This window comes from Pecten maximus, chromosome 14 (assembly GCF_902652985.1).
Source record: "Pecten maximus chromosome 14, xPecMax1.1, whole genome shotgun sequence".
Lineage (NCBI taxonomy): Eukaryota > Metazoa > Mollusca > Bivalvia > Pectinida > Pectinidae > Pecten > Pecten maximus.
In genome coordinates, this window is record NC_047028.1 from 16,973,436 (window position 1) to 17,034,524 (window position 61,089).

Below are 61,089 nucleotides of genomic sequence, written 5' to 3' on the forward strand. Positions count from 1 at the left end.
TCACTGAAGGCTATCATTCACAGTTTAAGGTAATAAATGCAGGAGTACCTCAGGGATCAGTTCTTGGACCATTTCTTTTCCTTCTTTATATAAATAATGTAACTGACAACATTACTACTAATATCAAACAATTTGCAGATGACACATCATTATATGTTATAATAGATGAAAATCCAGTACAAGCAGCACAAAGTCTAACTAATGATCACTCTAACATTGGGGAATGGGCAGCCACGTGGGACATAAAATTTAACCCTAATAAAACCAAATCTGTAATTTTCTCTAGAAAACATAACAAAAATCACCCCCCAATAACATTCCAAGACAGCCCAATCATTGACACACCAGACCATAAACACTTAGGATTGACTTTTAAAGATGACGCATCCTGGAAACAACACATTTTAAATATTTATGAAAAAGCTTATAGTAGATTAAACATTCTCCGATACATTAAAACTAAAGTAAGCCGTAAAACACTAATCAAAATTTATATAGCATTTATTAGGCCAATTCTGGAATATGCAGACATAGTATGGGATAACTGCACTCAACAATCTGAGGAACTCCTAGAATCCGTCCAGTTAGAAGCAGCCAAAATCATAACAGGGCTAAGATCAGGGACTTCACACAATACACTTTATAATGAACTTGGTTGGGAAACACTATCATCAAGAAGAAATAAGCATAAACACATAATGATGTACAAAATAATGAATGGGCTGTCACCTGACTACTTACAGAATGTCCTAATTCCTTTTATTAACAATCAAAATAACAATCCTCACAATCTCCGACAAACAAGGCTCTTTAATCCACCAATCTGCAGGACTAACAACTATTTTGACAGTTTCTTTCCTCTAATGTGTCGCACTGCAAATACTGAAAATGATCTATTTAACTCCCCCTCCCCCTCTATTACAACCTTCAAACACAAACTAAAGAACAATACTGTTACTGATAGTGAATCAGCTTTAATTTTTAAGTCTGATGGTGATAGAAGAGCAAATATTATCTTATGCCAACTTAGAAATTTTTGCAGTAATTTAAATTTTGATCTGTTTAACGACCACTTAACTAACAACCCTTATTGTACTTGTTCCTTTGAATATGAATCAGTTCATCATTATTTTCTTGAGTGTCCAAAATATATCGATCTTGAAATATGAATATCATTATCTTCATGTGTCCTGGATGTGTGTGAAGTGTGGATGAATATTTATGTTATTCCTTTTAATTAAACACTGAGTTGCCTCCCTTTATTCATATAATAATGTATATATGTTATGTTCTTTCTTTTTTTTATTTCCTTGTAATTTTTCATTTCAAATATACCGGTAAATATAAAATAATTAACATATATAATTGATATCTTTAAATTTCATATAATTACATTGACCATTTATCCTGTCATCTACATTATGGAGAGAATTTACATAGGCATAGCCTTTTATTCAATCCAATTGACTATAATCCATCATTTTTGTCAATAAAATTTGTTGAAATGAAAATTCCCACACTATAACCATATATAGCATTGTTAGAGATTTACAAATAAAACAAATTGAATATGAACATTATTTTGACATTTGGTCTTATCCAACCAGGTGAGCGATACAGGCCCCATGGGCCTCATGTTTATTTCTTCAACTCTCTTTTCAACGAAAAGTTTCATCCTTTTTAAAGAATGTAGCCAGTTTAGGACAATCTGACTGTCGCTCCAATAGAAAACATCTGAAAACTTCAGGTTTGTCAAAATGTGTTTGGCCATTTTAGCTCCCGTCAAAGCAGCTAATAATTCCAACTGTGGTATGGTGATTGGTTTCAATGGTGCTACACGATTTTTTGCCATTACTAAGTGCGACTGATTTCCTTTGGTGATGAATGCGCACGCGCCGTACGCTTTCTTGCTTGCGTCTACAAACACATGAAGTATGGTATCTTTGTTTTCTGCGTCTTCTGGCATGTCTCTGAAATAATACTTCGGAATTTCAGTTCTCGATACTTCCACCAAATCGCGACTTGGTTCTATCCATTGACACCGAATATCCTCTGGTAAAATGTCATCCCAATCAAACTTTCTCTTCCATATCTCCTGCATCAGTATCTTGCCGCGCACTGTTACTGGACTGTTAACTCAAAGTGGATCGTAGAGCTTTGACGACTGTCGTTTAGTAAGTAGCGTTTCATTAACATCAGAAATCGGTTTCTGTGAATATGTAATAGTGTCTTTGTTGCTGTTCCATCGTAATCCAAGAACTTTTATCTGCTGGTCTTTGTCAAGCACATCTTTTGACTTAGCAAGTTCGTTTTATGAATCTCAGTTTGAAGCCCAAGAACGTAAGTTGAACCCTCCGTTTGACATCAATGATCGGGCAGAATGAAAGTATTCCAGCAAATCCTCTTCTTTTTCAAAACTAGATAAGACATTGTCAACGTATATGTCATACTTGATGGTATTTCTAAATGTCGTAACAACGTGGCGTTCAGTATAAAGGGTGAGCAGCTAGCTCCAAACAATACAGCTTTGAACCTGTAAGTTATCAAATCTGATGTCGGGTCTGTAGAATCTTTGAGCCAGTAGAATCGTGTTACGTCTCTGTCTCCCTTCTCTAGCTCTATCTGCAGAAATGCCTTTTCTATATCTGTTGAGACAGCAAATTTGTTGCGTCGGAATCTCAATAATATTGACGTTATGTCGTTCAATAATGGCGGGTCGTTCCGTAAAACAATCAGTCAAGCTTGGTTTATCTGATGACTGTCGGCAACTACAATCGTAGACAATCCGTATCGGTGTCCTTTTTTACCGGATGATGGGGTATGTAATGTACCTTACCGTCTGCTGTTTGATCGTTCTCTACCTTTTCCATGAAACCTTTCTGTTCCTGTTCAGATATAATTGAGGCATAATGTTTCAGCATGGCTGGTTCGTTGCTCAATCTTTTAATCACACTTTCTGTTCTCCGGCGGGCAACTTCTTTGTTATGTGGAAGCGGTGAATGGTCGTCTTTCCATGGTAATTTGGCGATGTATTTCTTTCCGCGAAGTTCTATACATGTTTGTTTGTAGTTTTCCAAGTATACACAACTTGTATCTTCAACTTTGTCATCTTTTGTTTGTATGCCAAGAGACAAATGTCGAGAATGGGACGGAGCCCAACGAAACACAACCAACACGTTTGGATACCATTGATCAACTATTTATTCAAAGACATCTGTGTAGAACGTCACAATCGTCGTGATGTCAGACGGGAACGATGAGTCGAGCAGAGACAAGAGTGGAAAACAACGAGTGGCAAAGACTAAAGCAAAGCAAATTATAAAGAACTGGACCAAAAGTTAAAGTTCAAATACGCGATGATGAATTCGAATTTATTCATTAAAGTTTAACTAAAGCTTATGTATATAATATTGATATCAGTGACTTTAATTCAATGCATTACCCATACAGTTTGTGTACATGTATATTAATAAGTTGATTATTCGTGGACATTATATTCGCGAGGCCCGAGGATATTGTGTATATGTACTCCAATAAGTTTATTATTCGTGGACATTATATTCGCGTGGCCCGAGGATATTGTGTATATGTACTCCAATAAGTTTATTATTGGTGGACATTTTATTCGCGAGGCCCCAGGATATTGCGTATGTGGCGCCAACGTAATTGGCGCGACGTTATGTAGGTATTAATATGACGTCACGACGATTGTGACGTTCTACACAGGTGTCTTTGAGTAAATAGTTGCTCAATGGTATCCAAACGTGTTGGTTGTTTCGTTGGGCTCCGTCCCATTCTCGACAGCTTCCATCTTCATGTTAAGCGTGGATAACTTCGAGGATATCTCCCCTAATAGTTTGTCCGTTCCTTCCGTTTGTTAGGACAAACGTGTTCCAGTTGCCATGTTGCAATAATACACAATATATATATATATATTAGGAGTGAGACGACTGGTTCACCCGTTGTCATTATAATGTGACCGGGTGGGGTGTCCTGCTGGTTGTATTCGGCAGTATGCTTCAGTGAGTTAGTACTGTAAATCGGCTGCAGAACATCAGATTGGGGAGTGTTTTCTCTGATGATACTGGGGTGAAACTTGGTTATCCATACCTTGCTAAGGAAAGGACAAGGATGGACACCTTTGTAAAGCAAACCCATTTGGTATGACTTTCTGGTGCTGCCTTTTTCTGACTTATACCGTACCATATCTAATGAAAGTTTCATACAAAAAATAGAATTTAAGTCATTGATCTTGATGTTAATCAGAGTGACTTGTCGATCTAGTTCTCTGTCTTGAGCAGCAAAATCACTTGAGTTGGAATGATTTCTCTTCCCATTCCACTCCACCCCAGAAATTGGTGGAATCTCCACGAAAACTACCCTTGTGTGGTGAAGACTTGATATAAACTGTTCAGCGTTCAGAATGTTAGATGCACTCTGACGTCATAGCGCGCACCATCCAATATGGCGGCGTCCACGAATAAACAAGGCAGGTCCGAGAGACATTTAGAAAGATTCTACGCCTTATTTACTAATTTAAAAAGGTATGAACATAAACTATTGTTATTTATCTATTAACCTAACATTTAATCAATCCAGTGAATCCTATATTTAAGTATGACAATAATTATTTCTATGTTTATGACACTATAAATGATAATCAGCTGATCAATACAATACAGGTTCCTCATCCTCCATATCCTCCTCCGCCTCGAAAGAACAGGAGTCGGCCACATGGACCTCATTCGACATGCGGATATTTTCCCCCACACTCCCTGAGTGGTTGATGACGGGTAGTCTAACCACCAAAGGTCGATGACTCTGTGGTGCAGCGGTGACTTTACCGTTATTCTTAGTCATAAGTTGGAGGACGTCCTGGGATTCAACCTCGTTCTCCTTCTGGAGACTCCTACATGACATATACCGCTAAGTGGTCCATTGCTGCACCTACTGTATACTGTTATTATGCTCCTCAATTTCTTCTGTTACTGCTTCGGGATCCACATATTACACATATTCTGATCCAGGACTTGACATCTGCAGATATCTGATGTCATTAAAATCTTGTTTTCATTTTTGACAAAGTCTTCTTCACTCCAAGATGTCCAACTGTAATACCTGAATGAATCTAAAACATTTTGGAACCAATATTTGCCGAATAGTATATTTCTTACGTGTGTTCTCCCATTTTCTACACTAAACCCCATTGTAGATTTGTAATCCTTCCCATTCTGCAAAATATGACTAGGTAGCTTAGGAAAATCTAGATATTTCTGACAAATTTGGTTTCACATCTCCTTTCAGCTTTACTTCTAAAACATGCTTAATATCATTGTCTTCTTTTTGTTTTCTGAACAGATCTTCTCTGGAAGTTTCTGCTTCACAGGTTGTTACTCTGATGAATGATCCATCATTCCTACTACTCATTGGATTATCTGGATATTTGATGATTTTATCAGCTGGATTGTTGTTGAATGAATCCTCAAGTGGATTCTTGTCCAATAGATCCTCAGGTGGATCATGGTTTGGATCCCACATTATCCATTTCCTGGGTAACCTTTGCTCTTCTGTCTGTTTGTTTTCAATCCGTCCACACTGATGACATTGTTTGCGTGATAAACTGTCAGCATTTTAGTGATTCTTTCCAGGTCTGTGTTCTAGAATGAAGTTGTATTCACTTCTAACCATCTAGCTAGTTGTCCCTCTGGGTTTTTGAAGTTTGTCAGCCACTTCAGAGCTGCATGGTCAGTCCCTATCTTGAAATGAACTCCGTACAGGTCCAGGTAGGGCGCAAGAATTGTACCTGCTGCCCCGATTGCATGATCGTAAGAGGCGACTAAATTTGGGATCTTATCTTTTCTCTTCTTTCTGAACAACTTTCTCCTTCCTAATGTCTCCCTTGACAATGCCTCACTTTTGGTCTTCAGTTGAGCGTTCGTCCCTGTGAGGAAGGCTTTGGGTTCTGTCCCCTGACCGAGACATACCAGAGTCATTAAAATGGTAGCTGCTACTCCTGCTTAGCGCTCAGCATATTTGGAGTGAGACGATTTGTTCGCCCGTTGTCAGTATAATGTGACCGGGTGGGGTGTCCTGCTGGGTGTCTTCGGCAGTATGCATCAGTGAGGTAGCACTATAAATCGGCAAAAGTTCCGGCCTATCACAAGGAGACTTAACCCGAACATATCGCAGCCTTCCAAAACACACATACGCACTCAACACACGCATGCATATCGCAAACACGGGAGACCGTCCTTTAATGACCTTAGCTGTTAATAGCACGTTAAACAAATAAAACCAAACCAAACCGTACAGGTATTGTTTGAAGTACTTAACAAAATTAACCACAGCATAAAGTTCCTTTCGGTAAACCTTCAAAATGCCGCTGAGGTGGTGTAATCTGATATGTGTATACTTGATTAAGATGTTGTTGGGATGCCCCATTAAGAGGCAATCAATGAGTAACAGACAAACTTGAGAGGTGTTTGCCCGTACTGATGCTGGAGTGGTGGATAATACTTTTGGGAACGTCTCAACATAATTTCTCGTCCTGTCCATCGGATCTTGTTCAAGTAACTTAGTGCTCCCACTCTCAGCATCCCATTCCTCTATGGTAGTATAATGTTCTGCTTCTGTCTCAACATTTGCTATAGAAAATTCCTTCTCTATTCCCACCGGGTGATACCGACGGGGAGTATATACCCGAAGGGCGTAAGGACATGGCTGGGGTATGTTTTATAATGATACGTGGCATTTTAACATACTATCGGAAATATGATGATGCCCACGAAATTCTACGCTATTTCCTTTATTACACATCAGTAATTCGTTAATCTCATAAACTTGCCGTGTTTGATTGATGCTCACTATTATCCGGCTGCCCTACTGTCAAACGACGAATTTGCTATTATTTTTGTCAAAAATACCTCATAATCGCGATTAAAACACGATGGACAGAGTTTTGGCATTAAACATTGACTACAATAAACTATTAGTAATCAACAATTCGTTTGGATTATAGCTATAAAGTACCTTAATTGGAAAATTATAATGGCACCCAAAATTCCGACGGGGAAAATCTCTCTCCAATATCTGAATCCGACGGGGAATATCAGTACACAAAGTCGCGACTGTGTGATACTTAAGCATTTAGCTTCTTCCATTTGGAAGTTATGGGCTGATGAATGCCAACTGGACAAAGGCAAATTTAATGAAGCGCGCTAGCGCTTCATTTTGAATTTAATGAAATGAAAGCAGTCCAATGCTTCTACTTACATTTGACAACGTTTTTAAAGACTATTTTGCTCCTACGATGAATGAACAAACTATTATTGTCAAAGACGGAACCGCATTTTCAACAGCCATCTTTCGTTATCGCCGACGTGACAATTATGACGTCACTATGGTAATGACGTTATGGAATAGTGAAATATAGAGATTTATGAAACTAATAAAACTTACATTTTCACTGCAGCGATGAGCAGTGAAAATATAAGATTTTGCAGTGAAAATATGAGTTTACCGTTTTTGACCAGTCAGAGCGGACCTTTGTATTCACCTCGTTGAAACTTGCTGATTTTTCCAATCGAAGCGGAGATAGATAAATTGGTTATTTTGCTGTATTTTTGAAATATTCTGCCCAGTTTTTAGGTCACCTAAAACGAAGTCTCAAGTGACCTATTCTAATCGCCTTTTGTCCGTCGTCGTGCGTCGTCCGTCGTGCGTCCGTAAACAATGTACATTTACAACTTCTTCTCCAAAACCACTGAACCAAATTCATTGAAATTTGGCAGGGAGCTTCTATGGCTAAAGGTCAACTAAAATTGTGAATTATATGGTCCCCATCCCCCAGGGGCCTGAGGGGCGGGGCCAAAAAGGGTCAAATTTCTCAAACTCTTCATAGATGGAAGGATCTTAAGGTGCTTTACCAAAATTGTGAATTTCATGACCCTGGGGTCTCACGTTTCCCCCTGGGAGGGGGTAAACTTTACTATAGTTTATATAGGGAAATCACATTTTTTACTGATTTGTTTGATTTCTATTGGAATTCATTCTAACTTGGTTAACATTTTCAGCATGGGATGAAATTTTGATAATATGCATATGTTGGTCCTGACTGACCCCTAGGCCCTGATGGGCGGGGCCAAAAAAGGTCAATTGAATTAACTGAAATATTTCAAATCTCAGGTGACCGTTAAGGCCCATGGGCCTCTTGTTTACTAAATATTCACTTGACGTTAGCTATTCATGCACAGATTATCCGATAAGAGCAGAAAACGCTTACATTGCGCTGATCAGACCTTTCAAAATGGCGCCGTCATATTGACGTAGAGTAACGTCACAGAGAGATGACGTCATTACTGATTCCCGCACTTTTAGACTATTAATTTTTCGATGTTTTTAATTTCGTTTTTAAGTTTATGAAATGCAATAAAAAGAAAATTGAATGGTTTCCCGTTCAATATAACATATATTTCACGAGTATGACAAAATATTGATATTTTCATGAGTGCGAAGCACGAGTGAAAAATATCGAAATTTTCTGTCATACGAGTGAAATATATGTTATATTAAACGGGAAACCATTCAATATCCTCTTTATAATGGGGCTGCTGTGTAAATGTAAATATAGACATGTACAAGTATGTCAAGCATCGTATAGTGTGTGTATTGCGCTACACGCGTATTCAGGGTTCAGTTATCAAAATGTAATAAGTCTAACTGAAAACTGAATGGGTCCAGTTGCTTTCGATCTTATGAAACTCAATTCCACTTATGATATTGTTCAGAATTAGCGAAACTGCCAGCAAACTTAAACAAAACAAAAACTAAAAAAAACTGTATACATGTACAACAATTTGATGAATAAAGCTCCATGGAGCATGCGCATCTGACAGAAAATGTTTCTAACCTCCTCCGTAAGTTAAGTGAAATAATTTAAATCTTCAATTGTGCCCGTCAATTACTCCATACGTTAGATGCATTGTTGTGCTGTTCTACTCCCAGGAGCTACTGGCTCTCTCGGACGCTTAAATGTCGTATAATAGATTGCAAAATAATTTACAGTTAGATATTCTGTGAAACTTTGATTCAATCCTGTATGTAACGAATTACTGATATGTTGTATGAATGATAACAGGAATTGTACACCTCTGAGAAGCCAGAATTTTACTGTATTAAACTTGTTTTCTCGTATCTATTTTTGGTAATCGGATGGAATGCCATAGCAGAAAATGGTACAAAATCATATGTCGATGTGCTCGTTTTCGAGCTATTGTTGATCAAATATAGAATATCAATTTATGTAACCCCTTACCAATGAATTTTGAAGTAGAGACTTTAAAAATGTCAACACTTATTTCCTTTAATTTTCAGGATAATGCCAACACGTAAAAAGAGTTCGTTGTGGCTTCACGCGCCCCCAAAAAAGGGTTAAATCCAATTTCGTTAAATCCAAAACTTAACCTACAAAAAATACGCATAAACGTCAACGGGTAAGGACGTCCCTGGATCAAATGTAAAACACCAGAATCTTCCGATAACTGGGCAAATCTAGAATTATCTGGAAATAAATGAAATCATGTGTCAGATTGATTACAAATATTTGATATCTGAATCCTGTGTACTGATATTCCCCGTCGGATTCAGATATTGGAGAGAGATTTTCCCCGTCGGAATTTTTTCATGTCATTATAATTAGCCAGTTAAGGTACTTTATAGCTGTAATCAAAACGAATTGTTGATTACTAATAGTTTATTGTAGTCAATGTTTAATGCCAAAACTCTGTCCATCGTGTTTTGATCGCGATTCTACCTCGTCATCTGGTCAATCAGGGATCCAATGAGAAGACACTTCCGGTCCCAGAAGTCAGTGCGCTTAGGTTCCAGATTAAAGAAGAAGCAAAATTATATCAATTTTCAAATCAGCAGTAATCTGCTTAATTCTTTTTATCATCGACTGTTAAAAATTACGACATAATTGTCTACGATAGCCTATATATTTTTTGGAGGCAGTGTAATCACTAGCCATCCTTATATTACGCAGTAATCTGCTTGTAAAGTCTGAACTGAACACTGGTCAATATGGCGACCTCCCAGACAAAGAACGTGGGTGCTAAACCCAACACGATCTCTACTGAAGTGGAGGTGTTCGCCAGTCCATTGGCGAAATTGGATTCTAATAAAACAGCGGAGGCTACGCTTAACGCAAATAATAAGGCTAAACAGTCCAATCCCAAATCAGGTAGTGATGGATTGAAAAAATCCTACCAAAAAGTGACCAGCGGTAAGGCCAAGATGGCGGCTAGTAGCTCGGCCAAGATGGCATCCAGTAATTCTAAAGGGAACGCCCAAAAAGCGACCGCTACTGTGACGAGTCCCCCTGATGGACGGAATGTTGTTGACTCGATGTGTTCATTGACATCGGCTATTACAGCCATGACTAGTAATTTGATAAGTTTTATGTCTGATATGAGAACAAATCAGTGCGAGATGAGCGATTTCATGCGTAGTATGGCCTCAGAATACGACTTTGATGAGAGCATGGAAGTTGATGATAACCTCGAGTTATCGGTACAAGATCAGCAAGGACAGACGACGTCTGAGCCCATTGAAGTACAATTATCATCTTTGTTGAGTGACGATGATACAATGTTGAAAAAACGAGAACGAACTCTACTCCAGCGGAAGAGAGCACAGAAATGCTTGATGGTTTGAAACATGTGTACAAAATTGCCGAACAGTATGACGCGCCCGTTAGTACGGAGCTAGCAAACATTTTAAAGACTATGATTGATCAGGGGTCGCGGAGGAAACTTCCGGCAAAATGATGGAAAAGTATAAACGACCCGAGAACTGTCCTAGTTTGTCGGTTACACGAGTGAACCAGGAAATCTGGGATATGCTTAAGCCAGCCACAAGATCAAGGACATTATTCCCATTGTATCTATCGTAGATAGAATTATAAAAACGAAGTCGGGAAAAGCGGCAATGCCTTCAAATGATGAACTTTTCACATTGTTGACTGACAGTCTGAGTCTGTTGACCTCGGCTAACCACGATGTCAATTTGAGGCGGAAAGAACAACTCCGACCTGACCTAAGTGACGATTATTATAGATCGCTCTGTGCTTATAAAACAGAAGATACGTCCTTGCTGTTTGGAGAGGACTTGGTGCAAAAAGTACGAGATATCAGTACTACAAGCAGGGTGGCCCACAGATTGAGACAAACAGCCATTTAAACGAGGTCGGGGGCGACCATATGGACAGTACTCCTCTGATGGACATCTGTACAACAGTGCTGGATACCATCCATACAGCAGACCGTACCAATCAGGCCGGGGAGCCTACTTTCCCAGAGGGCGTGCTTTTTTAGGTGGAGGCGGTCGAAACAGACGTCCACCGTATCAGAATTACAACAACAACTGATCGCGATTATTGGGTATTTTTGACAAAAATCATAGCAAATTCGTCGTTTGACAGTAGCTATATAGGGCAGCCGGATACTATTGAGCATCAATCAAACACAGCAAGTTTATGAGATTAACGAATTACTGATATGTATAAAGGAAATAGCGTAGAATTCCGTGGGTATCATATTTCCAATAGTATGTTAAAATGCCATGTATCACTATAAAACATACCCCAACCATGTCCTTACGCCCTTCGGGTAGATACTCCCCGTCGGATTTGTATATACTCCCCGTCGGATTCGTAACTTCCGGTATCACCCGGTGATTCCGCTTGTCCTGACCTAGGCCACGTACAGCGAGTCTTGCCTAAAAATACAGGTAAAATATCATGTGACACCAGTGATTCCCACAGTACCAAATATATCGTCGTGGTCCATTGGCGCGCTGTGTGTTGTGAACATATTACATGTACAATGTTGTATGTAGTCAATCAATACCATATGATATAAAGTTAAATTGACATGTTAAATAGGAATTGTATACTACTCATCCATGTATGCCTGTTGTCGACGCTACAGTTCATTCACATTTTACTTTGAATGATACGGAATGAATCGGTTATGATTTTATACTCTTTTTCTTTATCCAAGTGAAAATTTTCTATCTCAACATTTCTATCTTGATACTAAATATTCTAAATAAAATATGCATTTAATGGTAAAAAAATATCTTTGAAATATGACCAATAAAAGTTAAATGGTATTATTCTTAGAAACATCACAAGATATGAATAAGATACTTCTTGGTGATTCGAACTCTGAACCTTCGGGTTGCTATGCGATGGTTCTACCATATGAGCTATGCGGTTTGGTTTGGTTTGGAGACATACCAGAGCCTTTAAAAATGGAAGTTTCTACTCCTGCTTAGCGCTCAGCATATTAGGAGTGGGACGACTGGTTCGCCTGTTGTCAGTATAATGTGACCGTGTGGGGTGTGCTGCTTGATGTCTTCGGCAGTATGCTTCCAGGAGGTAGCACTATAAATCGGCAAAAGTTCCGGCCTATCACAAGGAGACTTAACACGAACATACTGCAGCCTCCCAAAACACACATACGCATTCGCCGCACGCACGGGAGGCCGTCCTTAAATGACCTTAGCTGTTAATAGGACGTTAAACAAAATAAACCAAACCAAACCAAGATTTGTTTAATACACATTAGTATATCATCGTTACCTGGTAATTTGTTAAATACCCATTAGTATATCATCGTTACCTGGCAATTGTTAAATACCCATTAGTATATCATCGTTACCTGGCAATTTGTTAAATACCCATTAGTATAATATCGTTACCTGGCAATTTGTTAAATACCCATTAGTATATCATCGTTACCTGGCAATTTGTTAAATACCCATTAGTATATCGTCGTTACCTGGCGATTTATTTAATACCCATTAGTATATCATAGTTACCTGGCGATTTATATAATACCCATTAGTATAGCATCGTTACCTGGCAATTTGTTAAATACCCATTAGTATATCATCGTTACCTGGCGATTTATTTAATACCCATTAGTATATCATCGTTACCTGGCGATTTATTTAATACCCATTAGTATCATCAGGATATCCCTGCCGATTCCTTATTCGATTCTCATAAACAGTCGTTGTTTTTTCTCGATGGATACTATTTTTCTCATGGATCCCCATGTAAGATTCCAATGGCGGTTTCCTGCGTTTTGCTAGTAATGATTGCCGTTACGAACAATAGTATTGTTTGAATTGTCCTTCCAATATGCTTTGAGAGATCCTTCCTTACTCTGCTAGTGTTTTCCTCCGTAGCAGTAATCAGGATTTCATTGCTTTGTGATATGTATTTCGGTTTGCCTTGTCAATTGACCAAATTTTGCGCATTCTGTTCTAGTTTTTTGTGCTTGATCTATACAGTGTCATTTTCTAAAGATATCATCTCGCATGTCAGAATAATCATTTCATTCTCAATTTTGTCCATGTCTTGATGTTGGATTCATCACCTTGCTGTTGAACTCGATGGTGGGCAATCTGCCATCACTTTTGACAGCAGTGTTAGTAAATTGCCGAGGCTGGTGTTGCACGCCGTGGTGTTTGATATTTATGACAGTTGGTGTGTGTCCGCCTCCGTAAGAAATGTACCTGCTGGCCCCCATTGCATGATCGTAAGAGGCGACTTAACACGTACATGTACACACCGCAGCCTCCCAAAACACATACGCAGTCACCACACGCATGCATATCACAAACACGGGAGGCCGTCCTTAATTGAGCTTAGCTGTTAATAGGACATTAAACAAATAAAACCGAACCAAATCTGCCTCCGTGACGGTCGTATCGGCCATCGACCTTTCTTCCGTCTTCATGGATTTACACTACGGCATGAGGTGGCGCAAATTTCAAAAAGTTGGAAGGGGGTATGTTGCACCTGTTCGTTTGTTAACAGGCTGCGTGAAACTGGTTTCCACGGTAACGTATTGGTGTCACATTGTTTTAGCTAATCTGTGGCGAGATTTTCATATTGATATAAATTTCTTGTGATGACGTTAGTTCTATTACCACTTGTTAAGACACGTTAGTCCATCTAAAAAAATCAAAGCTATTTGCCTGTATCACAAGATTTGAGTTACCATGTACCATGGACACTTTTCTTTGGAAACTATATGTGGGTGTACCAGTATTTATTTACATGTTTCGTTTGTTTGGATGTGGTTTCGTTTGTGTTGCCAATTTTTGTATCGCCTCCAAGAACAAAAACACAAAAAACACAGGCGACATAAATGTATCACTATGTCGGCAGTGGCGGTGTCGTCCGCAGAGGTTTCCGTGCGATACCTCAAGATGCCCTTGGGGTCCGTGTAACACTTAACAATTCAAACATTCAAAATTTAAAATGTTTTAGAATTTTAGATTTTTAGATTTTGACCAAAAACCTAAAATATGAAATTTTCGTTCAGACTGTTGACCAAAATTCTAAATTTTCAACTTTCAAACTTGTTAAGAGTTTTTAGATTTTTAAGTTTTTGACTTAAAACCTGAAATATCAAATATCCGAAATCGTTTCGCGATTTTTAGTTTTTGGATTTTTATACCTTTGCCGTTCAAAGTTCGAAATTATCAAAACTCGTTCATCTCATCAAATCATCCGAATGACCACGATCGCCAGGACTGCGAAACCGAAAGTAGGCAGCATGGCGGCACCATCGTCATACGATGCCTAAAAAGTATTGTGTCTGTAAAGAGTGTCTTGGACACATTAGAGCAGCTGTATTTCCATTCCTCTATTATTAATCAAACAATATCTACGTACGGGTCTATGGCCGACATCTTGTGTGAAAATGAGTCACGTGATTTACTTTCGGTTTCCAATTCGCTGATTGCAATCGGGGTCATTCGGATGCTTTGAAGAATGAATGAGTTTAGATATTTTGGAACTTTGAACGGCAAAGGTATAAAATTAAAAAATAAAAAATTATCGCGAAACGATTTTGGATATTTGATATTTTAGGTTTTAGTCAAAAATCTAAAAATGCAAAACAGTTTTGAATTTTTTGAATTTTGGTCAAAAATCTAAAAACTCATTTTTGCTTTGAAATTTGATATTTTAGGTTAGTAGTCAAAAATCTAAAATTCTAAAACATTTTAGAATTTTGAATTGTTAAGCGTTACACGGACCCTTGGGCCGATCAAAGTCAAACTTCATGCAGATCTTTCTTTTCACTTGGGATTGCTTTTCATGTCAGAAAGTCAAAGGTCAAGATCACTGTTATTAAAAGTAGAAAATTTGTTTCTGTGAGATAACTTGTAATCGCCCAACTTTCTGCGCAGGTGACACACCCACTTCCGTGGAATTCTTGTTACACGCCATTTTTGGCCCAATGACTTGTATAGTGTTGATAGGTCGTTCAGAATTAATAACCAAGTCAATTTCATACAGCTTTGACGATGAGAGGTGACACAGCAGGGATAAAATAAATTAAGTGAAATATTTGTCTTATCCAGAACATTAGTAGACCGCAAAATCCTTAAGTGGTCGAACAGCCGCTCGAGGGGTCTAGATATTCACAGTCCAGTGAGTTTTACCTACGAGAACCTCCGGCACCCGGACATTGACAATCTTGACCATCCGGGTCTGGTCAACTTAACTCCACAATAAGATATACTCCTATAATTTATCCTATTCTAATTGGTAAAAGTCCAGCGATTTGTTAAACTTCCGTGAATGATTGAAGGGAAAGCTTTGAAATAAAATCAAGAACTAACTTTTTTTTTAAAAGATACAACCACGTGCTTGAAGTACGACCTTTTAGTGACCTGTACAACCGGTCATTGTTCATGTAAAACAGCAAGATATAGATTTGCTTTGGGGTTTGGAATAGCATTGTTTTAACACCCTTTCTACACAACAGGGGCATTAAAGGGAGTTTCCATGAAGTTTAATACTAGTAAGTTAACATCAGAAACAAAATTATGTTTTATAACTTTTAAACGCCAGGCAAATACCATGCTTCAGACTAATACCAGATCTAAATTTACATCCATGCGTATAACACTGCTGCTTAATTCTCAAAATATGCATAAAATGGGACTCGCAGTACAGAAATGTGTACCTTATTAACACCAAACAATGGAAACAATAGCGTAACCACGTCCTAAAAAACGCTTATCAAACCGATGGTTGCATACAGAATATATCTGTGGAGAACAATGGAATTTCTTGGGGACTAATTGATTACATATTCACCACAAATTTATAAGATGAATCTAGAGGCTCAAATTTTCTGATGGTAAGTAATTGCGTAAAATATGTAATATTTAGTAATCCGTGGAAATATTAAACCTGTTACGTTTTCAATCGGTCATAATTAATCATTATCGTAGATGAAGCAACTTAATAACTTAATCGTAGGTTTACCGAGGCACAACAAACGGTCATTCGAAGATCGCCCTAATATGTGAGTGTGTATATACTAACCTTTAGAGCTATTTCCAAGAGGAAGTTGCCCACTCGGTTTGTGGATATATAGGTTACACCTACATCACACACAATAACATTTTACAAAAGAAATACCTACGTTTTTGTCATTGCTGTGCCGTAGCAAACGTATTTTTCGACATTCCATACATGTATATAAAAAAATCCAAGCAAACTTTCCACATGTATACATATAGCTAAAAGTTTGAAAACAATATGAAAGCTATATTTTGGATGTCGGTGCAGGAAGTGCTAGAATGATATTACGTGAAGATCCTCAATTGTTTTGCATCCAAATATTTCGTTTGCTTGTGAGTTTTGCATCCTCGTGATACGTTCCGACAGTTTCATCAAACACATTTACGAGTTTTGTAGACAGAAATGTTTTCTTCCAATATTTTTTGTATATACCGCGTCCTTCATTAAAAGATAAGTATCTTAATTCTTGAATGAACGTGTTCAGTATAATTACTGAATTCAGTATTTTGGAAATATTTTGTTCCATTTACATATCTATGTTAAATTAAAGATGGAAAAACAGCTATTTCAGTATTTCAAAATCGGGACACTTTCACCTGTGTTAATTTCTCGTTCATTTTTGATTGAGAAATCCCCCACCGAGAGCCCCCAAAATGATGGCCATATGCACCTCGACCCAAAACCGAATACATGTCTTTAGGCAACTTAGGGTAAATCACGATGGACTTACGGGAGTTCCAATGGTCATCGCCACCGGAAACATCTTACTGGAATTTTAACATTATGCAACATATAAACTGCATCGGACATCTGACAGTTTGACCATTACGGCATGGATGTTATTGGCAGCTAGCAGGGAAAATATGTCCTCTACAAATTAACCTGAATTTCTGCAGTAACTTCCATTCCCACATTCGTGTATAGCAACCTCCGGACAGTGTTATATTGATAGAACTTTTCAGGCAGACAGGAAACATGCTGAATGTATTTTATGAATACAAACATATTTTACAGTTGAAATAATTGTGTTCTAACCAAAATTATTCAAAATCAAAAATGGTACCAATTCGAAAACCAGTGGCAGGATATTTAATTTTATGTTTGTCCGTTTTTTATGTGGTCAACATGGGTGTGGTTTCCGGTCATGGCCGCCTGGTCAAACCACCCGGACGGTCAACGATGTGGAGATACGGATATAATACTCCGCCGAATTACAACGACCACCAGCTGTTCTGTGGTGGCTTTCCGGTAAGTTGTTTATACGGCCGAGTCTCATTTCCATTTTAGCCCGCATCATCAGATGGTGGGCTATTCAATTCACCTATGCGCCCGTGGTCCGTCGATAAATAACTATTTTAACTATTTCTTGAGTGAAGTCCTGGAAGGATATTTGTGAAATTACACATATAGGTCCCTCTTGCTCATTCAATATTGAGTCCGATCGGGAAAACAAAATGGCCGACAGTCGTCATCTTAGAATTTGACAGTTGAAATTTGTTATCACTATTTCTTAAAAAGTACTGGTGGAATATTCTCCAACTTAACATTGGTTTCCCTCGGTACCTAGGTGTGACTGTTAAATATAGACTCTGATCGGAAATACAAAATGGCCGACAAAGAGCCATCTTGGATTTTGACGGTTTAAGTTTGTGATCGTAATTTCTTGAAATATATTGGAGGGATTTTTCTCAGAAAGTTCATCTTATAAATGATTTCTTTCCTTATTGTCAAATAATAGGGGAAAGGAGGAAAGAATTCGATGTAGAGTTTTTGGTTTGGTTTGGTTTGATTTGTTTAACGTCCTAAGCTAAGGTCATTTAAGGACGGCCTCCCATGCGTGCAATATGCATGCGTGTGGTGGTTGCGTATGTGTGTTTTGGGAGGCTGCGGTATGTTTGAACTTTTGCCGATTTAAAGTGCTACCTCACTGAGACATACTGCCGAAGACACCCAGCAGGACAGCCAAACCGGTCACATTATACTGACAACGGGCGAACCAGTCGTCCCACTCATAATATGCTGAGCGTTAAGCAGGAGTAGAAACTACCATTTTAAGACTCTGGTATGTCTCGGCCAAGGGACAGAATCCAAAGCCATCCTCACAGCATCGAACGCTCAACTCAAGGCCAAAAGTGAGGCATAGTCCAAGGGAGACATTTGATAGAAGGAAGTTGTCATAAAAAATAGAACCAAAACCAAACCAAATGCAGTGGTGCGGCGTCCGTTGTCCGTCCTGCCGTCGGGCGTCAACTTTCTCCTTTAAACAATATCTTAAAATCAAAGAGGCCTAGAGACCTGATATTCGTCATGTGTCATGTTGGGATGAAAGGCTACCAAGTTTGTTCAAATGAATGACCTTTACCCTTATTCAAGGTCACAGGGGTCAAATATGCTGAACTATTTAAACAACTTCTTCCTGATAACCAAGATGCCCAGAAACTTGATACTGGGCCTGTAGCTTGATGGGGTGAAGGGCTACCAAATGTTTTCGAATGAAGGACCTTGACCTACATTCAAGGTCACATGGGTCAAATATGCTAAAATCTTTAAACGACTTCTTCCTTATAACCAAGAAGCCCAGAGACTTGATGTTGGGCCTGATGCAAGCTCGGGTGAAGGGCTACCGAGTTTGTTCAAATGAATAACCTTGATATTTTTTCATGGTGACATGAGTCAAATACGCTAAAATCTTTGAACGACTTCTTAATAACCAAGAGGCCCAGGGACTTGATATTGGCCTGTAGAAAGCTTGGATGAAGGGCTAATTCATTCGAATAAATTACCTTGACCTGCATTCAAGGTCAGGGGGTCAAATGTGCTAAAATCTTTAAACGGCTTCTTCTTAATAACCAAGAGGCACAGGGACTTGATATTGGGCTTGTATCATACTGGGATAAAGGACTACCAAGTGTATCCGAATGAGCCTATTTTGACTCACATTCAAGGTCACATGTGTCAAATAATCTTAAGATAATCAACAATCATTAACAAAAAGGCCCAGGGACTTGATAATAGGCCTTAAACTTAACTGTTGATAGGACGTTAAACAATATGAAACCAAACCATACCCCGCCAAACTAAACGACTGCATGTTCTTTTGTAACGTATGTTTCAGGTCCAGTGGTGGATGAATGGTGGGAAATGTGGCATCTGTGGAGATAGGTATGACGTTCCAATCCGGGATAACGAACCGCCGTACGGCCGCTTCGCAAACGGTGTAATAACAGGGTATTATCAAAAAGGTGGCGTTATTGATATCAACGTAGAGGTTACGGCAAGTCATAAAGGTTACTTTGAGTTCCGACTGTGTCCAAACAATAACGTAAAAAGAGCTGCGACACAGTCTTGTCTAGATCGCTATCTACTACAGGAGTACTACGGAAATTCAACACAGGTTTTCGTCAGTGACAAGAGCGTTGGACTGTACGACATTAAAATGCGGCTGCCATATGACGTCACATGCTCGCAGTGTGTCCTACAGTGGAGATACAGGTCAGGTAGGTTGTCATGTCTACCCATGATGTGTCTAGGCGGTGTTTTGCAGGTGTACTGGCAATATAACATTTCAGTAAAACAGTTTTATCTTTGGCACAATGGAAATGTGCATGTATAATGCGTCAAAAAAGAGTCTTATTCATGTGCCTGTAACTTGAAATTTCAGTAAAATTGCCGTGACTTTAGCCCAATTGAAGTAGGCACCGTCTTTTAATGACGCATCGATAGGACGTTAATCTAAATGGTCAAAATGAAACATGTGTCATCGACTATTGAAAATTACCAATTGAAATAAATTTATATTAAAAAAAGTCATCATCACCGGTCGCAAAAAGTGTTCTGATGTATTATGAAAATGGATAGGGACACTTTTATTATTGATGAAAAGCAAGCTTATTGAAATCGTTTACTTTTTACAGGAAACCGATGGGGCTGTACAGGTAACGATTTCACACGAGGATCTTGTGGATTAGGACGGGGACCACAAGAAGAATTCTACGCATGCTCAGATATTGCGATTCTTGAAAGTGGTACGGATGACAATGCAATTCCCTCTCCTACGACACATTATCCAAATGTACCAACTTCACTGACCACTAAAGCGCCACCTGTGCAAACAACTAGAACTGTGCAAACAACAACGGTACCTTCAACAACACAAGCTCCAACACAACGGCCGGTAACTCGTATCCCGCCTCCATCCATTCAGATTGTGTGCAAGTCTGCCGGTGCTTGGAAAGGGTTACTAGCTATGGACAAATGGTGTGACGTCAATTGTAAACGTAGGTACTGTCCAATGACGCACTGCAGGTGTAGCCCGGCTGGTCAGTTGGTGGATGACCAGGACTACGGACTCCTCGGAACAGGGAAAAATTGTTTCTCGGTCGCCGGGATTCCAGGTCTTGACCTTTGGTGCCAGCATAACTGTCCCCAGGGGCTTTGTGATCAGAACACGTGCTATTGTACGTAAACTAGCTCGGGGAAGACTCTAGCGGAACATAAAAGAATGTTGAATAAAAAGGGCTCTTACTTTTTTTTTCGTAAAGCAAATTATCAGAACAGCCAATATTCCCCAAAAGGAAGAATACAAGGGGTAGCACGATGCGGAAATAGAGTATTCCCTCAATGTGTCCGGGCGACAGATTTAGTTAATATTCAAAAACCGGGTTAGATTTTGGCGGTCATCGGCCACGTTTCAAGGTCAAACGTCACACTAGACCTCTTTTGAAATGAATTAGTATGTGTCAAAGAAATATCATGCAATATTGGATATATTTAGTTCATATTCGCACCATAACATCACAACATGAAAGTCTACTCCTGATTTAAGTTTATTGGAAATCGATCAAGGCCAGAGGTCATGCTTAACCACTTTGAAATAAATAAGTTTGTGTACAATGTGTCTCTTTAACCCTAAGACAAATATAGTTCATATTCACAGCATATTCTACATCTGATTATAGATTTTGGTTGTCATTGGTTAGGGTTACATGTCAAAGGCCGCTCTTGAACACTTCAAAGTGAAAAAAAAATGGTTTAAGATATCTCATGAACCCTTGAACAGATTGTTTTTATTGACAGGGTTGAGGAATATACTTGTGAACCCCTGCTTACTTTTAATTTCCTCCTGTCACTAAAAAAACACGTATGCATACGCAGAGGATACACCGCGCGCAAAGACCACGTGACCTTAGCTAGTGCGAGAAGGAAAACTCCTTTCGATCTGAATGCCAAACGATTAGTATTTGTTCCTAGTAAATCACACTTTGCAATGATCGAGGTAGTGTTTTAGAACTTTGTGAGCATGCTTTGACAAACCTATCAACCATTGCAAGTTCGACAAAGACAGGATGCCCTGTATCCCAGGTTATGAAATGTTTAGCGATAAGTTGTTAAGCTAATCAAGAAACTAAAACTGACTACATGCAATTTTATTCATCTGAGGGGACATTGAAATATGACCAAAATACATCTGCTAAGTTCATTGGGCACTTCGAATCGGATCATTCTTTCATACACCATTTACCCTTCTTTGAGGCTGTTCTCTTCAGCATCCGTCTTCTTGTGACTTTCAAGGTTCATCCTGCAGGTTGGGGTTTGATACACGTGTACATCGGCGACTTGCTGCAGAATACACATTTTTTATCGCTTTCTATCACTGACGAGTCCTAGAAGGGCCAAAATTTTGGTTCTACGGTATCTCTCTTAATTTGTTTTGACAGATGCTGATATCTTGTTACTTTTGTACAATATAGAGGATAATATTCACTTATATGTCATTTTGTAGTGAAATTTAACACTTCCTCACCGTAGCAACCGTTTTCCCTGTCTGCATTTTCTTTGTCTTGACATGCGTCCTTAAATTTGATCCCAGGATGTGAATGTATACCACAAACTTTCCTTCCATTTGTATAATTTTGTGAAGTCACAATGTCGGACTAAACTTCAACTAGCTGGTATATACAAAGTCGCAGTATTTCCATCATTTTGGTTAACAACATTATGTTCAGAACATGCCTGCTATTTCACTTATTGTTAATGACGCTTAGCTATCGGTAGGACGTTAAACAATACATCTTTTGAGAATGTGGAATTTCACGTAATGAGCCTTCTATTTTGTAGAGAAAATTTGGTTATCGATTCATTTTTATGCCAGATTTTCTGCAGCATCATTTGTTGACCTTTTCCAGATAATCACCAAACCTTCGATCAGAAAGTCATATTTCTATTATTATGCATCCCTCTTTATATTTAAGTTATGATTTGCTTAATTCTTTTTTCTGTTCAATATCTGAAATTACTGATGAACCACTTAATACTCCTGAATTTACACCGAGATGTCCTAATACTATTGAGACTATCGTTCTATCTATTAGCGAAGTAAAGGATATACTTTTAACTCTTAAACTTAATAAAGCAACTGGTAAAGACACTATTAGTCACGAAATGTTAAAAAATTCTGCTGAAACTGTTTGTGTTCCTTTACAATTACTTTTTAATTTATCATTAAGTCAGTGTAAGTTTCCTAGTCAATGGAAAACTGCCATGGTAATACCCTTATTTAAAAAGGGTGAACGTTTCCTATGCTCGAACTATAGACCGATCTCTCTTCTTAGTACTGTTAGTAAAGTTTTCGAAAGAGTGGTGTATAAACACTTACACAATTTTGTAATTGAAAACAATCTTTTTTATAAATATCAGTCTGGTTTTCTTCCTCGTCATTCTACTGTGTCTCAACTGATTGAGATTTACCATAATATTTGTCTCTCATTAGAAAATAAATTACAAACATGTATGGTATTTTTCGATATATCCAAAGCATTTGATAGAGTATGGCATCAAGGTCTTCTAAAAAAACTTAACTCATATGGCTTCAAGGGCAAAATCTATAAATGGATACAGGATTACATAACTGATAGAAATCAATTTGTTGTTTTAGGTGACAGTAATTCTTATATGGGTTATCTAAAAGCTGGTGTTCCACAAGGCTCTGTCCTTGGACCTTTTTTATTTTTGATATTTATTAACGATATTTCTGATAATTTGCTATCTTTATCGAGAATGTTTGCTGACGATACCTCCCTCGCATATTCAGCAAATAATCAAATAGAAATAGAACATCACATAACTCACGATTTATTGGTTATTGAAGAGTGGTCAAGGCTGTGGAAAGTTAATTTTAATCCAAGAAAAACAGATGTTGTAATGTTTAATGGTTCTCTTGACCAAATTGATGTTAATTTAAAATTTGACAACCCAGTTTTGACCACCAGTAGCACCCATAGACATTTGGGAGTAACGTTGAATGAAAACGGAAAATGGGAGACACATATTTCAAATATCACTATTTCGGCTTCACGACATCTATCGGTTCTACGCAAATTGAAATTTACTTTAAATAAGGAAACATTATCAAAATTATATATTGTATTCATAAGACCTCTTTTGGAATATGCGAGTGAAGTATGGGATGGATGTAACAATACAGATTCGGAAAAAATAGAGAAAATTCAATTGGAAGCGGCAAGAATAGTTACAGGTTTAACTTCTTTCGCCAGTCGGCAATCTCTATATTTAGAAACTGGGTGGGAACCACTATCTGAAAGACGGAAACAAAAGAAATTGTTATTATTTTATAAAATGCACCATAATTTGGCTCCGTCTTACTTAAATGACATTTTGCCAAACAGTTAACGAAAATATTAATTATAACTTAAGAAATAATCAAAATTATATACCACCTAGATGTCGCCTTACATTATTTGAAAAATCATTCCTCCCTAGTACTGTGAAATTTTGGAATTCTTTAGACATTTCAATACGGTCTTCAGAAACTGTGTCAAAATTTAAACAAAAAATTAAACCGAAAAAACCTGTAACTAGACTGACCATAGGAAACAGAAAACTTGATGTTATACATACAAGACTCCGACATGGGTGTAGTGCATTAAATGGTGACCTCTATAAAGTTAATATAATTCTGTATCCATTTTGCAATTGTTCCTTTCCTGTTGAAAACGCATTTCATTACTTTTTCGAGTGTAATCTATTCAATAACCAACGTGCAATTCTTTTGAGAAAATTATCAGTACACAATGTTAACATTGATTTGAAGTTGATACTTAATGGATCTGATGACCTAAGCGAAAAAGATAATGAAAATATACGTTTAATAGTCCAAGAATACATAAAAAATACTGAACGTTTTCTGTAGGGGTTTAATTTTCATGATTTATAGTACAGTGTATTTATATCTTCAGCTACATAATTATAGTATATATCTTATAATATGTATACAGAACGCCATGTAATGTTAAGCTTACTTTCTATATAAATTATGGGTACTGGTATGTCAAGTGTATTATTTATTGTCACCTATAATAATTAATGTTGTGTTTCTTTTATATATACGTATATATGTCATCATAATTCATTATAATTGCTGCCATTGTATATATCATCTCATACTTGTTAATGGAAAAGGACGATATATAAGTTGTATAACTTGTGTCCAATTCCTATTGAATTTTTCAATAAAAATATGTTTAAACTAAACTAAATTAAGTTATGAACATGATAATCATTGGATTTTAGAGGTCGTAACCGTAAAGGGAGACAACCAGATGCAAAGTTAAGAAGATAACAGTAAATTCAATCACTTTCTCTTAATTTCTGCCAGTAATGATGTCAAGTACTCAATTCCAACATTAACTTCCACATCCAAAATACGACAAAACTGTTTTATTATTTCCTGATTCAGATGGCTTTATTACAAGGAAAATACCCTTTCTATGAAAGAAATCTATGCAAGAAGTCTATAGGATGTTGCTGACTTGTCTGATGTATATTGTACCTAGCTGTGATATTGTTATTTACGCAATCGATATGCTCCTCTATTTTATTCGGGTGGGGGATGCTGGAGAGATGTTATGTTGTATATATGTATGTCACATTCTGTACCGTTCAGAATCAATGACGTATACATGTGAAGCCTCTAACAGATTTGGTTAATATTCAAACTAGTACCATAACAAAGTTCTACACCTCAACAAAGTTTCTTTCAGGTCTGTAAGCATACACATTTTTTTTTAAACTATCTGAAAGCTGTTGTATCACAAGATTTGAGTAACGAAGGCCACTTTTTTTTTTATTATAAATGATCTTTAGTGTACCAATATATATTTTACATGTTTCGTTTGTTTGATGTCGTTTCATCTTTTGCCATGATTTTCTTTATAATTGTACTCGCTATGTTTTGGCCATAACGACATGCATGGTGTTGATGGGCCGTCAATAACTAATATAACAACTAACCTGAACACACTCTGGATGTAATTGGTCAAGTTGAATGGGTCACAGGTCAACTTTGATCCCTTCAACACCACTTGAAACCCTTGTGATGTTATTTGTGCTACAAACTGGGGCATATTGATGAGGAGGAAGCTTTTAATTTGTAGCTTGTGAACTTTGATTAAAAACACAATTTGAAAATCTTTTCCTTTTCACTTATTATAAGGATCATATAGAAACATACTAATTCCTACTCCTTTTATTCTTCTTTGCCATTTGAGAGTAAATTGTTTTCCAGCAAACAAAATGTTTAACTTCTTGACATATTCATACCACAGGTGCTTGAGGTAAGAAATTATATATATATATAGTAATATGAGGCTCATATAGTACACCTATGCAATATATAAGCAATATATAATTTCTTACCCCAAGCACCTGTGATTCATACACCTCTTACATCAGAGATGTAGATATGTCCATCACATCTGAGGTGCTTTCTGCTTGGGACCAATTTTTCAGAACCATGTCATATGTTGAGAACTCCTCGGGTTTATATTTACAACATAGTATTGTAGCACCAACTTCTAAACGTAACCACATTCTGGTGGTCAATGTTAAAAGATCAATGGTCACCTTTGACCTCTTCTGAATGGGACATTGTATAGGAGCATTCATGTCTTACCGTCTAGTGTTTCACACCCCAGTACCATCGTACATTGTATAACAAGAGAAAGAAAGCAGCAACCAGACTGGCACTCGAACCCAGGACCTCCGAAGATTCGGCGGACACTTAAACCATTTTATCTACGTGGCAACCAGTGCAGCCCAGTTCAGTTGCTACATTCCTCCCTCCTTCAACAAAGTCTTTGACCCTGAAGACACACACAAGACCTTATAGTATATACCACATCTTTAGGTATTTATTTTGGGAGCTAGACATTGTATAAAAAAAGAAAAAATCTGTTCACATGATAAATGTACAAGCCATTTATTAGGCACAATTGAGTAAGAACACAACTGCATATCATTTATACAAGTATTTGTAATAATTTAAGAGCAGAGATGTATAAGCCAATTAAATTTACATTACAGCTTCACCTCTGCCAAGCTACATTCTATATATATATGATGATAACGTTTGGATTCTTCATATTAAAACTTTATTAACCTACATGGTTTACATACGTCACTTCTGTCAAGGTACATATCAATATTATGTTTAGATTCATTAGGTTTAAATAATCCATTAACCTAAAAAGTTCACACACTTCACCATCATGCAAACTTAAGTTACCTTGTAAAAGTTCACACACTCCATATACAACTATGCATGCCGATCTCTGAAGCAATATAATAACATTTTGATTCTAATAATCCAGAAAATGACATACACAATGGCTGGCATTGATTTGAAGTATAATTCACCCATACCTCTTCAAATCAAAATACAAATTACTACTGAGATAAACAAAAAGTTATTGTTCTTAACTAAAATAAAATGTCGTGGCTAATTAATTTGGAAACATTTAGAATAATTTCCTTGTTAAGTGGGTCACTCAGACCAAAAATATGTAACAGGTGCTTTTGAAGTAATGGGGCGTTTGTTTTAGAATAAATATATTAAAACTTACTTTCAAAGCAACTGCTTGTAATGTATAAAAACAAAAGCAAAAAAAGAATTCATTGCCAATTACTGCTTATAATAACCAGGAAAATGTTTGGGAAATTGTAATTCAAATCCTTGTCATAATCATGTGCTTCACTTTTTCATAAATCAAAAAGAAATTGAATAAAAGAAAATAATTGAAAGGAAAGGGGTGGTAGGATAAAACTTGGTATACAGAATATGTAACAAATTACAGTCCCATACAGCAAAAGGGCAAATATCTGATATGATAAACATTTGTAAGTTTGATCCCAATTCCTACCCAGTTGATTGTTCTTGTTATAAGTATTCAACAAGAAATTCAAATTTAACTCTGCAATTTGCAAATACTGAAATTTAAACATACAATATAAATAAAAAATAGTGATAAAAACATGTCTTTAAATAAATGATTTGTAGAAAATATATCCAATACAAAGTACTCCAGTTCTCCATCATCATTAAATCTGATGAAATTACAGCCACAACCTTGATTCAGCACAAAGTATTTATCATAAACAGTTTTGTTTTCAAATGCCAGCACTTTTAACAACACATATATTATATTTTCAAAACAGGCCAAAGAATAAGGAAGCACTCATAGTTTTTCTAATTATGAAATGTCAAAAACATATTTTTTTTTTTAAAAGAAAGAAATCTGGTTTTATTTTGCACATGTGTGTGTACTTATATTTTGATATAGAAATGAAAAATTAGGCAATCTTCAAATGTGGACATCATTCAATATTAAATCACAATTTTGCACATACCATCATGTTCTCCTAGTATTACTAGTTGGTGTCAGAACAACCATTACAGAAAATGTAAAGATTTTGAACATGTTAATACATAATTAATGATATATGTTACCTTATCCTATGGTTAGAGTTACCTCCCTTAACAGTTTCATTCATACCATTAATAAGTTACGACTGCCCTGTTGTAAATTCTTAATCATTTTTGTCAAGTATTTTTTAACATTCATATAGGTCAATGGCTAAATAAAGCAAGTGCCCAAGTTTCTTTGAGCAGAATTCTCCAAGAAATCACATGCTTGTCCTAATAAGGTAGTATATATCCTTAAGACACGACAAGTCATGTCATATTTTACAACCAAAATATTGCAATAAATAACGTACCAAAATGAATGACTCACAGATGAACTGAACCAAGTTTTGCATTAAATAAAGCATTCAAATATACATAATTGGCCTGAAAATTCACAAACAAGGTAAGTTTATTTGGCTATTTTGGTCCACACAAGGGAAAACTAGTCACCATGCAATGTCATAGGATCCACATATCAAATCAATATAATTCTGTATCAATACCCCTACCTCCTGATTTTCTTCCAAATATAGAGCTTAAACCATGAAACAAGCAAGCAAACAATAGAAATTAAGGATAAAATGCAGCAAGAAAGAAAGAAAAGGAAACAAAAAAAAAATCTTTCATTCATTTCTACTTCTAATTGCAACCATACTGTGAATGACCAAAAAATGAGGTGTTTGAATAATAAAGCACTAGTCTTGTTTTTCATCCTCTTTGACAACCAATTCCTGCATTAACAGCTCAGAGATATTGAAGTATACATATGGTGTCATACTTTCAGCTCATTTACACATGTACAATATAATCGAAACACAAATAAAGTAGGCAACTTTCGGTAGGAAGTGCAACACAATGGTAGCTTGAACGATTTAAAAGACGGAGGCCTTGGTGCTGAAGAAGGAACCTTACCAGGAAACATGACAATTCAAACATCCCTCTGAAACATATATCACATGTTTAATTTTCTAACAATAAATAAAGGTTTTCTTATCCAATTTAATTTAGGTGGGTTTTGAAAGCCAACAATTCATTACAATGTTTTGTAGAGATGCTTTGTGTAATGACCATGATCACAATAAACTCATCCATCAATCTTTATTTGGCATTTTCAATCAAACTTTTTTAAGATGTTTTAATTTGAAGCCATTATATAGGAAGTAAGGTCGTGCCATTGGAGGACCAAGTCAGCACTATTATGTGTATACTTGTTCCATAGTAAATCCAGAAACCCACAGGGTGTGTACCAGTAAAACATATTTTGTGTGAACAAAGACACTTTGACTCTCTCCAAAAACAAATTGAAGCTAGCAAACACAGTCTTCAGTTGCTGGTTGTGTTGAACAACTTTCCAGATAAAATTTGTGATAAACTGTTGAATCTCACTCCAAAGATATTTTAAATCATAATTCTAAAGAACTAGATCTAAGTTAGTCCATCAGAGAAGCTTTTTTATCAGGCCAAATCTATTCATTCAATTTGTTACTTGTACAAATGAAATCTAGCTCTTACTGCCGAAGCAAATGAGTTTTCTGATTACAGTGGATTAATACCAGTTTTTATCGGGATATTGTGTATGCATAATACTGTTAACTAGGTATCATAAACAGGGCATCTGTAGAAATTCCCAATATTTAACTATTACATCTTTCAAGTTATTGGTTTTAATGATTTGGTATAAAAAATACAATGTCTAAACAAAACATTAGGTGAGGCAACGATCTAAGGGAGATAACTGGTGAGGAAGAATATGAGTTTTGACATGCAACATGCACCATGCGCTGAAAATACTAAATATCATAGTGTAGGTGATGTATCTAATCAACATATAAACAAACCTTGATATAAAACTACAAATCAATTTACTTACAGTGAATTCAACTTTACAACACCATCATGGTGCACATCTTAGCCATTATTAAAATCCAGACTCTTACGATGACAGAATTAGATGATATCAACAACCAGGATCATGATCATAGCCCAATCATTTTGTTCTACAACAGGAATACACACTAATTGAATGAAAAGACAAATTCTGTCGTTAGTAAACATCTCTTTTATATGACGAAGAGTTTGGCCAGCAATGCCAAATCCTTGAGATTTTGTATTCATGTAATTAACTTTTTTTATTCTTGGACCTGGAAAACCAAAATAGATCATATTTAAGATGTGTTTTTTAACTCTGGACATGTAAACAATACACACCAAGGATGATTTGCCTCAATTTTTTTTTCTTTGTCTCTATAGCACTTGATGCTACTATAATTACCTCTGAATCTCAGGTGATTTCAACTTCCATTCCTCTGAAAAGTTCGCCAAAATATTTTGGAATTTTACATTACATTACAATAAGATATTATTTGTAATTTATACATATAGAATCCAATTTTCCAAACATATACCAATATTATCAACAACCCAATACAATTTTCATACAGCCATCAATATCTACATGTATATGAAACAATTTGGCAAACAATGATTTTCATCTTTTTGAATTATTGTAGTTCATATTCATTTGATTGGATTGACACAGAGAGTGCTTTCTGACTAAAAATAAGCTGTTTCCATCAACCTATAGAATGTTTCAATGAGTGAGGAACAGATATCAAGCTCAAATGTGTGTATGTACTGTATTATCTGCAATATACTAATATAATGTGCATTACTGCAGGGCTTTATGTAAACGTTTGAGGTGATACACCTAAATCAGCTTTTCATCTCGGTCTTGAAATGACATGTCTATATGATAAATATCTTGATACTCCAAAATTCGGAGAAAATGATACCATGTTATAAGACTTGTGAAATGCCTAGCTAGAGCCTGAATTGGAAAACAAGAGATCCCAGAGGGATCTTGGCGCCCACCATTGAATGATCTTCGTAAGTTCCATGTCAGATTGATCTTTTCTCTACTTTTCCCTTCATTTTACTAATCTGTGCAAATTGAGACATCCCACCAGTACTTTTCAAACAAGGGAATCCTAGCTATATAAGAAATTTGAGATTTAACGATAATGGCTGTTTGTTTGCCAGGTTGTTTTCAGGACAGACTGGTCCAAAAATGCAATACAAGGGACCAAGGGGAACCTACTTATGAAATTTGAGAAAGATCCATTCAGTACTTTGAGAAATAGAGATAACAAACTTCAATTGTCAAAATCCAAGATGGCGGTCTGTCGGCCATATTGTTTTCCAATTGATCTCAAAATGCAATAAGCATAAAGAGGCACCAAGGGGAACCTCCATATGAAATTTGAGGAAGATCTCTTCAGTGCTTTCTCAGAAATAGCGATAACAAACTTCAATTGTCAAAATCCAAGATGGCTGCCTGTCGGCCATGTTATTTTCAGATTGGTCTCAAAATGCAATAAGCATAAAGAGGCACCAAGGGGAACCTCCATATGAAATTTGAGAAAGATCCCTTCAGTACTTTCTCAGAAATAGCGATAACAAACTTCAATTGTCAAAATCCAAGATGGCTGACTGTCGGCCATGTTATTTTCAGATTGGTCTCAAAATGCAATATGCATAACTAGGCACCAAGGGAAACTTACATATGAAATTTGAGAAAGATCCATTCAGTACTTTCTCTGAAATAGTGATAACAAACTTCAATTGTCAAAATCCAAGATGGCTGCCTGTCGGCCATGTTGTTTTCTGATTGGTCTTAAACTACAATATGCATAACTAGCACCAAGGGGAACCTTCATATGAAATTTGAGAAAGATCCCTTCAGTACTTTCTCAGAAATAGCGATAACAAACTTCAATTGTCAAAATCCAAGACGGCTGCCTGTCGGCCATGTTGTTATCCGATTGGTCTCAAAACGCAATATGCATAACTAGGCACCAAGGGGAACCTTCATATGAAATTTGAGAAAGATCCCTTCAGTACATTCTCAGAAATAGCGATAACAAACTTCAATCGTCAAAATCCAAGATGGCTGCCTGTCGGCCATGTTGTTATCCGATTGGTCTCAAAACGCAATATGCATAACTAGGCACCAAGGGGAACCTCCATATGAAATTTGAGAAAGATCCCTTCAGTACTTTCTCAGAAATAGCGATAACAAACTTCAATTGTCAAAATCCAAGATGGCTGACTGTCGGCCATGTTATTTTCAGATTGGTCTCAAAATGCAATATGCATAACTAGGCACCAAGGGAAACTTACATATGAAATTTGAGAAAGATCCCTTCAGTACTTTCTCAGAAATAGTGATAACAAACTTCAATTGTCAAAATCCAAGATGGCTGACTGTCGGCCATGTTGTTTTCAGATTGGTCTCAAAACGCAATATGCATAACTAGGCACCAAGGGAAACTTACATATGAAATTTCAGAAAGATCCATTCAGTACTTTCTCTGAAATAGTGATAACAAACTTCAATTGTCAAAATCCAAGATGGCTGCCTGTCGGCCATGTTGTTTTCTGATTGGTCTCAAACTACAATATGCATAACTAGCACCAAGGGGAACCTTCATATGAAATTTGAGAAAGATCCCTTCAGTACTTTCTCAGAAATAGCGATAACAAACTTCAATTGTCAAAATCCAAGACGGCTGCCTGTCGGCCATGTTGTTATCCGATTGGTCTCAAAACGCAATATGCATAACTAGGCACCAAGGGGAACCTTCATATGAAATTTGAGAAAGATCCCTTCAGTACATTCTCAGAAATAGCGATAACAAACTTCAATCGTCAAAATCCAAGATGGCTGCCTGTCGGCCATGTTGTTATCCGATTGGTCTCAAAACGCAATATGCATAACTAGGCACCAAGGGGAACCTTCATATGAAATTTGAGAAAGATCCCTTCAGTACATTCTCAGAAATAGCGATAACAAACTTCAATCGTCAAAATCCAAGATGGCTGCCTGTCGGCCATGTTGTATTCCGATTGGTCTCAAAACGCAATATGCATAACAAGGCACCAAGGGGAACCTACATATGAAATTTGAGAAAGATCCCTTCAGTACTTTCTCAGAAATAGCGATAACAAGAATTGTTTACGGACGGAGGGACGGACGGACGGACGGAGGGACGGACGGAGGGACGGACGGACGACGGACCACGGACGCAGGGCGATTTGAACAGCCCACCATCTGATGATGGTGGGCTAAAAATGGTATACATATTAAATTGTCTCAGAGATGATGAACTTCAAAGTTTTAAGATCTAAAATGTCTTTGTACAAAATGACACTTGAATCAATATAAATTCCAATAAACAGAGATGCTTTATCCTGATTTTAGAAATGCATGTATAAATGTACTATAATTTAATTACAAACCATGATAAAGTTCAAGGTTTTTTCACAAACATATTAAATCTAAATGATGTATATTTTGGAAGTTGTTACAAAAATTCATAGTTCATTGCTAAATGCAGACAGTACACAACCGTACATCTAATTAAATATCTGGTACAAATATTCTTCCTTGATCATTATGGAGGGGGAAAGTTATTAACCCTATGATAACTTGACTTTGTAATAAAAATATCAAAATGGCCAACGTGAAAAAATCAAAAATGTCATACCAGAAAAATTGTATAAATGATATCAAATTATTCTTCAGAAAGCCAACTGAACATCTCAAATTTACACCAAAAAAAAGAGAGAAATATACGAGCTTACAAATAAAATCTTATTATCTGACAATTAGATTTGCAGAAATTCAAATGAAAAAATTTGATTTCAATGAACCTACTAGTATACTATAATAGGATGTGATTTTCCAGTTTCCAGCTGATTATCTAGGTCATACCTAGTTAGCATGGAAACCAGTAATTAACCCAAACTTTTGATGTGCCCAGCACCACCTCGATTGCAAAATATAAAGCCAATGGTATGATTCCAAGTTACAGGCTACGAAGTAAATAGTGTCAAAGAGTTATCTCCCTTACACCAAAATTCCAGGCTAACATGTCATCAGTGTAGAAGAGTTACCTCCCTTACACCAATAAGCAAGTTTGTAAATAAAAAATGTCTTCCATGAAAGACAATATTTATTGGCGAGGAGATGATAAAGGATGACTAAAAGCCAAGAAACTCCATATTTGATGACATAAGGTTATTGCTCCAGCCTCTCCCAAACCTATTAACTGGTGTGTGATACGGTAAATCACTGATTTTTTTAAAAATAAATACTTACTTTTCTGATTGTTCTACCAATGACTAATTTGTTAAGATAATGCGCAAATAAAAATATCCATTTATTGTAATATGGTGGCAGGATTTTGAGCTGTGATCTACCAAACATGTACAGGTTTTGATAAATAACGACTTATGTAACATTCATCATTTTGTCCTAATATATATATTCATATATGAAGAAGTCATTTGTTTCCATTCTCAAATCCATGTTATTTCGTGTACATGTAAATATGTATTGCTAAATTGAAAATGTCAATGCATTTGTTTTAAATTTGAAGACAACTGAAGAGACCAATTGAACTACACATTTTCTTGTACATCTACCGGTACAGAACACCCATGGATATGAGAATGGAAAGTTTATTTCTGTACATATAATATATAAATACCTACAAATACACAGAGCTAGGGACACAAGAATATATCTTTGTTTAACATTGTTCAGGGTACATGTATATTTACTCATGCTGAAGTGTTGATGACTAAGATGTAAATTAATTACCATTAATTAAAATTTACTGTCAATACTTCCATCCATAGATATGGAATCACAGGCCTTATAATTATAAGGTATGCACAAATGTAAAATTCAAACAGTCACAACATTCTTCATGAGAAAGATTTAAAAGATGCTTAAATATGTTGCTCAAAGAGAAATTATTAAATCATGAAACTTAATTTGTATCTACGTACACAGATCAAATTAAACAGAATTTACTACAATATTCATGAAGAGAGTTTGTAGCTACTCATAAACTTTAAATTTTGTGTCATTATTATTATTCATTGCTTATGAAATGGAGCACTTAAACTTAAAAATATCAACATAATACAAAAAGTATCTGATCCAGAAAGATTTAGAAATAAATTTGCAAAATGATCCAGAAAGTGTTCAATGATTCATTTGTCCACCATAAAGCATATGCCTTGTCATAAGTCCAGCTGTATCAATTGCCTAATCAGTAAAATTATCAACACATGCAATTTTATTGTGCTGTAATAAGCCCTATCTATGGCGCCTCTGAGGTTATGTGCTGGGCCCATCCTTATTGCAGGATAAAATAACATTTTTTCTTAATTATTATGGAACTCTTCAAAAAAGGAGGTACATAATATTGTTCATGTAAAGTAGCTCAATAAGCAGGTGTGATGCTCTAACACATGGAGAATGGTAAGACTGACTGATATATCTACATCAAGTGCACATGATCAATGTTAGGATGAAAGGTTTGACACAATTAATACAACAGCCGCATCCCTACAAAGTATCTTTAAAACTCTGAGGGATGACAGAAAACACACAATTTAATATAATAGCCCCACCCCCCTTTAGGGTACGTTAGAATTCTGAGGGATACACAAATGCTTTGACAAGGTAGAGTTTTTCATTTTCCTGCTTGAATATTGGATGTCTTTTATAATGCTCTATCAACTCGTCCAGGGAGCTGAATTTCTGTTGGCCGATCTGGTACATATTATCATTCACTTGAACACGAAAGTGTTTATTTCTCTCACTTGCTTTTAACACCACAGTAAAGTTCCCAGCCTGTAAATAGAGAAAGTTATATAAATATTAATTTTCAATTTGGTAAGACTTAGCACCCACCTTCAGTATATTTCATGGGTACAAACTTTCATGGTTAGCCCAAGGCCATGTAACAATAATATAACAATATTACATACAACAAAACATAGTATTTAGTTTAATTTATATATATACACACCGAACATTTCATGTTATAGAGTATTGCAAATGAGAGGAATTAGCTTCTTGTAGATGTGATACACCTACTTACATCAAAAATAGTGCAGATCACCAATTAAAGACTACATTATCATTCACAATCAGGGTCTAATCTGTGAAGTATGCAAGAATTTTTTTTTTCATTTTTTTTTCTTCCAAGAAAGACATGACCTTTCCAATGAAAAATGATTCCATAAGCTAATAGGGCAATTCTAAATTTCTGTAAATCATTTATAATTATATATCACATGGGATTTATTATCACATTAACACCGGAGGTGAGTCAATTACAATCACGTATCCAAATCCTTTGGGATTATTTGTACGAAAAAAATACCTCTGGATGGCAGTCAATTGCAAGCTAACGGTTAACGTTATTGATATAGGAGTCTTGCATAGCCAATGAATCTAAAATTTCATCATTAACGAATTTAGTCATTTTTAGGTCAGTGTTTGCGAAATCATTTATTTACGATTTACCGGATTACATCTGAAGAGTGAAGTTCGCGAAATAAAGTATATATATTCTCAAAATCTAAGTGATTTACAGTATATGAAGGGTTGGATATAAATTTGTACATTTTATCAGAATGAGGATTAAGTGACAATAGACTGCTTAAGTTGTACATAGTACATAATGGCATCCTCCGGTCCACTATGCCAATTCAACATAATTTTAAAAAGGACCCAAGTGCATTCAAACTTTTCCATTCAAACAAATTACAATGAAACAAAAGGGCCTAATTATATTTAGAATGATCCCTTTCTTGACACCTGCAGATTCATCATAAAAAACAACACTTACAATTCTACACTCCAACACATCATATATAAATATACTTACAGCAGATTCACTCTCACGGATAAGAAAATCTCCTTCATCTGCAAACTTTTTCAACACATCTTCACATTCCTGCCGAGTGATTTTACCATAGAACCAGTCTTTCTCGGCCATGGGACCAGACACACGGAATTGTTTTCTATTGCCGACCACACTGAGATTTGAGGCGTTGGATAGACTACTTGTGGATTGGGACTGCGGCGTACACGAGCTTGTGTTCGTAGCGGTTTCTCCCTCACTGTCCTCAACAGTTTGTACATAATTACGTGGCACAAGACCAGCCTCACCACGCCCATTTCTTGCCTTCCACCATTCCGGATCAATGGAAGGCTTTTCTATGATCACTAACCTTTCGCCCTTTTCAAAACTGAGTTCCTCCGAGTTAGTACTATTGAAGGGACATATCGTGGTGACTGTTTCCTGTGCATCCGGCTCTGGTAGTGGAGGTTGGGGGCATTCCAGAGCGGCAGCCGTAGTGTACATGGACCCATCATTTTCAGTCTGTTCTAAATCAACATAATTAGAAGGAAACCAACCTGTAGTTATATTATCTGCTTTCCTACCCTTCCACCAGCCATCAGAAGATTTCTCTAAAACCATCACCCTCTCACCTTTTGTGAGTGACAGTTCGTCTGGTTGCTGTGCGGCGTATGTGAACTTTGATATGGCAGGGGAAGGGTCACATATTTGTACGTCACTACTAGTGCTGTTCTGGTCACTTCCTGTATCACCGTTTCGACTTACCATGGGACTTGTAACTGTTACTTTGCCTTCCCCTTTATTTTTTCTACCAAGCGTATTGCGCAAACTTGTGAGAAACTTGGATGTCTTAGAACGCTTGACGAAATTTGATGGTACAAAGCCAGATTTATTGCGACTGTTTTGGACTTTCCACCATCCACGAGTGTCGTCCAGTAGAACAAGTTTCTCATTCTTTTTTATGTCGAGTTCTTGAGCATTCTCCGCCTTGTAGTCATACTTAGCGATGACAATTTGCTCCTCAGCCATGTCGGACGAAGTGGGCATTAGTTACTGGTTGGTGAGGACAGCCACATCTAAAACAGAAGACGGACACCATTTAGTTTTGGTTCTACAATTTGTACAAATGAATTGCACAAAATGCAGGATTTTTGTAGCTTAAAATCCCTACATTGGAAAGTCGACCAACGAATTAAAACCACTGCCACGTCGGTACTGTTGAAGCAACGAAGAAAAATTGGCTTCATAATAACATTTGAAGAGATGCTGGACAATTCCACAAAATCAATTACCCCAAGGCTGCACAGAGTAGGAATCAGACATCCGAGTCGTGCTGGTCAATCCTTAACTCAATCAACACAAATATCCATCGCATTGAAATGTCAAAAACACGGCACATCACATGCAATGAAATTTGGAGTACATATTTGGAGAATTCTCTATATATCTACACGTGTACTTTTTTTCCTTCAACATAAATCAATGTTACTTTTGCAGTATTCTAATCTTTTGACAAACCTTTCCTTTTTTGGACAGCAACTCACAAATTTCAAAACTAATTTTACTCAAATTTATAAATAGCAAAACTTCTTTATAATTCATAAGTTTAAAAATCCAATTAGCTTAACAGAACATTATGTAACCTTTTTTGGAATAAATTTTTTATGTAATTAACCCCACACTTTATACTTGCTAAAATAAACTACATTTCACCGAAACTCATAGACATTTACTATAAATTGGCACTGACAAATTAATTCTTTATTCATGTTTACAAACACTTTTTATTATCCTTCACAAACATTAAATGTCTGCAGCCCTTCTATTAAAACACTTGAAAAACCAGAAGAATTTGCTATAAAGCATGCCAGAAAGTTTTTATTACAGTAGTATAATGCATGATAAACCTCAAGTGTCCCCCAACAGGACCAGGCACCAGTTTATGTCACGGTATTCTAGGCCGTCACTCTTCAATCTGAAGAGTCATTAGGAATGCTGGGATTACCACATCCTTCTTTAGATTTAATACTAAAATTCCTTCCGTTAAAATTAAACTTAGAAACATCCATATTTATAGGATCATAGACATACATTTACATTAAATCACAAAGTTGTTGAGAAAAGTCAAAATACAGCTTAAGGCCAAATCCATCACGTATATTATTAACGAATGTACAAATCTGTCACCTTCAACATTTTTGATATATATATATATGTTCACAACCAAAATCACAATACTTAGAATCACTACTTCAAGGTACAAACATCAAAAGAAATCTATACCCCATATGTAATATACATATTTATTACATTTTTACCAGTGAAATATCTTAAATTTTTCATTCTATATCAAATATCCAAATATTAGCCACATTGATTGGTGAAATATATGATATTTAGTATTACTGAAGACACTGTTAAATATCCTCTATACATATATATGAACCAAAAAATAACATTTCTAAATAAGTTCATTTTATTTTTAACGACTTAAGGATATTCCTAATTTGAACCACAGTTGATCCTTACAGGGAAGTATCACTGTCAGCTGTGAAACATGACACCTTGGTTGTGACAGACATTTTATAACAAACAACCTTATTGAGGCACTATATTGTATGTAAGACCCTGAAATCCAAACAAATTCAGCACAAGCTTACTTTATAAAACAAGGAAATAGATTCTACTTCATTTCTTTTTAACTTTAGTTTCACTTCATTGAAGGAAAATGACACACAAACAATTCTTAATCGCATTACATTTGTTATGAACTGGAAGCTAAGGATCATGGATGCTGGGAGAATCTTAAATCATTAATCAGAAACAGGAAGTATCTGTTTGTTGTAAGAAACACCAAGATTCTACATTTGCGAATTATCGATAATAACCACATACAAAATAACAACTGAGTATAAATTATAGCCTTGGTTCAAGTTGAATGCAGTTAATAAATAAAATACATTACATTGTACCATATCGCTGAACACAATTTACCATTTATGAGTTACCTATTATAGTTATTGCTACAAATTGAAACTAGATAGGAAATCATTATAAGCATTACTGTAATTAGCTAATAAGCACTATAATATAACTTGACAATGGTATGTAAGTGGTACCAGAAAATAGCAATGTATCAAGCTCAACATTCATACTCGTATTGACCAGTCTTTACACTTAACTGATGAGTGACAAAGCGGAGTTATAATGATTATATATGATGTTGACAAATATTGACCAAACTTTGCACCAAAAATGACAACTCGCTTAATTCGAACACTCGGATAACTCAAAGTTTTCTCATGGTCCCGTCGAGTTCGAGCTAACGAAGTTCCACTGTAAATAATTTCTACTAGCTATAGGTACTGGTGAATAATGATGCTACAATGCAAGCTTAACATTCACTAGTTACCAGTTAATAGCGATGCTGTAATTAGCTCAACATTCACTAGGTACTGCGCTGGTAAACATCAATGCTTCAAGCTCAACTTTTACTAGGTACCAGTATAAATAGCAATGCTTCAAGCTCAACATTCACAATGTTCCAGTATATATTGATGCTGCAAACTCAACATTCATTATGTACCAGTAAATAGTGATGATGCAAGCTCAACATTCACTATGTACAGTAAATAGCAATGCTGCAAGCTCAATATGCATTCACTATATATGTACCAGTAATTATATAATAGTGAAGCTGAAAGCTCAACATTCACCAGTTACCAGTAAAAAGTGATGATGCAAGCTCAACATTCACAAGTTACCAGTAAACAGCTATATAGTGCTGCAAGATCATGATCATCATTCACTGGGTACATGTACTTTGTAAACAGTATTGCAGCTGATTATCTAATTATTGTTATCTAGTTGCAGAAGCCACTTGAGAAGCAATAGTTGATTTTACATACAACATATATATACACCAGGAACTTTGGGTCTATATATAGTAAACAGCCAGGTCATAAAATTGACTTAATTCTGACCGATACCAATATGGGAGTCTGTTTTTTTACAGCATTACTGTGTATGCTTTATATCAGCAAAGTTCTCTGTCACTGATGAGCTCTAGCAGCTAAACATTCTGTAGTATATATACAGCCCCCTAGTGCTAACCACTATCTAGTCTTCAGCATGTAGCTGTAAGACTTTTGAAGTAGACACACATATATATATATAATCCTGAAAAACCCATTTTGTTTCCTCCTGCAATCAGTAAATCAATCTACCAACCAACACTTGTTTGTGCCACATCGTTTTTACATCATATGAAGCTAATACACTGAATACCAAGATTACCACAAGGGGCGGAAATGGATTTAAATAGAATGCTCTCCCCACAACCGGCCCCTATGAAGCCACTTGCCCCATTGATAAAAGTTGGAACCATGTCTTGTAACACGATCCCTCTGTGGCTTGGCAGTGCTAAGATAGGGACCAAAACACCACAGGGTATAAGTATGTCAAAGAATTCAGTGCGCATCAAAACTAAATTCCACATCTACTAGACCAACAGCTATCTCCTTAGCTGCTCAGATAAAAATGTGTATATACTTTCTTTTGATATCTGTAACGCTAAAAAACCACCATTGCAAAACGGAGGGAATCCTGTTATGTTATTTTTTGCTGGTAAAAATCATATGAAGAGTATCAGCTATCAAATTTGTTAAAGAAATGTATGGCTCATTCACAGTAGAAGTAAGGGGCAGTACAGTAGAAAAGTCAGTATGTTTGAATTTGTGAATACCAAAACATAGTCGCACTTTAATTTGTACCTCTATGTAATTTGACACATCTCGATTGCTCTCCATATCTATCAAATTATCAACATCTATTCAATTTCCTGGTTCTCAACTGGAATTATCACCTCATAATTTTGCACATGACCAAAATAGAAAAACATTCCTTGAAATATAGCTAGTAGTATTATGATAGCCATTAGCCACTCTATATATTTTTGTAATAGCTTAAATTTGATGAAATTTTCTGCATCAATATAAGTAAAATGTATATCACATGCTAATTTTCGAAAATTTCCAATGATCAATTTCAATATAAAGAATTTTATAGTATACAAAATTAAATAACAGTAACAGTGTATCTAACACAGTTTATTGGGGCAATATATATCGAATTTGAAATCCATGCAAATTGTATGCTCAATACATGGAATATATATATAGCTAGCTGTAACTTAGTATTTTTTTTCCGAAAAGTTGCATTTTGGATTGATTTCAAAATCCATGTCAGTTGAGCTGTACATGTGCAGTAACTTTTACAACTGGTCAGAAGCAGTGTTACATGTAGTATATAATTAATGAGGAATTCCGGCCAATCAAAATAACACGTCTGCTCCCTTTAGTGAACATAGAACCACTGTTTCAGTAAATGAAAATAAATCACAATCATGCTAGCAATAAGCAATATAAAACAAGGCTGGCACATCTCAAGCGATATGAATCCCTCACTATTCAACATCGTCATCCAATACACCACAAAAGATGGTAAGAATTTTCTGATCGACAGTGTCACTAAAGGAAACACTACTAGCTAGATATCATAACAAGAGATCAAAAAATGTAATAGTTTGAATTAACAGAACTATTTTACAAGTTAGTAGAAAAACAATTAAAAAATCTATTCATAGTAAGAGTGACCTCAATTTCGATACCAGGAGATTCAGAAATGCAAATTCATACAACAGATCATACAAAAAAAAAGTAGTTGTAAGTGTATAAGTTTTATGACAATCATATACACACAATTCATTGTAGTCAATGAAGTTGGGAGAGTTAGGACGTTGAATATCTATTTATAGGAGCATGCAGACAAGCAGTAACCTCAATTTTGACCCCAAGTGGCCATGGATGAAACATGAACTTATACAAGAGATGGAACCCCTGCAGTACTTAAGGAAATTAAGCTGCAGAATTTAACTTTAATATTGAAAGCTGATAGCTTTATGAACAACTTTGAAACCAACTTTATTTATATAGACAATGACCTTTTCACCTTTGGCCTTCAGAACTGAAACCCAATTATTCTGTTCTAAGCAATAGCAATCATTTTGCACACGAGAGTGTACTATAACACTATATCACCCGATGCAAAGTTCAGTTATGACATTGAATCTTAGATACAAGGATCACAACCCAATGATGGCAAACTGATCCATTATGTTATCTTTACAGACAACACAAGCAAGTAAACTTGGTCCAAAACGTCATCTCAAAATTAAGTGCAACTAATATAATACACAACAACTTGAGGCTGGCTGCAGCTTGGACTGGAAAAATATACTTTCGAAAATGGTAAGATATTAATGTTTAAATCTTTTTCTCTTGTGTTTCAAACATGTACGGTAATTGCAAACATTTCAGCTAGGTGAAATAGCTTTTTGTTTGGCTCAAAAACACGACAAAACATAAATCAATCATTTCTTCTTTTGATATTCAATTTTGTCCACAGGTGTAGGGGACACTTTAGCTAGTCCTAATAGGAAAGAGACAGAAATAGCAAGCACATCAAATAAGTATGTTGGTGTAACATTAAATTTAGTCTGTTAATGTAATTCTACATCAGAATAAGATATCTATAGAGATCTCCATCAATAAATGTACTAATTTTAGAAATCAGCGAGCAAGTTTTTGTGGTGAACTTTACAGAAAATAATGAACCAATTCATTTTCTTCCAATTTTTCAAAGGACAAAGTTTTCAGTGTAAAGTGAAAGATATTATCTGGACATTATAATTCAAGCTGAGAAGATAAGACATGAAAACTTAAATACTGAATTTCTGCCAGGATATAATATCATGATCACTGCCTGTCAAATGAACTTAACAATTATGAACACCAACATTTTTAATATAAATTATTAAAGCAAAATTGTCATCCAGTCACTTCTCTCTGATTTTTTCCTGCCTATGTTTAGCAATATTACAAAACTTGGGTTTGAACAAGTGATTAAATGATAGACTTAATATGTGTATTTGCCTCTAGCAGTTTGAAGATAAAATCAATATTTGATGTCTGAAAAACACCCATGAAAGCTCTACATTGTCAATTCTATAGAAGTAATAAAATGTCTAATGATAAACTAATTTCCTTTCCTCAACTTTTTCTGATCTGTAACAGATTTCAAAAAATTCCCCTCGAGGCACCAGCATTTTGCATTTTTTCAATTCCACTTCCTATGGAGAAGATGTTGTCAGCCCCTATATGATTTTATGGTCCCCGAATCACCTGTTTTTATCTCCGCTCCCCAGATAAGACAAACACACATTACATCACATTTCAGTAATGTTTTCACTGCTCATCGAGATCTATATATGCTTCATTCTGTATGAGTTGTGATCAACCCATCAAACTATCATCAGGTTTGTGTGTACAGATCTACTACTGCTAGTTATATGAGGTCATGAATTGGTATCCAATGTCTGGTTTCTGTCTTTGAAAATAAACAAATGAACTTTATAATGTTTCCAGCAGCTCTATATAAATGCCAAGTTACCCATACTCAGGAAATGTAAATCAAGAAAAAACATATCAATAATAATCTATGGACATATTTCTGATAAACTATATTTATCAAAAGACCCCAAAACCTGTTGAGCTCCAGTTTGCAGTATAGGCTACACACAGCTGTACATGTTGTACCATAGTTATATATAGGTAAAGCTGTGCTATATATTCCTGATCACTAATGCAACATACATTTGCACAAGAGTATGGACAACTGTGATCCTTGTTTACTTAGAATGAGATATCAGTATATTATCTACCTGATAGATCAAAATAACAGTTTATATATTGAAAAGCGAAATATATGTCCCTTACTTAATACACTGCATACAATCCCTTCATAACTGCCAACTCTGTCAAAATTACAGAAAGGGGAACAGGCATGGTAAACAAATTAAAATTCAAGAAAGAAAGAAATGAACCACCATTTGAAAAATTAATATCTACCTTAAAACTATGACACTACTCTATAATTTCTGAATGACTAAAATCAAGAAACAGGCCCTGAAAATTTGATATATATCTAGGAACTCTCAGCTTTAAATTACCAGAACAGGTGATATGGTTGAAAATTTAAAACTACATTTTTGTATCTTAATTTTGGTGAATCTGCAGAGTTTGCTCTTTTAAATCTTACCTGGTGATCTTGACCTCAGATAAAATGTTATACATAATTAGTATACATGTATATGATAACACATATGCATACATGTACATACGTGTATACAAAGGGACCAGTTCTGTTCCATCCAACTGAAACATCCTGGATGTCAACATGACTTTGACGGAACAACACGTCAATTTGTCACATTTACACTGATACATCAAAATTTGATCTGTAACAAAATATAATCAGAAATCATAATGGTTTCCATGCATTGTTCTTTTTGCCAGACAGATAAAATGACAACTCGTATCACAGGGTGATATTATCTGAACCAAAATTACATCAATCAAGACCTTGCCTTTTGGAGTCTGATAAAAAGTTATACATTTTGATATTGATCTAGAAAAGATTTTTCGTCAATATCAACAAGTTTATCAATAGTTTTATCAACGTTTACTATCTATGAGGTCAAAGCCAACATTTTTACAGTGTAGTGTACGTGTGTAGTGTCTGTGATTAGCAATTCATTGAGGTTGACCATTATATATACGTACCACATTGTACCCAGAACCCTTATTCTTGGACTGTGGTCAATATACTATAGAACAGATTTGTGTGGGAGTAATGTACAGTACTGTGTAGAGATGTGTATAACTATTCTATAATCTGTGTATACATGCGATACCAAAGTGGTTGTGGTAATGGAAAGGTAATGGTCTGCATCAACCTTACATACCACATTTAAACCAATAAACACACTAGCTGGCCTTATCAGAGTAGAACAGTTCAACTTACAATCAAAGAAATATTTTCCCTGTGAGAATTATGCTTGACACTGAAAGTTGCTAGATTATGTTTTGGTTGGTAATTATATATAATAACACAATAAGGAGATTTAAGGACAGAGAGATCATGACCTATCAAGAGCTGTCATGGTTTTGGGCAAGAAACTTTATCCCTATGGTGTCATCTGGATAACAAGCAATATGTCTTCAGTATATGTTGTTTAGTGAGATAGCAATTGCAACCAGCAACAGAGAGACCCGACACAAAATGACAATAGCTGTTCATGATCATGACTCATGAGCCAAGCAAACAAACATCTTAAGCAGAATACATCTGAGCAGCTTATCTATATGTAAAAATTCAGTTCAGAAAGTAAAATTCTACATAAAATTAACCAAATACCTTAAATACTCGGGATTTCAAAGTCCTTTCATGACTCCACTAACTTTGAGGTAATGAGATTCAACTGCATTGAAATTTATATCAATATGACATCACTTATTTAGTTTATTTGTGTTGTCTATTAAAGATATCCAACTAGCATTTGGCCAACTATCCTAGTGTTAGTAATCGTATTTGGTACATGGAGGAATCAGGGGGTGATTATTTGGAGAAAGCATGCATACCGCTGTACTGGAATCTAACAGATGGCTGCTGTCCATCACAGGTTATACACAGCTTGTATTGTAGTTTTTTTATGTCTTCTATTTACATGTATTAATCATTACAATCAATAATTAAAACTTACCCAGGTACTTAAGAGTACATGGGGAAAATAACTTCAGTCAATTCATACTGAAAGGAATTTTTTTTGTTATTATTTTCTCTCATAAACCACTTGTGGTTTATTGTTTCTGCACCATCCAAAATTTGGGGGAAATACACTATTGTTTATATACATGAAAGATCAACAGAGCAAATGAAGTTGATCATAACTAACATTTTCAAGTCATAGCCCATACAACTGTTCTATTCAAATTCCATACGCTACAACTTGAAAATGTCAATGATAATTAACTTTATTTGCTGTGTTGATCTTTTTTTTATGTTCCTGTATTTAACTGATACATTATATATGTCTGCATCAAAATGAACCATATATAAATACATAATATTCTGCTTTGGATTGTGTGAAAAAAAGAGTCAAAGCATTTCACCAATGCTCCTTTTTTTGTCTTCCATATGTACAATATCATCATAATTGTCAACTTATCAGATATAGTAACAATCAGTCTCTAGTTATCCCAAATTAAACACCTGCCCACAAATAAGACCCTTTCTTCATTTTTGCAGATTCGTCAATTTTAAAATGAGCTAAAATTGGTTGACAAGTAATTAGGCCATCCTCAAACTTTAATACTACATGTACACCTGTAGATGGGACTTATTCTTTACACTATAACAGGACTTATATGAGGATAAATGTTTACACTAGGGGATGGGACTTATTTGAGGATAAATGTTTGTCAATGTTTACACTAGTGGATGGGACTTATTTGAGGATAAATGTTGTCAATGTTTACACTAGGGTATGGGACTTATTTAAGGATAAATGTTGTCAATGTTTACACTAGGGTATGGGACTTATTTGAGGATAAATGTTGTCAATGTTTACACTAGTGGATGGGACTTATTTGAGGATAAATGTTTACACTAGGGAATGGGACTTATTTGAGGATAAATGTTGTCAATGTTTACACTAGGGTATGGGACTTATTTGAGGATAAATGTTGTCAATATCTACAATAGTGGATGGGACTTATTTGAGGATAAATGTTGTCAATGTTTACACTAGTGGATGGGACTTATTTGAGGATAAATGTTGTCAATGTTTACACTAGTGGATGGGACTTATTTGAGGATAAATGTTTACACTAGGGGATGGGACTTATTTAAGGATAAATGTTGTCAATGTTTACACTAGGGTATGGGACTTATTTGAGGATAAATGTTGTCAATGTTTACACTAGTGGATGGGACTTATTTGGGGATAAATGTTGTCAATGTTTACACTAGTGGATGGGACTTATTTGAGGATAAATGTTGTCAATGTTTACACTAGTGGATGGGACTTATTTAAGGACAAATGTTGTCAATGTTTACACTAGTGGATGGGACTTATTTGGGGATAAATGTTGTCAATGTTTACACTAGAGGATGGGACTTAAATATTTGAGGATAAATGTTGTCAATGTTTAAACTAGGGGATGGGACTTAATGATTAAGGTTAAATTTTATTAATGTTTACACTAGGTATGGGACTTATTTGAGGATAAATGTTGTCAATGTTTACACTAGGGTATGGGACTTATTTGAGGATAAATGTGGTAAACGTTTACACCAGGGGATTGGAGTTATTTGAGGATAAAGATTGTTCATGTATAAGGTACTCTTAACTTTCGTATAATGCTTGATAGTTGTACCATTGATAATTTCTTCAATAACATTTCATTCCAGAGGCAAGTTCATCATGTCTCTGTTGTACAGCCTAACTATTTATTGAACAATTCTGAAATTGCCTATTATCATTTCATTTCCTTTTCCACCTTCATGTATTACATAATTTCCCAACAGAATATATGTGAATAGGTACATATGCAAAGTGGGTCAGACACACAGACAATGAACATCATTCTTTGTCTAAATTTACAACTGGTAGGAAGCTAGTATGTCTGGTAAACAATGAATTTGGTTCGCCTTAGAAAAGAATCCCCATGCCAACATAAAATACAAAATGTATATTCTGAACAAATGCATGTCGTGTTCTTTATAGATAAAGACTTGAAGGTACAGCAAACTCGCCAACAATTTGTCTTCCAGAAGAGAGACTTTATACAGACTTTATAATGTAACTTTTATATACATGTGTGTTAATAACAAAACAATAGATATGTACATGCACAATTTAATGCCACTGGTACCTGTATCAGTATATCAAGAAGCACTCAATTAAGATAATCAATATGGAAGAAAATCTTAAGTTAATCCAGAAAAAAATCTGCATATCAGTATATATGTATCTTGGGAGGGATCCCATACCTATTATTGTCTAATTATATATAATTAAAGATACCAGACACAACACCATACACAATCCAATATAACCTTGTGTGATGGGGACAAAGTTTGCTAGGCTAAAAAGGATCCTCAAAACTGAAAATAGACCTTCCTTGTTCCTGTTTCTTACATTTTTTTTTATATTTTTGAATCCTTCCTCTTTTCTTTCTTTTTTATATTTTTGAATTGATATCCAAAATCATTTTGGGATCATACCTCACCTATTGCTAATTAATATATATAACTGCCCACCACATTTATCAGACCTCGCTCTACTTGCCAAAAGTGTAAAATTTGGAATCCGGGAAACACAAGTTGCCAGATTCAATTTATTTTCCTTTTTTAGTGGATGTAAAATACCAGATATTTGGAATTTTGACAACTTCAACGGGAAAGATAAACAATATACAAAAAACTGGGGAATAGGGAATAAATCCTTAGTTATATACTGCATTTTTCCTCAAAGAAGGGTTTTTTTGATATAATTGTATAATGTAGTCATTGTAATAATAATATCATATGCTTAGTTTATATACTCCATTTTTGGATATCAGATGGTAATATAGTCCTCAAAAAAAATGAAACCAGAAAGTTTTATTAATGATATTCCTGTATGTGATAAATAAATGTACTGGGACTGATCAACTTCTTCGATTCATTCCATCTCACTATGAATGACAGTGATCAACAATCTTGAAAGGCCGTTCTATTGATAATAAACCATTTTCAATGACTAAGTTTTAATGAACTCTAAACTTTTAATAAAATCAACTGCTTTATTAAAGCGACTATTACCTTAAGATTCCGCCCTCAGGAAACGGAGAATTTGGTCTATAAATAATTAAATATACAGATAATAAATTAAAGCAATACACAAGTCTATACCATCAACTTCGCTGTTTTTTGTACATATTTTTGGGGTTAAAACATTGTTCACTTCGACTGTTGGTTGTGAACATGAAAGGCGTATCAGTCATATAGTTCATCACAAAACGAGGTCATTTACTTTCGTTGACTAGTTGAACAGTTTTCCAAATGGGTTACAATCGGTAATATATGAATTAGATCATGCAAGACCGCTGCATATTTTATATAACCAACAAGGTTGCAGCAACTTTTGATTTTAGTAATAAATAGAAAGAGTTAGTTTTGTAACAAACTTTTTTAAAACATCACAATTTATATCCTTTTCTCCAGGCAATTTTAACATTATAGTAGCTTAAATAAGTATTAACTGGTTGATTTATCCTCCAATCAAGAGTTTGTGGTGGGTATTTTAGGAATGGAGTCCCTCTGTATAGTTTGAATGGGGTCTATTTTGTATGCTTCAAAAGGCTATGTCTGTAGCTTGGAGGCAAACTCTGTTTAACAATAATGATTGTTCCCAATAATTGATCTGGCGTCACTCTGTATATGTACATCATTTAGGTAAAACAAAAAACTATAAATTATTGAACTGGGAAATGAGCGTTACAGCAATGCAGATTAAATGCTAGAACATCGTTCAATGAATGGATGTTTGTAAAATACATAACGAATGAGTATTACAGAAACTACTTTGTTGTATATTCTGCAATACACAATGTTACCTCAGGTTTGTGTATTGCGCCGGCAATGTGACAGCTACGTGTTTGACGCTGATGTTTCATGTTTACAAACGTCAACATGCAATGACGAACTATAAGTAGTAGCGATAACATATAAACACACATACAAGTATGCCAATATACACCCTGTGACCTTTATCGGCCATCGAAAGGTGTTGTTATATTACTGATCGAAACCAGGAGGGGAAACTCCCAAAAATCTAAACATGTCTGCACAATACAAGCGGCCAAAATTTACTTGTTTCTTACCTGAAATTAATACATTTTACACACGTGTGTAGCGCGAGTTCCAGACACGTGGTTATCACAACTTGAATTTGTTTCTTATTTTCATGATGCCAAAATTTCCTAGTGTTTTCTTATCTCAGGTTCGGATGCTGACTCACTCGAACTCAAAGTGATGTCAGGTTCGCTCCCCATAAACAGTCTTCATGATGGATTACACTACTCCAACCACGTAAAACAAAAGTCCTAAATCTTCATATGACAATTTTGCATGTGTCTGAAGTCCAACCGATGTCGAAATCCTTGTAATGAATGGTTAAAACAACTTTACAATCACCAAAGCTGGCTTTTGTGATTCTAACCCGCCATATTGTCAAAGAAAGTAGTTCAGGAGATGGAGTGTAATATATTCATACGCGTAAAGAAATTGCCAAATACTGCAAAGTTTTTCAATATATCGATTTTAAGGATATATTTTTGATATCACGTTGGAATAATTTGACTACAAAATACTTGATATTGGAGAAAAATGCAATATTAGATACCGCACTCTTTTGTCTTCCGCGACGGTGTAACACACGGAAGTTAAAAAAGGTTTTCTAGACCAAAGGGGAGTAATCTATCTTTGTACTGTATGCTGTCAATCACTTGATCTGATAGGGCTTAGTGGTCTGGACTCACGGCCTTTCAGTGAACATGAATGGTTATATCTCTTAAATGTTTGACCAGTGTGTCATACGGTATACTGACCGTAATACACAAAAGGACAACAATGTTCTATATCTTCAGTCCAATACACAATGCACCTAGCCACCTTTGATTTGCCAAACTCAAGGTATAGGTACGCGTAGAGCCACTGACGCAGCCATTCGCCGTGGGGAATTAAGAATTTACACCACTTTACTTCACGTGTGACTGATATATTGCCGAATTCATGTCACAGTCTGTGGCAAAATGGACACTTCAAGGTTGATAACACCAAATTAGGCCCGATTGAAAATATTACTATATATATATATAATATTGTGTATTAATTACCCGCAGGTACCCGAGTAAATTAAACCACATGAGCAAAATGAATTATGACCGGTCATGTGTTCTATTTTTAACATTCTTTACCTGACAGATATAACACTTTCATGTGTAATATAATAACACGCAGACGGATACAACGTCTAATAAGGGAAATGTAACGACTACACCGAGACTCGAACCCGGGACCTCTGCTCTAACCATTTGAGCAACATGGCCACCAGCGCCAAGCCCAGTCCAGTTCCGCTACATATATAAGGTATTTTGCAATTTCGAATTATAAGTTTGCATGCTATAACTTGTTTTTTAAGAAGCAGTAATAATAAAAATAACCTGCTAAGTTCACAAAGTTTCCAAGATTTTGATATTCAAAAAATAGGTAGGCCTATGCCTCTTCTTCCTAATTTTTCCCTGGTAAGTACAACACCTTCGTATATTCTTAAGACCCTCTGCGTCCTTCTACGCGGAAAAATGTATATCACATTTTAAAATAATGTATGTATTCAATACAATCTTTTCAATTACTTATAAGTAAAGGGCGTTAGTAATGTTCAGTGTAACTTAATTGTGCCTTTGCGCTATCACAATAGATGTTTTTAACTGAACTTTCATCCGGGTTAAAGAGTGAATGATTGTAAAATAAATTAATACTTTAGAGGACACTCCATAATCCATAAACCGAAAGGTTCTGATTAAAAACATTTTCATGATAGCAAGCAGGGAAGGTACGTTTATAATGTAGATACAGGAAAGATACGTTTATATGTGGTGTTCCTCCGGTACCATCCTAAGGTCCGAGGGTACAGGGACGGTTTATAATGTATATCATTGATGGTGTTCGTCCGGTACCATCCTAAGGTCCGAGGGTACAGGGAAGGTTTATAATGTATATCATTGATGGTGTTCGTCCGGTACCATCCTAAGGTCCGAGGGTACAGGGTATATCATTGATGGTGTTCGTCCGGTATCATCCTAAGGTCCGAGGGTACAGGGAAGGTTTATAATGTATATCATTGATGGTGTACGTCCGGTACCATCCTAAGGTCCGAGGGTACAGGGTATATCATTGATGGTGTTCGTCCGGTACCATCCTAAGGTCCGAGGGTACAGGGAAGGTTTATAATGTATATCATTGATGGTGTTCGTCCGGTATCATCCTAAGGTCCGAGGGTACAGGGTATATCATTGATGGTGTTCGTCCGGTACCATCCTAAGGTCCGAGGATACAGGGAAGGTTTATAATGTGTATCATTGATGGTGTTCGTCCGGTATCATCCTAAGGTCCGAGGGTACAGGGTATATCATTGATGGTGTTCGTCCGGTATCATCCTAAGGTCCGAGGGTACAGGGAAGGTTTATAATGTATATCATTGATGGTGTTCGTCCGGTACCATCCTAAGGTCCGAGGGTACAGGAAAGGTTTATAATGTATATCATTGATGGTGTTCGTCCGGTATCATCCTAAGGTCCGAGGGTACAGGGAAGGTTTATAATGTGTATCATTGATGGTGTACGTCCGGTACCATCCTAAGGTCCGAGGGTACAGGGAAGGTTTATAATGTATATCATTGATGGTGTTCGTCCGGTACCATCCTAAGGTCCGAGGGTACAGGGTATATCATTGATGGTGTTCGTCCGGTACCATCCTAAGGTCCGAGGGTACAGGGAAGGTTTATAATGTATATCATTGATGGTGTTCGTCCGGTATCATCCTAAGGTCCGAGGGTACAGGGTATATCATTGATGGTGTTCGTCCGGTACCATCCTAAGGTCCGAGGATACAGGGAAGGTTTATAATGTATATCATTGATGGTGTTCCTCCGGTACCATCCTAAGGTCCTAGGGTACAGGGTATATCATTGATGGTGTTCGTCCGGTACCATCCTAAGGTCCGAGGGTACAGGGAAGGTTTATAATGTATATCATTGATGGTGTTCGTCCGGTATCATCCTAAGGTCCGAGGGTACAGGGAAGGTTTATATCATTGATGGTGTTCGTCCGGTACCATCCTAAGGTCCGAGGGTACAGGGAAGGTTTATAATGTATATCATTGATGGTGTTCCTCCGGTACCATCCTAAGGTCCGAGGGTACAGGGATGTTCGTCCGGTAATAACCCGAAGGTCCGGACATGCAGGGATGTTCGTCCGGTAACAACCCGAAGGTCCGGACATGCAGGGATGTTCGTCCGGTAACAACCCGAAGGTCCGGAGATGCAGGGAAGATGATTTAGTTGGCATTCCTCTGGTATCCATTAAAAAAAACTCGTGTATTTACAGTGAGACAGACGGATAAATTACGGAGCCACTATGATTAATGCAACTCGTTTTAATCGTTGCATTAATCAAACAAATTGTGAGCCAGGGAGAATGAACCGACGCATTACCAGATTACTAGATACTGATTAGTATACAAAGGCAGGAAGGTCAATGACGTTTTAACCAACACTTGCGCAGACACAAGGTCGAATGTAGATCTGAACTTGTACATGCACGGAGATGAATGTCAAAGGATTCTGGATATAAACTGCTGCAGGCACAGAAGTGGAGGTCAAAGGATTCTAGATCTCCGCTTGTTTGTTTGTTTGTTTTAAGGGGTTAAACGTCATCGCACAGTCAGGATCATATGAGGACGGGTGTCGAGGAGACACCAACAGCCAGTGTCGTATGCATGATGACGGGTGTCGAGGCGACACCAACATCCAGGGTCATATGAGGACGGTTGTTGAGGAGACACCAACAGCCAGGGTCATATAAACAGCCAGGGTCATATGAGGACGGGTGTCGAGGAGACACCGACAGCCAGGATCATATGAGGGTTGTCGAGGAGACACCGACAGCCAGGGTCATATGAGGACAGGTGTCGAGGAGACACCGACAGCCAGGGTCATATGAGGACGGGTGTCGAGGAGACACCGACAGCCAGGGTCATATGAGGACGGGTGTCGAGGAGACACCAACAGCCAGGGTCATATGAGGACGAGTGTCGAGGAGACACCCATCGAAGAAAACAAAACACAGAAATACAGTGCAGTGAGGAAAGAAAGGAAAGATTTAAGATCCCAAGTGCTGTAATGGGACAGAAGATATATATATAAACATGTAGTGGGGATGCAGCGGGCCTTATTAGAAGACAAAAGTCGAAACCATCCCGGCCCTGCAGTAGGTCCCCACAATTAGTCGCCTCTTACGACACACAGTGAGATACAGTAAGCAAATCAATTTCCCGCTCCCATAAGATTGATCTCAACTTGTACAGGCACCGATGTAAAAGTCAATAGCTTCTAGATATAAATTCATACAGACACAGAGGTGATGATAAAGGATTATAGATCTCAACCTGTACAGACATAAAGGTGAAAGAAAAGACATGGTTGTGATGGTCAGAAGTTTCTAGAGCTTAGTCTTTGTGAGCGCGGAGGTCAGTATTCAAGGTCTAAACTTGTACATGCACGGAGGTGAAGGTCAGTATTCAAGGTCTAAACTTGTACATGCACGGAGGTGAAGGTCAGTATTCAAGGTCTAAACTTGTACAGGCACGGAGGTGAAGGTCAGTATTCAAGGTCTAAACTTGTACAGGCACGGAGGTGAAGGTCAGTATTCAAGGTCTAAACTTGTACAGGCACGGAGGTGAAGGTCAGTATTCAAGGTCTAAACTTGTACAGGCACGGATGTGAAGGTCAGTATTCAAGGTCTAAACTTGTACATGCACAGAGATGAAGGTCAGAGGCTTCAAGGTCTAAACTTGCACAAGCACGGGGGTGAAGGTCAAAGGCTCATAGATATCAACCTGTACTGGCACAGAGGTGAAGGTCGGAGGCTTCAAGATCTCAACTTGTACAGACATGGAAACGGAGATTAAAGACTTATAGACTTAAACTTGTAGACACAGAGATGAATGTCAAACTGCTAAACTAGACTTGTACAATCACATTGATGAAGGTCGGAGACTTCTAGAAAAATACAGAGCTATGTATTGGATCTAGGTTTGTCGAAATAGGTCACGACATGATAGCAACTTTCTGTTTGGGTGTAGGAGAGCTTTTTGATTCTATTGTAGAAATATTTGAACAGGAAAGAAGAACAACGAAACGTTTCTGATAAAGTTTCTTGCATTTATTCACAATCACATGTTTAGAATTATGTATTAATAAATATGTCAAACAAAACGGAAACTATTCACATTCATCATTCAACTACCTTTTCAACCTCTTGCATCAAATGTACCATAGCCTCGTCAATACATTTATATACGGTTTTATCACTTTTACAATTCAATATCACTCTCACAGGTGACACTTTAAATAAGGATTTCTTAAATTGCCCAGCACTATTGAAATCATGATTGAAGGTCTGACCCGATGTATATGCATGCACAACAGAACAAAATAAGTGTTATACTTATTTTAAACCGGTTTATGAGAAGAAAAATATTAATAATGATAATTATAACTACAGTTTATGAAGAATTATGTAAATGTTTAAGTAAAACTGTTGGACAGTCATTAGCTGTATAATTTTAATCGTTGTCTTCAGGATCATGATGCGGTGTCCTTTTAACAGAAAGAAACAGCTCCTGGAAAAGTCTGTCGCTAGCTCTATCCACACATAGGGGCGACAACTCGTCCGTGTTTGATGAGAGGGGGCAGACACGCCTTGTTAACAGGGAAGGGATTGGGCAGCATCTGTTCCCGGGGACCCGGGGGAGGGTATCTGATAGGGCGGCTGTTCTCCATCGCTGGAACAATGCTGTTGGCGTAGTCATCTCTATAATAAAGAGTACGTATATTTTAGAGAAACAGTTACGCATAAACAGTACTTTAACATCACTGAGATCATTTAGAATTGTTAGATATTGTCATATTATTTAAGAGGGAGATATGAGACATATATAGAAAGGTGTGTACCAATGACTGAGAGAACAGTTTAAAATACGTCATCAACGACAAACATTTTATACAGCTAATTAGAGGTTACTTTTCCAGATATCAAGCACCACGAATTTATGGATTGTTTATATTTTTGATATTTTGAAGGAAAGTATGTTTAATTAGGACAATCTGAAACCAATACAATTCCCCCCATTGTATTCACGAGATAAATACCTGTCACTGTACATCTGTGTAAGTATACAGCTGGACTCTGTATCTGAAATAAAGATTCCCACACAATATAAATAAAAGTCTCCAGTGAGGACCACTTAATCACATACACTAACGCCTACAGATTTCAACGATGTACTTCAATCTTTCTAAAATACATATATTGGTAAGTTAATGAGTATCATTTTTAATACGTATTCCAATAAGAGATGTTTCTGGCCACCGTACGTAAAGTCTACATGGATAACAATAACTTACTGTCACTGTAGATAGACACGCGCACGGCCTTGACCAGACGTAGGCCCACACGGGTAGTTTTTGTCACAGCATTTTTCCTGGGGTCTAACACATGGACAAGTTTATTCTTGTTGACAGGGAAAGGACTTGGAGCTAGCTTGTCTCTAGGCCCAGGAGCTGGGTACCTTATAGGACTGAAAATGGAACAAAACTTTAATGTTTTCCGTGAATGATTCATCATTCTGTTTCAAAAAGTTAAGGAAACTTGAGGATCATCTTACGAATGCGTTGAAATTGTAATTAAAATACCAATACTTTTAAAACACAAAAAAATACTGAAAGATAAATTGTGACTGCAATTCAGTAAATAAACCCTCGTTTTCTCTAAAAGGTTTACATACTTTGGATTGTTCATTGCTTCAGGAAGGGGTGTTCTAGCTTGCCGATCAGGGGCAGTGGCAATCAAACCTTAAAACGAAACAAAAACAGTCCAACAAAATAAAACTAAATAAATATATAAACTAAAACAAACAAAATGAATAACTAATATCACTACACAGTCTGCATGGTGTTTCCCTCCTAAAAGACTATAACTGTCGATGACCTGGAAAACAATTCAACAACACAGTTTATCCCTGGTTCCAATATCCACGAAGGTATTAGGATATTTGTTTTCATCATTAGAAATAAATTAAATAAAAAACAAAAATTGTTCAAAAAGTAATATATATATATATAAAAAAAATAGATATAAACCTAAAAATAAGTAAATAAATAAATAAAAGTAAAATCAATGCAATAAAATGAAATGCAAAACATCTTTTAGAAAAAGATCCAATATAGAAACGTGAATTTTATATTGCTTTATTTTTCTTAATTCAGAAGATGACCACCATGACTTACTTGGGTTGAAAACAGGCGTGTGTATAGCTTTGACGGGACGTGGCCCCGGGCGGGCAGTTTTTGGTACAGCATTCTTTTTCGGGTCCACCACAGGGGCAAGTTTGTTCTTGTTGACGGGAAAAGGACTTGGAGCTAACTGGTCTCTGGGCCCAGGGGTTGGGTACCTTATAGGGCTGAAATTAGAGAAAATTATATATACATTTATTCTATTTAGGCAAGAACTTATATAAATATGTGTTTAGCACGAAGAAATCATAAATAACAGCAAACAATTCCAGAATGTTTACTTGCTATCATGAATAAATATTAAGAACAATATGTAGTTCTTAGCAAAAACAAAAACAAACAAAAACAAACAAAAAACAAACAAAAAAACTGTAAATATAAGACATACATATTTTTATTTGACAGTTTTTACTTCAATAACGAAAACCTGTTACATGTACCAGGGATGTACTTATATTCTATGTATGTCCCTGCCTGTACGTGACTACTAAAATTAACAAAAACACTTACTTGGTATTCTTCAACACGTCTTTAAGTGATGCGTTTGTCGTCTGGTCAACGAAAGTGGTTTTCATATCTGGAAAAAATTTGGACCACATATGTATAGATATTAGAAGTATCTAAAAGCAGGATTGCACGATAGGCTATTGGTCTGAAATACACGAGTCGATTGATAAAAATTAAGTAGCCGAAGCAAAGACCAGTCCTTACCTTTGCATGTGTTCTTTTTGAAAGATGTGTCTCTTGTTTTGGGAGTTTGACAATACCAAGGATTATTTGTATCACTAGGTCCAGTCCTCGCCAAGTCATTGGATTCACTCCTAGTGTCATGTTTAAGTCCTAATTCCTGTGCCTCAAATTCTTGTAAGGATGCAGGTTTTGCCTCGTATGTTTTTGACTTCTGCGCACGGATCCCGCGACGCCTGTGCATCCTGTTTGCTTCTGGTTTTGGCTCCTTTGGTGGAGTTGGGACAATGTCAAATGTGCTGATATCAGCAAAGTCGATCTTAGCTTTGGCACCTTAACAACGGATAAATGAAACACACATGACTGTGTTGTATGTATTAAAACACTCGTTTCTTGCATGAAATAAAACACTCACTTCTTGCATGTATTAAAAACGTTTCATTTGTTGTATGCATTAAAACACTCGTATTTGCCAGATATTGAGCTGATATGCGATCAAATTAACACCTAAACTATCTATTCATAAAAGACAACGGACATCCATCAGAGTTAAGATCAATTGGTGTGTCGGTCATAAACTTACTTTCCATTCTGTGTGTGCGTAACACCTTCTTAATGTTTGAAACTTCCATTTTTCGATTAAATCTTCCAGAGGAATTATCCTTGCAGCCGCTACAAATGTCGTCGTTTCGTAGCTACCGCCGCTAAAACTCACGTGAGCGAACAATTGACGATGCACGCTTCTGATTGGTTGAATACCACGTGAATACATGACCGGTCTTGATTGGCCAATGTGATGTCGATTCTAAAACGACTACCGGAATCACGCCCGGATAACAAATACTAAACGATATTTTACTAAAAACAAACTCGAAAACTACCAGGCCATCCCTGTTGATGTTGAACTGATTACAAACGGGATATATCTTAATGATAAATTATTTCGATTATTCAGATTTCAGCTTTTAGGTTTCAGATTTTATAAGTAAGACTAAATAACACCAGACTACTCAATCACATTTTAACAAACATAGGCCTACTTAGTATAAATCAAGTCTTAAGCATCTCTCATGAATGAGTGTATGTTGGACAAGTTATTAAAAAGTTGGCTTCATTTTCTCACACCATGACAAAATGTTATGTCTATTTTCCCTTGGGATTTTTGGTTTCTTATACCGCCTCCGCTCAGTACGTAGACAACGACAACTGGAATACAAATGTAATGGAATATCTCCTTTCTCATAAACTTTCCTACACAATGAAAACTTACTAACTATTAATCCAGTTTTATTTATTTTTTATTTTTAGGTTCATGATACTTTGTTGATCACAATAAGCAATGAACTTCGAATTTAAATTCTTTTCATCTAAAGTTTCACCTTAAATAAGCAAATTTTGATCAATTTAAGATCTTTTTCAAAGGTGAAAACCAACACTTGAAATTATGATAAAACAGTTTTTAATCAGTAATAAAAGCACCATATCAATTTGTATTTCATCAATATTTGTTAGCCTCAGGTAGTAGCTGTACATTACTTTTCTATATGAACAGGATAATTGGTTTTCGACCACATTCCAGTTTCACTGCCGTATTTGAAGAACTATCTTTTTAACCCTAAGTATCCATTTTAACATCCTTTGATGCAGTTTCTTCACTGGTAAATTTTCAAAATTAGATCAATTAACATTATCGTCGGCTAACTATACCTAGCTACCGTCGGTACAAATAGATCTTATCAATGTATCAAACAGTATACGGCTTGTTTTCAGAGGGGCATCATGAAAAGATGTGTTTGGTTTGGTTTGGTTTATTTTGTTTAGCGTCCTATTAACATCTAAGGTCATTTAAGGACGGCCTCTCGTGCGTGCGACATGCATGCGTGTGGTGAGTGCGTATGTGTGTTGTGGGAGGCTGCGGTATGTTCGTGTTAAGTCTCCTTGTGATAGGCCGGAACTTTTGCCGATTTATAGTGCTACCTCACTGAAGCATACTGCCGAAGACATCCAGCAGCACACCCCACCCGGTCACATTATATACTGACAACGGGCGAACCAGTCGTCCCACTCCAAATATGCTGAGCGCTAAGCAGGAGTAGAAACTACCATTTTTAAAGACTCTGGTATGTCTCGGCCAGCGGACAGAACCCAAAGCCTTCCTCAAAGGGGCGAACGCTCAACTAAAGGCCAAAAGTGAGGCATTGTCAAGAGAGACATTAGGAAGAAGAAAGTTGTTCAGAAAGAAGGGAAAAGATAAGATCCCAACTTTAGTCGCCTTTTACGATCATGCAATGGGGGCAGCAGGTACAATTCTTACGCCCTACCTGCAATTACTTTTAACTGAGAAAAGACTTTCAAAGCTTCATTGTATAGGTTATCATCTAGATTCTTTTAACTACCATCTAAATAAAATACTACACCTTAGTAGTTCGTCTACTAGTCT

General features: G+C 36.4%; 3 protein-coding genes across 3 annotated transcripts; 1 reads left to right on the top strand and 2 right to left on the bottom strand.

Moving 5' to 3' along the window:
* Positions 1-17,114: 17,114 nt before the first annotated feature.
* On the top strand, positions 17,115-21,668 carry LOC117343020. Its single transcript, XM_033905344.1, has 3 exons — positions 17,115-17,644; positions 19,512-19,893; positions 20,311-21,668. The coding sequence occupies exons 1-3, from the start codon at positions 17,453-17,455 to the stop codon at positions 20,859-20,861; spliced, it is 1,125 nt and encodes a 374-aa protein (XP_033761235.1). The 5' UTR covers positions 17,115-17,452; the 3' UTR covers positions 20,862-21,668.
* A 12,626-nt stretch (positions 21,669-34,294) lies between these two features.
* Positions 34,295-51,058, bottom strand: LOC117343019 (cytoplasmic protein NCK2-like). The gene is made up of 3 exons (XM_033905343.1): positions 50,710-51,058; positions 36,908-37,959; positions 34,295-35,865 (listed from the first exon to the last, which is right to left on the bottom strand). The coding sequence occupies exons 2-3, from the start codon at positions 37,928-37,930 to the stop codon at positions 35,659-35,661; spliced, it is 1,230 nt and encodes a 409-aa protein (XP_033761234.1). The 5' UTR covers positions 37,931-37,959; positions 50,710-51,058; the 3' UTR covers positions 34,295-35,658.
* Positions 51,059-55,859: 4,801 nt separating this feature from the next.
* Positions 55,860-59,365, bottom strand: LOC117342866. The gene is made up of 8 exons (XM_033905153.1): positions 59,233-59,365; positions 58,674-58,982; positions 58,473-58,539; positions 57,957-58,129; positions 57,455-57,521; positions 57,075-57,247; positions 56,820-56,862; positions 55,860-56,481 (listed from the first exon to the last, which is right to left on the bottom strand). Exons 1-8 carry the CDS (start codon positions 59,279-59,281, stop codon positions 56,313-56,315), a joined length of 1,050 nt encoding a protein of 349 aa, XP_033761044.1. The 5' UTR covers positions 59,282-59,365; the 3' UTR covers positions 55,860-56,312.
* Positions 59,366-61,089: the final 1,724 nt, after the last annotated feature.

Bases quoted from the DNA above. Each gene is read 5' to 3' on its own strand.
- LOC117343020 (XM_033905344.1), top strand. From the start codon at position 17,453: ATGGTACCAATTCGAAAACCAGTGGCAGGATATTTAATTTTATGTTTG. The intron at 17,645-19,511 runs GTAAGTTGTTTA...CGTATGTTTCAG, and splicing joins TGTTCTGTGGTGGCTTTCCG to GTCCAGTGGTGGATGAATGG. The intron at 19,894-20,310 runs GTAGGTTGTCAT...TACTTTTTACAG, and splicing joins ACAGTGGAGATACAGGTCAG to GAAACCGATGGGGCTGTACA.
- LOC117343019 (XM_033905343.1), bottom strand. From the start codon at position 37,930: ATGCCCACTTCGTCCGACATGGCTGAGGAGCAAATTGTCATCGCTAAG. The intron at 35,866-36,907 runs GTAAGTATATTT...CTCTATTTACAG, and splicing joins TCCGTGAGAGTGAATCTGCT to GCTGGGAACTTTACTGTGGT.
- LOC117342866 (XM_033905153.1), bottom strand. From the start codon at position 59,281: ATGGAAGTTTCAAACATTAAGAAGGTGTTACGCACACACAGAATGGAA. The intron at 56,863-57,074 runs GTAAGTTATTGT...TCTTTATTTCAG, and splicing joins CGTGTCTATCTACAGTGACA to ATACAGAGTCCAGCTGTATA. The intron at 56,482-56,819 runs GTATTTATCTCG...TCTTTATTATAG, and splicing joins ACACAGATGTACAGTGACAG to AGATGACTACGCCAACAGCA.